This window comes from Nansenia antarctica (assembly GCF_963989245.1).
Source record: "Nansenia antarctica genome assembly, chromosome: 5".
Taxonomy (NCBI): domain Eukaryota; kingdom Metazoa; phylum Chordata; class Actinopteri; order Argentiniformes; family Microstomatidae; genus Nansenia; species Nansenia antarctica.
Genome location: NC_137690.1, coordinates 14902651 through 14974739, shown reverse-complemented (window position 1 = coordinate 14974739; position 72089 = coordinate 14902651). Strand labels below are relative to the sequence as shown.

The 72089-nt window shown below is 41.9% G+C and overlaps 6 protein-coding genes across 7 annotated transcripts in view; 2 read left to right on the top strand and 4 right to left on the bottom strand.

Moving 5' to 3' along the window:
* Positions 1-328, bottom strand: part of LOC308157264 (ATP synthase subunit alpha, mitochondrial) — a 4258-nt gene extending 3930 nt beyond the window's left edge. Inside the window, exon 1 of the mRNA XM_080530797.1 lies at positions 196-328. Coding sequence (XP_080386923.1) covers positions 196-255 — 60 coding nt within the window. The 5' untranslated portion in view covers positions 256-328. The remainder of the gene's footprint in view (positions 1-195) is intronic.
* A 635-nt stretch (positions 329-963) lies between these two features.
* ark2cb (arkadia (RNF111) C-terminal like ring finger ubiquitin ligase 2Cb) lies at positions 964-9122 on the top strand (the record flags this gene model as incomplete). Of its 2 annotated transcripts, none has more annotated exons than XM_080530505.1 (8): positions 964-1024; positions 5275-5596; positions 5853-5981; positions 7363-7492; positions 7688-7792; positions 8169-8264; positions 8690-8793; positions 8933-9122. In XM_080530505.1, 8 exons carry the CDS (start codon positions 964-966, stop codon positions 9048-9050), a joined length of 1065 nt encoding a protein of 354 aa, XP_080386631.1. In that variant the 3' UTR covers positions 9051-9122. The 2 variants fall into 2 exon arrangements, with proteins under 2 accessions (XP_080386631.1, XP_080386630.1); XM_080530504.1 differs by having other exon boundaries at positions 5850-5981.
* Positions 9123-13419: 4297 nt separating this feature from the next.
* On the bottom strand, positions 13420-34319 carry loxhd1b (lipoxygenase homology PLAT domains 1b; the record flags this gene model as incomplete). The annotated part of the gene is made up of 43 exons (XM_080531377.1): positions 13420-13900; positions 14198-14353; positions 14588-14726; positions 14822-14992; positions 15667-15852; positions 16089-16266; positions 16386-16503; positions 16604-16731; positions 17504-17689; positions 17897-18105; positions 18233-18362; positions 18528-18740; positions 19013-19167; positions 19791-19953; positions 20407-20523; positions 21199-21380; positions 21651-21815; positions 21934-22062; positions 22529-22633; positions 22712-22863; positions 22956-23089; positions 24238-24389; positions 24495-24828; positions 25063-25223; positions 25582-25774; positions 26008-26204; positions 26381-26457; positions 26685-26845; positions 27094-27248; positions 27618-27753; positions 27836-27922; positions 28073-28233; positions 28400-28535; positions 28735-28875; positions 29276-29385; positions 29847-29970; positions 30869-31017; positions 31118-31216; positions 31359-31543; positions 31759-31839; positions 32302-32313; positions 32446-32560; positions 33461-34319. The coding sequence occupies 43 exons, from the start codon at positions 34317-34319 to the stop codon at positions 13420-13422; spliced, it is 7422 nt and encodes a 2473-aa protein (XP_080387503.1).
* Positions 34320-34984: 665 nt separating this feature from the next.
* Positions 34985-37315, top strand: LOC308157137 (large ribosomal subunit protein eL37). Its single transcript, XM_080530624.1, has 4 exons — positions 34985-35047; positions 35549-35684; positions 35914-35998; positions 37187-37315. Exons 1-4 carry the CDS (start codon positions 35045-35047, stop codon positions 37254-37256), a joined length of 294 nt encoding a protein of 97 aa, XP_080386750.1. The 5' UTR covers positions 34985-35044; the 3' UTR covers positions 37257-37315.
* Positions 37316-46902: 9587 nt separating this feature from the next.
* ptger4a (prostaglandin E receptor 4 (subtype EP4) a) lies at positions 46903-49281 on the bottom strand (the record flags this gene model as incomplete). Its single annotated transcript, XM_080531231.1, has 2 exons — positions 46903-47475; positions 48490-49281. 2 exons carry the CDS (start codon positions 49279-49281, stop codon positions 46903-46905), a joined length of 1365 nt encoding a protein of 454 aa, XP_080387357.1.
* An 11032-nt stretch (positions 49282-60313) lies between these two features.
* mrps27 (mitochondrial ribosomal protein S27) lies at positions 60314-68179 on the bottom strand (the record flags this gene model as incomplete). Its single annotated transcript, XM_080532662.1, has 11 exons — positions 60314-61071; positions 61931-62107; positions 63081-63223; positions 63463-63565; positions 64094-64209; positions 64353-64431; positions 64710-64824; positions 65350-65408; positions 67072-67142; positions 67747-67824; positions 68104-68179. 11 exons carry the CDS (start codon positions 68177-68179, stop codon positions 60823-60825), a joined length of 1266 nt encoding a protein of 421 aa, XP_080388788.1. The 3' UTR covers positions 60314-60822.
* Between the last annotated feature and the right edge of the window lie 3910 nt (positions 68180-72089).

Below are 72089 nucleotides of genomic sequence, written 5' to 3'. Positions count from 1 at the left end.
CTGGGGCAATTGTATGTTAAAAGTCAAGTCTATATCATGTGTTAAAATGCTTCAAACATGACCAGCTAGCAAAGAGTTTCACGACGAGTGTGTGAAGGTGGCGGCCTGTGTACCCTTCACGCCCATCCCGTTCACACTCACTGCCAGTTAAAACATGACATTTAAAATGCATCCTCCTCACAAATGCATACTCACAAATCCAGCCCGTCTAGGCAAGGTCCTGGCCAGGGCCGCTGCAACTCGCACGGTTAACATGATCTCGTCTGCTTGTGATGTGACTTGTCCTCCACTCGCCTGCAAAGACCAGCTGAACTGTACTACAAGTAACGCAATGGCCGAACGACAGCTCGCTCTTCTTCTTTTTATGACATCGGATCGGTCGGTCGTTTCGAACACGTGGCTGCCCTCTACTGCAGCGGAGGAGTAACTGATAAAAACAAATGTTTTAAAGAAGTAAAAGCGATAGCGCCCCCTTTCGTATGGGATCAGAAATGATTATGGCTGTGTTCGGAATGGCATACTAGCATACTACTCATACTAGATATGACGTAGATTTTGAGTATGTAGTGCGTTCACACTGTGTACAGTATGTGAAATTTGAGTATGCAAGAAATGTATACTAGATTTTTGGTCGGCTGGTATTGGCGTACTTATTATGAATTTAGTAGGCAGTATGCAGTATATACTAATTGAGTATGCTAGTATGCAGTATGCTAGTATGCCATTCCGAACACAGCCTAACTGATAAAAACAAAAATGTTTTAAAGAAGTAAAGCAATAGCGCCCCCTTTCGTACGGGATCAGAAGTGATATTGTCTGGGTTAGTGGGTTCGACGCTGCCTCGCTTTGTCAGTGCAGCAGCAGCTGCTAGTTGAGAGATTAAACACGGACGGATCATCCGCATGCCGGGCTGTTCTGTCTCTCAACAACCCCGAGACACGGCAACAACACACGGACCCGAGGATGGTGTTAGTGCACGTCGGATACCTGGTCCTTCCTGTATTCGGCTCAGTGAGACATCGAGGTATTTCGATTTATTTTCCAACATTTCCGTGTGTCCTGTGTTTTTTTTTATCTCAAACTTGCTCGCTAACTTGGGCCGAGAATGCCGTTTAGAATCTATCGCAACGTTAGCTAGCTAGCTAGCTGCCATTAGCTTAGCAAAGCAACTGTTGTTGATCAGCGAGACGAACGAACCCAACGACAGCTGAGCTGTTTCCAAACAAAGCTAGCAGGTATGCGGCTACTGCTGCTGGCCATAGCTCATGTTTTAGCTAGCTAAACTAGATCAATTTGAATAATCTGGACCCGCAAATGACGTCTTCACTAAGCTAACCAAGTCAGGCCACGGCTATTAAGCTAGCCTACCTCCAAAAAACAAAAGATATTTTGGTCAAATTCAGACAGTTTTGACAGCTAGGTAAGCGCTTAGCTAATTTCTCTAGCTTAGAAACGTCCGTTGACTGATGCTACCTAGCTAACTGGTTAGCATAGCTAGATTCTAAGACATTTAAACAGGCTAGCTCGGCACACAGCTAACATCAGTCAGCTAGCTAACTTCTTCCTCAGGAGCACGTCTCGTTATGAACACGTCGTGGATAGGGAATAGCAGTTAGCGTAACGTTAGAATTATAAGGTTCTATCTCAATTTTTGTCAAAATTGAGCTTTTTACATAATCTGATCCATTAGGTGTTTATTAATGCCTGTGTGGTGTTATTTTTAAAATGTTGACATTTTTGAGTTAGTAATTCATAAAATACAAAGGTTCCATCTCACAAAACATAATGGAATGTAAAAACTTTGATGCTCAATATCTCTGAACTACCCTAAACGGAGATAGAACCTTATAATTCTAAACTCACGAATAGCAGTTAGCGTAACGTTAGCGACGGCTGAACTCTGTTGACGGTCTCAGCCTGATTGGTTAGCTGGTTAGCTGGCTGATCCCTCTGCCTGGATGATGATGTCATTTGAAGATCATCCTCAGTCAGCTAGGTAGCGACTAAGGCTTAGGGTCATTTCCCCATTCAGAAACAACATGCCGTTACATAAATCATCAATTAAGCCACAGTGTAGTAGCATATTAATTTCATACCAGTGGCACATCAATGATTTCATTGTGCTTTTATTTCTGTTCTTATTTCCCTGTTTCATAGTATCGAGGCTGGCTCTACATTCTGCATTTATCAGATCTTTGTCGTCCCCCCTACCCCCATTGTGTAGCTAACGATCATCTGCTGCTGTGTGGTGTGGCGTGGCCTCTGCCTGTTCTCTGCATTTAGCTGTATTGTGAATCCCCTTCTTCATTTCCTCTTTCCATCCGAAGACGACATTGGTATTAAAAAAGCACCCCCCCCCCCAAGAATGTCATTCAGCCCTAGAGTATGTTCATGTGAAAAAGACTACTAAAAAAAAAAAGACCCTAACACCTAATAGCAGAACACGTTTTGTCTTTTTTTCTGTGAAGTTGCTGTAGTTTTAACCCATCAGCTCTGTAGATTCAAATGATTGTCATTGTGTACCTCCCATCCAGTATTGATAGACAACATGCTGTAAATTCCTGTAAAGTGGATACATTTTGCATGAATTTGATTACTCGCACTGCTTTATTGAACACCAGAATTCGGCTCACTTCTCAATTTTTTCCCATTAAAGGTGCATTGTAAGTCTTCATAAAAAAAGATGCTCTAAGTGGTAGCATTTTAATTGACATCATGTGAAATTTGCATGCCACATTTGATCCAATAGGACATCCACTAGCGTTAAATGCTTATGTGGTCATCTGAATGATGCATAAACAAAACATTGTAGAAATAAATGTACTCTGCACCTATTTTCAACAACCTACCATAACCGTCTCCATTTGTTCAAGCCTTTGTTCCTCCTGAAAATTCAGTCTGTTTCACTGATTTAAATCATCAGGCCTTTAAGGCCAATTCAAAAAGAAAATCATAATGCTAAGTAAGCTGACACACTCACTGGTGGTTCATCACTTCCCAATCCTCCCCACTAACCAAAAGTACAAAATGCTATCCATTTCACAGGGATGCCTATCTCCTGCACTGCTACAGAAAATCCTCTATTAGAGTAATAACGTCTTTATTGTTTGGTTGTGGTCTATCTTTACCTTTTGTTCTGGTAATAGCCTAGTACTCTCAATGCATGGTCACGTTATGATTCATATATGATTTTGTTTTTTACATTGAATAGTCAATTCCAATGTAATCTTTCTGTAGTAAAGATGTACCCTGCTGTACTGTAATGTGCTATAGCCAACACGTCTGCTCATTGGATGCTGCTTTTGTTCTTTTTAACCCTATATGGAGCATGGTGGGCCTTGCCTTCAGTTGATGTTGTTTATTTTTGTTGCATGTTATATATTATTATTACAACAAAAACACAAATTCCACATATACTAATATTTTTCAATAAAGAATATAGTATTTTTCCTAACCTTCAGTGTGCTTCTTGCTGATTTCCATTTATTGTCTTTCCCACCTCCCTTGTCCCTACCTGCCCTCCTCCACCCCACCCACCTCCTCTCCCGCTGTGACCGAGATAGACGATTTCCTTGCTTTTCTCATCACAAGGCCTGAATGAGTCTATCCCCTGTCATTCATGGTGATTGTATCACATAGACACTTGAAAGTGCAGTGCCTTCAACCAAAATCTACAAACACATTAGGCCTACGTATTATTTCACTAGTAACTGGCAATGTGATGCCCAGAGCCTTTGAGCTCCTGAAATGTCAATCATACTTAGACAACAATCATATTGAGTTCTTGTAGTCTCCAATTATGATCACAGAACATTAATTAGGCCTATTCTTTTTATTTCTAGCACTGCACCTTCAAGTCCACCCCAAGTAAATGATCCAAATGCAATGTAGACTTTGCCTAGTTCTTAATGGTTTTAAGGGTCTCAACTGTTTTTGTCTAAATGTATTCATGCACTCTTCCCCCAACATTCAAGCAGGTTGTAGGTATTAGATGATGGAAAAAACATGCAAAAATAGCCTAGACAATAATTATGGCATTCACCCTACATATAAGCTAGGGCCTAGATAGGCCTAAGTCCCATATACCACATTGCACTAAGCCACGTAGGCCTACTGTATAAGCTAGCTCAGTATACTGTAAATAGTCACTATGAAAGATCAAGCAATAGGTTTCACACCAGGCCAGGGTTTTTTCTGGTTTTCTCTTGCTGTTCACAATAGACAAAACTCACTGTGACGGCCATGGAAAATGTTACTGACTGTTAAATCTCCCATGAATTGTGCTGTCTGCTTTTGAATGTAGCCTAGTATTTGTCTGCTGGCCTAGGCTTAATGGTAGTGAGGATATCACTGTTCATAGCCTATAGTTGACTATTATTATTAGGCCTACACTTTCCCGGCCCATCTTAAAGCAGTCAGCTCTGTTTACTATGTGATAGTGTGAAAGGAGAAGAGCTTAGTAGTACAGTATGTCTTCCTCCCTAGCCTCAACAGAGAGTCCATTTCAGCTGTGAAATAGCTGTGGTTAGGGGGAGTAAAAGAAATACAGGGATGGCATGCAATGCATTCAAGCTATTTTCCCCTAAGGTCCCCAGAATCTACATGGGAAAGCACTGGGTAGCAGCCTGTGTGTGAGACAGACACAGACTTAAAAAACAAACAAAAAAATGTCAATCACCAATATGGACAGATTAGCTGTGCATACAGACCATGACAATTTACTTGGTGTATGAATGGACATTCTTGATGTAGACGGATACTCGATTTTGAACTATAAGATAATGTTAACCCACAGATCATGAGATGAGGAAAATGAACAGCATATTGTTTTTACAAAACTGCCAACAAATGTTTCCCCTCATAAGCTCATATGATTGATTGTCATTGTAGTTCTAGAAAGAACACTTTAGGCAACAGATGTGCACTTAATGAAATGGCTTTGATATCAGGCTCAACGCACAATGTAGGTACACACACACTCCTGGTTCAGCCCATTGTCCGGGAGTCAGATGCCCACAGGCGAGAATCGATCCAGAGGGCCAAAAAGTGACAAGATGCCATAAATATTCATGTTGGGAAAAGTTTGATGAAGTAAATGTTTTACTTCATCTTATTTCCCTCCCCCCCCTGAAGTATTTGTCACCATAGGTAAGAGTTAGGGCTTTTGTACAGATACAAACAATTATCTCATCATTCACACAGCACACTTCACATACATTTATTCTAATTCTTATTCTCCCTCAGCCCAATGACGCACTCTTGTTGTTCCTACAGGATCCCACTTTAACCGGCAGCAGCAACAGCAGCACAGCCATGCTACCTCTTGCCGGCATTTCCAGCTAGGCCCCCAGGCCCCTCTGCCCGTTGACTTCCCCATGCCCCACCCAGGGCAGCCCCAGTCAGGCATGAACCCCCACATGGCCCCCCCTGGGCACCAGCACACCCCTCAGCTCCACCCGTCCCTCAACCCCCTCCCTGCGCCCCAGTTCCAGGACCTCCCCGTGCCCCCCTTCCTACCTCAGGCCTTACACCAGCAATACCTCCTCCAGCAGCAGATCCTAGAGGCCCAGCACCGACACATCCTGCCACCTTCCAGGTATGGGGATGTTTGGCCTACGATGCCCTTTGAAGAGGACGCCAGATTTCAATTTATGGGGGTGTTAGGCACTCCCAGAACAGTCATGAAAATGTCATGGGGTTAGGGTCATGAACATTTAGTGGTGTGGATATGATTTGGGATTGAGGTGTACATATTTCTTCTAAGTGTAGTAAATCATTTAGTAAATCTACACTGGGCCTCTTCATCCGACTTAATGATGTATAACTCGTCTATGGTTATCTTCTTCAAGCAGACGCACTCCAGAGAGAGTGCCCCACCAGCCCCACAGACTGCGGCCAGGGTATGAGTTCGCTCCCCCCCTCCACGTCCCTCCTCAGGCTGTGGCCCAGCAGCCCCGCTACCTGGCAGAAGGGACAGACTGGTAAACACCACACCAGCATGACATAACTAAAACGGCCACTGCCATGTTTATAGACAGTGTTATGTTAAATATACACTCACCAAACACTTTATTAGAAACACTAATACTAATACTGGGTAGGACCATCCCTTTGCTCTCAAAACAGTCTCAATTCTTCGTGGCATTAATTCTACAAGATGTTGGAAACATTCCTTTGAGATTCTGGTCCATGATGACATGATTGCATCACACAATTCCTGCAGATTCTTTGAAGTGCACTTTCCAGCTGTGAATCTCCCGTTCTACCACATAACCAAACGTGTACTATTCAGTGGTGTAGTCTAGTTGTTTCTAGTGGGTATACTGTGATTTTCCCCTCCCAGCCTCATATCGTTCAATTCGGAACGCCATGAACATAAATCTGCGCTCCCCCCTGTCTAACGTTATATCTATCTAACATTACATGTTATAAGGCTGATCTGTGCATGATAGTGCTGCATTTTGACATATTTCATGTCGCATTCCCCCCCGTTGATGGTATATGACGCTATAGTCAGTCCCAATGGTCCAAAAGTCAAGTGCTTTGTAACACAGACGGGGTGAATTTTATGAATGAAAGTGTGAAAGTTCTGTCACAAAACGCCGTTACGTATCCTCGCACATGTTTAAGTGGGTATATGGAAATCCTTGGCCTTTCCTAGTGGGTATACGGCGTAGTCCTGCGTATCACGTAGACTACACCACTGGTACTATTGGATTCAGATCCGGTGACGGGGAAGGCCATTGAAGAACACTAAACTCATTGCCATGTTCACGAAACCAGTTTGAGATTACTTTTGCCTAGTGCATTATCATGCTGGAAGTAGCCATTAGAAGATGGGTACATTGTGGACATGAAGGGATGCACATGGTCAGGAACAATGCTCAAATAGGCTGTGGCATTCAAGAGATGATTGATTGGTATTAACGGGTCCGAAGTGTGCCAAGAAAACATTCCCCACAGCATTACACCACCTGAATGAATGAGGTGTACAGGTGTTCCTAATAAAGTGTTTGGTAGGGGCGCTTAGGTGGCGTAGCGGGTTAAGCGCTGACCATGTAACCGCAGGGTCCCCGGTTCGAATCCGGCCGGGGACATATCCTGCATGTCATCCCTCCTCTCTCTCTCTCACCCATCCTTCCTGTCTAAATCTTCACTGAAACTGTCAATAAAAATGAAAAATAAGAGTGGGACTGCCCCACTCGGGAAAAAAGGTGTTTGGTGAGTGTAAATATGTACAGAGGATTTCTATTGAACTTTTATTCAAACTTGCTTGTTTTGTTTGGGTCCTACCTCTGTCCAACTTTTACTTAAAAACATGTCTGACACTGAGTGGTTCCTGGTCTGTGTTTGTCCATACAGGGACCTGAGTGTGGACGTTGGGCTGCCTCCACCCCAGTACCATGTCCGCCCACTGCCTCAGCATTATCAGCACTACCTGGCCTCTCCCAGGATGCACCACTTTCCCAGGAACAACACCTCAACACAAGTGGTAAGATCATCACTACTGCCTAGGATTGCCTGATATCAGTATAAGCTGCAAAGATGATTTGTCATAGATGATAAAGATACTGTCCACTCAGTACAAGATAATAAGATAATATCCACTCCAGTACAATGAATTGATTTGTCAGTTCTGTCTCTTAAATCCACCACAGTTAACGTTTCTGTCTCTCCCATCCTTCAGGTTGTCCATGAGATCAGAAACTACCCGTATCCTCAGTTGCACCTGCTGGCCCTGCAGAGCCTGAACCCCTCTCGTCACGCATCAGCTGTCAGAGAGAGCTATGAGGTAATGTCACCCCTGACAAGCTGTCTCTGTCTCTCTCCCTCTCCCATTCTCTCTCTAAAGAAACACCTGTCTTCACACATTTATCCATCACTGCCTCTGTGATTAGTGCTCTCTACAGGCTCATGTCATCTATACATGTGTATGGGACTGGTCTTCTCTTTTCTTATAGCTCTATACGATCTAGGTACCACAAAACCAAACAGCTGTTGTTTTCTTTTGGTTCGCTCATTCATTGTGTTGTTGTCAAATTTGCGATAACTGTTAAGAGTTGTACTCTATGAAGAGTTTACTTTCGACTTAAAATGCCTGCTTTGTGGGCATATAGTGAAATCCACAAGTCCTATTCATTTCATTTTTAACTCGTGTTTGCTCCTAGGAGCTTCTGCAGTTGGAGGACAGGCTTGGTAGTGTGAACAGAGGAGCTATCCAGACCACCATAGAACGATTCACCTTCCCTCACAAATACAAGAAGGTAAGAGTACGCCGATGCTAACTCGGCCATCTGTATGAAATGGAGATTGTAATAGGAGATCAATAAACATGATATAGTTTGGAAGAGAATGAATGGAATATTAACTTTTGTAAAAATAGATTTTATCTCAATAAGACTAGCGAATGAATGTTAAATAGAAATGAAATTGATAAAACGTTTGTGTCCTGTCCCAGTGGATCTGCTAGATAGTCAGATGGTCTGCAGTGGAGCTAATTGGAGGCTCGGGATGACTAATCGTAATGTCTGGGGATAATAGGAAAATTAAAGGACAAATGATGGAAAACTGTGTGGGTGTTTCCGGTTTGCATAATGAGTGGAGCATTTATTAAGGAATCACATATGTGAAATGTGATGATATGGATGAGAAATTAACTTGAGCAATGCTTTTGTTTGGTTCCTTACAGAGGATACCCCAGGATGTGAAACTGGGTCTGGAGGATGAGGAGCTGGACACAGATGAGAAGTGTACAATTTGTCTGTCAATACTGGAGGACCAAGAGGATGTCAGGTAAATGACTCATGCCTTAGAGAATTTGTTATTTGTCACTGCTAACAATCTTCTCCACTGTCTATACCTCTGTTGACATTTGCTGCTTTGTCACTAATCATCAACTCTTTCTTACTGTTTCTCCCTTCTCTTGTTCTAGGAGATTACCCTGCATGCACCTCTTTCACCAGGCTTGTGTGGACCAATGGCTGGGCACCAGCAGGAAATGCCCCATATGCAGAGTGGACATTGAGACCCAGTTGGCACCAGACAGCTGATGCCTCCTCTCCTGCCGCTGTGTATCCTTATCCTGTAATACCCCACCATGTCCCTAGAGGGAGCTCTGCCAAATGTCCCTCTTCCCATCTGCATCACTTAGAAGCCTGCCCTCTGAGCCAGCCAAGAAGACAGCCAATCGGAGGAAATTAATAAAGCACACTGATCAAATAAGATAAAACTGGGGTTCTCTGAAAGGATGGATGGATGGTTGGATAGATGGACAGATTCAGAGATGCATGGATGGATGGAAAGAGAGGAAGAGTAGTGGCGGAATGTACGGAAGGATGTGCTGGGCCTGTGTGGTTGCCCAGGTAGCATGTTCCTCTCCATCCAATTACCCATAGAGGAGATGTTCCATCAAATCCCCTAGAGCATGTTTGTACTGTATTGTGATGAGGGTTTGTACACAGGCCTGCACTATACTGCAGGTGTGTACTTGGTTTCCCCTCTCTATGGAGAACCCCTTTCACTGAGCTCTAGCCACACAGCACATCTGTGCAGGACATTACTTGGCATAGAAAAAAAAGGGGGGGGGGGGGCGGTGTTGTCTGGTGTGAGCTCCTGGGGTGGCCTAATGCTTATGGTGTCATGGAGTGTAGTCTTGTGATTGGTCGCCAGTATTTACGACAGTGTTGTGTAGCAAGCAAAGGCCTCACCTAGAGGAGTGAGTGAAAATTATTAAAAATACAGAGAGGGAAAATACATATACTCTGTTACAGAGTATGGTAGGCATCTGCAGACTTTATAGGCATTGTGGAAGTGCTAGCTGTGTACAAAGGCCAACAATCTATTTAGTCCAATATGGCTTTGGATTTACAGTAGATGCGCCATCAGAGTCTATGCTAGAAGTGCTAACCAGGCATGGCTTCAGTGATGTATTGTGCCGTAGTGGGGTCTCTATCCTAGAAACAGAGTCTCTAGATATGCATGCTGTATGGCGGGCTTGAGCTATGTTGTGATTGTGGAGCAGTAGAAAGAAGGGCTGTCTCTCTGCATGTGAACCATATACAGTTTGACTCTACCACTCATCCATGGAGTAGGGTGAAGTTGCCCACTAGACACTGATCTAAGGTCAGTGTGGGTCTTCCCCTTCCTAATGTCTAAGGTTAGGATTTGGGGAGGGTAAGATCAGTGCCTATGGGCAACTTCTACCCGCAGTCTCATCCATAGCACGAATTGAAAGGCCTGCATGGGCTGGATGATGCAGTGCCTGTTCCTTGTCGTTAGAGTGAATCAAGTATAACCGTTTTATGACCTATACCAGTACCTTATTGCCTACAAAACAAGCACATGTGATTTATACATAGCAAATAGCCACTGTTGTGTTTTGGTTTCCTTGATTTCAATCTCAGTTGCACCCATTGTTTGAGGAAAGAGTGTTTATCATGTTACAGGGAAATGTCTAACTTAGACCCATGTTATTATGTCCTAGAATGTCCTAGAATGATTGTCTCTCCCATGGTAGTAGTGTATGGAATTGCTAGAACAACTGTAAAATGTTCAATGATAGAAGATGTTTTTCTCTATATCATGCATGAACCATGATGGTGTAGTTCACTTGAAGGGTGAAAGGGGGAAAAAGCCATTTGTTTGAAAATACCAAACAATTATTATTCGTAGTGTCCAGACATCGTTTTGCTTTAGTCTTTTCTTTTATTCATTCATTTTCTTTCTTTCGGTTTGTTTTTAAGCTCTCTTGCCAATATGGACAGTGGTCTAGTAAAGCCAAGTCCTTGTCCATTTGACAATTTTGAAGAAATAGCTGCAATGCTGCAAACGTATCTATTGTTGTTATAATGTAGCTTGTGATTTGTAAATGCACTATAATATGGAGTTGCCTGAGTTTGATTTGATAGTGTGGGGTCTCCTTGTCCTAGCTTATGCGTCTGTATTCAGTTACAAATATCTTCATGCTTCCTTGTGTACTATTGGAGGATAACTTGACTGTTTGTGTTGCTTTTTTTTTTCCTTTCCTTTGTCTATAACCTCCATCCAAAAAACTACAGACAGACGAACATGGAGGGTTGCTAGTTCACATAGGATGCTGTGATTTGAAATGCCTTAAGTATTTAACAATCATAATTTATTACTAATTGTAGCTAGCTATCGTGGTGGCATATTTAATGTCTTTCTCTCATAACTTTGCAATCTATTTATGTAGAAATAACACAAAATATCAAAAAAGAATACCTCATTATGCATTGGTTGGTGGGGATGCTTTTGCATGCAGTCGTGTTTTTCAGAGGGGAAAAAAAAGAAACTTGGTAAAAAGTGACTATAGGGTGTTAACAGTAAAAGTGACTAGGGTGTTATGAACAGGAAAAGTGACAAGGGTGTAATGAACACACTTTATAACCAACGTGGTGCTGTTGATCTGGAGAACATTCCATTCAGTGTCATTTCTAAGATCCCCCTCTGCTTTGACCTAGCGGACTAACTGCAGCTACTGTAGGTGCGAATGTTTTAGCATGTAGCCCCTCTGTCTTTGCACTCCTAGCATGGCTAAACCACTCACTGGAATATAGGAAATACTCTTTCATGTAATACTTTATTTTACAGTCCTATTACCAACGATAAATTCGCACTTGCTGATGATAGTCTACTGAAATTATCTCACAAAATTGGTTACTTTCTGGTATTTGTTGGAATGAATCCCCTCCAAGTAATTGAGTCATTCTTAATGAATGGTTATGTAATTATGTTATCATTTAGTTTCTTAGTAATTTCCAGGTAAATTAGCGGACTGTATTATAAAGGATTACTGTTCAGTGTTATTCTCCATATTTCTCCCAGCTCATCACCTGATTCACAGGTTGTTTCTATTAGTTTCTGACCATGTTTGTACATTTCAACAGATGTGGATGTTGGATGTCTCTATTCAGATTATATTCTAGGCCCAGCTATAATTATTATTATCTCCACACGAATAACTGTGTTATTAGGTACATTGTATAATTGGCAAATGCTATATTTGTGTGAGGTCAGGGAGGCGGCTAACATGCTAACTTGGGCTATATGATCTTAGTGGAAAACAACACTTTTCTGTATTAATCTGATAACTAAACAGCTGTTTTACACCTGGGTATAATAAGCTAACCACATGTTTTCAGTGTGCATTTTCTTAATAATGTATTAATCCTACATATATTGTCCCATATATTGGATTGGAATGATGCTGACTGGTCTTATTATTATTATTATTTCCTGCTCTCACTGGCCTTATCCCATGTTCTCCATAGTGTACTCGTTTTTCCAGAGGAAACTGGACAGTAGCCATAGTATTAACTCAAGCTGGTGAACCGGAATGAACCGTAGATCTTAAAGCACAAGCTTTCTAATGCATGTCCTTCTCAGGTTTTCCTATGTGTCCGTGGGAGTAGCTGTAGATGTGTTTAATATGATGCTGTACCTTCTTGAATATTACAGACGTTTCTTTGCTGCTGACAAAATGTTGATTATTAACCTGCCAGTGAAAAGGGAAGTGGCCATCTTTGTACAACACACTGCTGTTTTGCTGTAACCGCGCAATGTTTTATGATCCTGAGTATTTTATAGACAAAGTAGAAGTATGTATCAATAATATGAAAGCAATAGCTAAATGATAATGAAGAATAACATGATCAGTGCATATTGTGGAAAATCTTTAGATTCACTTTGGGTGGATTTTGTACTGTATTTATTACTAATGATGATGCAAAATGTTGCATAGCTTAACCCAAACTGTTCTGTCTCCTTTTTTATTTATTGTCTTGTATATGATCTTTTTGTATGTGTTTTTTCAAATAAACTGCCTAAAATGCTGAGAATGTAATCTACTTGTGTTTTATGCTTGTGTTAATGTAACACTTTTTTGATGGTTGAATCATTTATTTATTGCAATTATTAATAATACAACTATTTCCGTTTTCTATTAAGAAAACAATTATTGGTTCACAAATGTTTTCATTCTTTTGTAAAAACACATACAGCAACAGTATAAAATATTTTGTATCTTTCACTACATTGAATCTAAAATAGTAGCAACTGCATCACTGACAACATGATAAGTGATTAGTACTAATGGTGATGAAAAACGTTGCATAGCTTAACCCAAACTGTTCTGTCTCCTTTTTCTAACTGGTGGGGATTAAACCAGTTAGAACTCGCATGGATGCCACAGGGATAAACCATTATACCATTAAGACATCCTTGTGGGATGAGGGCTATATCTGGGCTTGCAAGCAGGGCTACCTCATCACAAGAGTGTGATTCCTATTGCAAAAAATTATAATTCTTGAAAAATTCCTGAGAAAAAGTATTAAAAACACAAATATATCTTTTGAGATGCCCCATCCACAATACAATCCAAAGAGGTGAATGTGGATTCTCTCAGTATTTGGGGTAGAGCACTCTTTGGATCTGTCCATCTGCCTTCATATGGTCCAACCACTTCCCACAGAGGAATATGGTAGTCACCGAGTTTGCTGTGTTGGTCACCTCCACACACTCAAGGTACCAGCCAGAGTTGTGACTATCATTGTCATGTTCCACTTTGATCCTCAGCAGCTCCCCTAAATCCAACATCTCTAGAACAAAACGGTCTGTTTGTCCCCGCTCAAAAAGGTTTCGGAACTTCTGCTTTAATGGACGCTGTCCAGAGTTCCCGTTGGAGCCATATATGGTGATGTAAACATTAGCGTCCGTGCCGGCGCCTTTGACATCACCAGTGATAATGATGATCTCGTACTTGACAGGAACGAGGCTGCGGACCTTGCTGGCGAAGCTCTCAACGGTCTTAGAGCACTCGAAGTTCAAGAACTGGTCCCGTTTGGCTGCCAGAGGGATCTGGGCATCACAGTGGAAGAAATACCTGGGCAGGAATAAAAAAGGGGGGGAGCCATGATCAGAGCATAGCTATAACCTTATTATGAACATTATAGGTGTTTGATTATGCATATCCATGGTACTAATTACGCTGGGCTTAACGCATCTCATAACAGATCAAGGTCATCACCAGAAGTGTGATAATATAAACATATTGGGGAGACACCCCATATATAGGCATTTCCGTTATTTTCTAGACACTCTAAAGTGAATCTGTCACTGTGACCCTGCACATGGCGGTAAGGTTGAGTGTTAAAGATGGCATTAAGTGGTTCCCACTCACTTGTTCCCCAGTTCCTTCTCCGTGACCACCACCTCTAGCACATGCCAGAAAGCTTCACCTTTCACCTTCTTATTGTCTTTGGTCGTGTGGCCAATACAGATACCAGCTAGCTCACCCAGGTGCTTAGATGAAAACTCAAACGTGTCAGTGGCACCACTGAAAAGAGACAACATCAGATTCCAGTGATTCATCACTATACTGTATTACACTCTTCTTTGGTGGCATATATAAGAACTATTCTTGTATGCTATTGCTATGTATGAGCTTAACCTTCCTGAAATTAATGGCTTGCAGAGAGTACAGAACAGCAGAGCACATGAAAGAAAAGACTATTCTCTAAGGGGTACTCTTTACAAGACCGCCGCTCAGAGTCTCTCTTTGAGAACCCACCATAGGAACCTCTTTTTCTTTGAAGAATTATCTAGCACAAATTCCTTTGAGCGTGCTTTCTTTCCTTCCAGCACAACCCAGATATTCTCCTTGGTGTCAGCATCATCCGTGTTCGCTGTTGTAGTGGTAATTTCATATTCTGGGAGAAAGAAAAAAAAGCAACAGGAAAATGGCATCCATTTGTAAAATTGGCCAGCCTCTCTCTATATGACTCTGAATAGGGTGCCAACTCACTGGTTTTGTCATTGAGGTCAATCATGTCATTGTTGGCACATGCCAGCTCTCTCATGACCTGCTTGTCGTCCTCGTTCTTGGCCAGCCATCGGTCACAGGGGAATCGGAAATTCTGGTCCATAGTCTCGTCCTTCACATCGATGTACTCCAGGTGCCAACCCGGGGCAGGGCCTAGGAGCAACATATGATATGTTTTTATTCCCACTTTATGTTCATGTGACAGGATCTGGTGAAAAAGTCCCCATGGAGGGCAAGGTCATCAGTCCTTTACAGATTATGAAAGTGCAGATTGTAAGCTTTCAAATAATGTGTCATACATTGAAATCTGATAATATTTGAAGAAGATGAATGTCGGTACACCTCAAACCAAGTACCGGAGAATCAAAACAGACGATATAAACATCGCTATAAACATCTAACTGCATGTTTAGCACATCACAACATGCTGATAGAACATCAACATGCTAAAAACACATAACTGCACATACTTAGATGATCACACAGTCCTTGCTTTTGAACAGGTCCCAAAACTTAAGTTTCTTTACAAGCCATGTATCACTAACCCAGTAGCCATGAAGCAGGACAGCAGATGATACATTGAATACAATTCACAAATTGAAGTATTTAGTGATCCTAAAACTGTTGTTTGTTATATTGTGTGGGCTCTTCACTATCTTTACTTTGTGCTCTGTGCTTTGCTTTGTGCTCCACCTTTTATATTGTATTCCATCTTGAAAACAACAGATGCAAACCTTGCAAACATGAATTCCCTAACCACCTGTCTGATACCCCAGTGTGCAGGTATTCTTACTGCGTTACATTACTTTTCGTCAGCTCCTCCTCACCTTTGTTGTTGTGCCACACACGGATCTTTGACAACTCTCCCAGGCTGAGGATATCAGGGAAGCGGAACACGTCTTTCATTTTACGCTCAAACTTGTTCCTGTTGGTGCTCTCCTTCAGTGCCAGCATACCTGTGTCCCCGTTCTCCCCGAACAGCATCATGAACACATTGGCATCAGTGCCCGCACCTGGAAGTAAGGGGAAAGAGACAGATGAAGATGGTAAAAGCAGAGGTGATGCCAGGGGGAGAGAAGGCAGCGTGTGCTCCCATACCCAGTCAATAACATAAATAAGGCCATGACTTTTTGCTGAACATGACCTGAACCGGAAAAAAGAAGAAGCCCTGACAATGTCGACATTGCTCTAACAACCCTGGGTGCCCTTATAATTGTCTACATCAAAAATATTGGTGTGTGTGACCCACCTCCTACATCACTAGTCTGGACCTGGATGGTGTAGGTGGTTCTCTCCACCATCTCCTCCTCTTCCACCGTGGCTGCCAGCTCACAGATTTTGGTCCTCTTGGGCCCTTTAGTTTTGGACAGCCAATCCTCATAGGTGAATACAGACACCTCCTCAGTGGTCAGGTTACGCATCTGGATCTACAGGATACATTCACAAAATATAATTCTAGACACTTGTTAGACACTCTTTCCAACACAAAGTAACTGCATTCAAACGGAAAGGCTATAATATAATATGAGTAGGTACGAGTACTAACCCTGTCGAGGAACCAATCAGGTCGACTCCCAGTGCCGTCGATTCGGACCCTGATCTTCTTCAGAGGAGCAATGTCATCTATCTCCAGGTTGAATGTGTCCTCCTGTCCTCTCTCAAACCTTGCCAGTGGTAAATGAGTGTCAGTATACAATGACAGTCAACAGCTGCAGCTACAGTATATCGGCCTAATCAAGATACTGAATGACCGTCTTATGTCACCTGTCCTCCCTCTTGGGCAGCAGCATCTCCTCTGTGCTCCCATTGGCTCCAAACACAGTGAGGAAGACGTTGGTGTCTGTTCCTGCAGACTGGGTGTCACCCGTGACAACCGTGGCTTCATAGATGACCTGAAGGGAAATTAAAATGACATTAATATATATACAGGTCCATATATATTTGGACAGAATTGTTGTTATTTTAGCTGTTCATCAAAACATATACAAGTTACAGTTATATATATGGGCTTCAAGTGCAGAATATCAGCTTTAATTTGAGGGGTATTCACATCCAAATTGGAGGAAGGGTTTAGGAATTACAGCTCTTTAATAGCCCCCTCTTTTTCAAGGGAACAAAAGTACGGTAATTGGGCAACTGAACAACAAACAACAACTGAAGAGAGCTGCTGTAGAGGCACAAAGGAGGAAGCCCAGCATTTGGTGATGTCCATGGCTTCCAGACTTCAGGCATTCATTGCCTAGAAAGGATTCTCGACAAAGTATACAAAATTAGCATTTTATTTATGATTATGTTCATTTGTCCAATTACATTTGAGCCCCTAAAAATAGGTGACTGTGTATAAAAATGGTTGCAATTCCTAAACATTTCATATGGTTTTTTTGTTCAACCCCTTAAAATTAAAGCTGAAAGTCTGCACTTAAATTGCATCTCGATTGTTTCATTTAAAATCCATTGTGGTGGTGTACAGAGCTGAAATTATGGAAATTGTATCACTGTCCAAATATTTCCGGACCTAACTCTATATCTATAATGTAATATTCTTGGACCATGTCACTCTTGATCATGGGACAAAAAGGTTCTGGATGGGAAGGAATAACGGTGCTTCAGTATAGTGTGATGATATGCGTGTGCGAGTATGCAAGTGATAATGTTCTTACTTACTTTATGGACAATATTGATACTAAAGGCATCAAGTATGTTGAATAATCGTGCAGTGAGGCCATCACCCCTGTCCTTAGCCAACCAGCACTTGCACACAAAGATGTACTTGATGCCTTTGGTTGGCACGGCAACAGACAGCTCATCCACCAACCAGCAGCTTTCTGGGGTGGCACCATTATGGCCGAGCTGTGAGTGGCAGAGAAAGAGAGAGTTAATAAATAAAGAGAATGTTAAAGACAGAGAAAGAGAGAGAGAGAGAGAGACATTTGAAAATGGAAAAATGCAAAGAGAGAGGGAGAAATCGGAATATTTTCAGATCATTGCACATAACGGTGACATATAAGGACAGGGAGTCACGTTAAACTATTGAGGTGCACCCCAGCCAAGTCTCACCTCCACTCTCTTGATCTCGCCTACGTCAGTTCCGTAACACTGGAAGTTCTCCATAGACCCGGATGCAAAGCTTTTCTTCCCATCCGACAGGTCTAGCCACAGGCGGTCCGTCTCGATTTCGTTGTGTCCGATAATGATGACATAGATCCTAGCCGTGGTGCTGGCCTCGTTGTCCATCCCCGTACATACAGTAAAGTGGTAGGGGATGACTGGGGGAATAAGTGGTAGGGGGACTGGTCAGTCACTTATTCTGTCTCACGGCTTTATACACTATACAGAGTCTATGATGATAGCATAAACTCTCATAAACATTTAAGTGTTGTCTTGCTGTCTTACTTGGCAACTCCTCTACGACTGCCACCTTTTTTTTCTTCTTCTTCTTGTTGTTGGCGTTTCTGTCCAGTCCTATCTTTGCCTGGATGCTCTTCTGTGAGTTAGGATCACTGTTCCTCTCTCCCTCATAGCCCTGAGCAGGAAACAAACAGACTTAAGAACAACACAACAGAAGAACAGAAACAACCCTCCTGATGAATATGGAATATATAAGGAGGTCATTATGAATAACTTTAGGGATTTATCTACAAGAATGTAGCATGAAAATGTATAGATCTAGGTGAAGCATCCTACCAACCTTTACATAGAAGGTTCTCTCGATGCGTTTGTCTTCTTTCTTCTTGGACAGCCAACGTTCACACAGGAACATGAAGACCTCATCTGTTTCCGAGTCGACCACCTCCACCTGGTCCAGGTACCAGTCTGCCCCCATCGCATCAGAGTTGTCATGGCGGATCCGGACCTTAAACACCTGTCCCAGGTCCACCGCCTCGATGGAGAACTTATCCACCTGAGAGAAAGAGAGAGGGAGCAGGGACTCATCTCATGGGGTTTATGTTTGCTTGGGATTCATTCAACAACCTCTATTGTGTACCCTTTGGTTTGGCTCCAGGTACTTTCCATGCTGTTGAATCCTCTCTATATCAGAAGGCCCCCACATTGTCAACATATAATTTCTTACTAAATAACAGGTACTGATAACAGGTACAGCTAATACCAGCTGAAACAATGCAAGCTAAAATGTTAAAAAGAAGATAAAATCATCCCACTTTTTCGACTTACCTCTCCCCTCTCGAACTTGTTGCTGTTGGTCTCAGACTTGCTGAGTGTGCGCTCCCCTGTGTCACCCAGGTCCCCATAGATGGTGAGGAACACCTTAGCGTTCGTCCCTGCTCCGTACATGTCACCAGTCCGCACGGACACATTATATGTGTGTGCTGGCAAGGATCAAAAAAGAAAGAGGACAAGAGGACTTATAGATACCATAGCCAATTTGATGCTGTTTGTGATGTACAGTGCTGCTTGAAAGTATGTGAACCCCTTGTGCAATTATAGATTTTTTTAGTTTTACCATGAACTCTTTATTTAATCAGAACTTTTTTACCTGACATAACAGGTTTATATTTACCAATTCCATATGTTGGTTTAGAGGGAATCATGCGTGTTGTAGAAAAACACAATTATAAAGAAATTAGTGCAGGTACAAAAATAAGTGAACCCCAAGTTGCCTTGGTGGTTAAATCAAGTAGGTAAAGAAAAAGTTTGGGTGGGACAGGTGAATGCAAAACACCATGCCGAGAGGAAAGGAGATCTCAGAGGACCCCTTTCCCCCTGTTTGTGAAAGGCGCTATATAAAACCAAGTTATTATTATTATTATTATTATTATTACATGCATGATTCCCTCTAAACGGAATTGGTAAATATAAACCTGTTATGTCAGATAAAAAGGACTGGTTCTGATTCTGAAAAGGTTTCATGGTAAAAACAAATCGATAATTGCTCAAGGGGTTCAGATACTTTCAAGCAGCACTGTATGTTTAATCGAAACTAGGGACCTACTCTCCAGGGCGTCCTCCACCTCTGTCTCATTGCGCTTCAGTGTTCCATCCCTCAGCAGTTTCTCAGTGATGATCTCAGACGGGACCAGCTCTCTCACAGTCTCCCCATCGTCCTCTGACTTGGCCAGCCAACGCTCACATAGGAAGATAGTCGTTTCAGAACCCTAAGGGGCAGGAACACGTAATTAGTCCCACCCATATTTTGCATTTTATTGGATAGTTAGTGAAGACAGACAGGAAAGTGGGCCGGATTCGAACCCCAAGCTGACAAGGACATATGTGTGCACTGTAGACTGCGGTGCTAGACCACTGGACCACCCAGGCCACTACTATTTTATTTATTTATTTATTTTTTTTGTAGTCATTTCTAGTAATAAAAAAATAAAAAAACTGTCCTCGGAGTTCAGCTGTACTTGGATGTTATGTACAACAATAGGTTATCTAGGTTTCATTCTGGAGTGTTACTCCTTTTTGCACCCTTCACTTCAGAATCTCAAGGGACTCACTAGGTGAAAACAATAAAATGGTCACTAGGTGGAGCTATTGCTTACAACTACTCAACACAGTAGATGAAGAGGCTACAGAGAAATACATATTCTGTGCTGATATTCCAGTACCTTTCCCTTCCTCAGCAGCCGTCTGATCTCCACTCTGTCCAGGTGCCAGCCAGGGTTGCTGCCCTTGTTGTCGTGTCCTATCCGGATCTTCTCAATGACATCACCAACATCCTCCAACTAGAAACATGTTTCAAACACCATGAAACATGCCTTATCAAACATAGAATCATCAATCACATCAATCACAATGCATAGAAGTAGACTCAAAGCCTAGAGTCAATACTAGACATTATGTTTGCACTACACCTGACTTACCAGAAACACCTGTCAAGCCAATTGTTCCATTACTTTTAAGTAAGTACCGGTAAGTAGCCTTGAGAAACCAATGGTTCTCGAGCCTAATGGTCCATAGGGCAGGAGCCTATCTCCTGTTTCTGTAGCGTGAGGCGGCTTACAGCGTGAGTACAGCCCCTGGACATGACGCTTGTATGTCGCAGGGTCTTAGCCCCAATCCAACCCTTAATGCTGAGTGCCAAGCAGGGAGGCATCGGGTACCATTTTTATAGTCTTTGGTATGACTCGGCCGGGGATAGAACTCACAACTTCCCAAACTCAGGGCGGACACTCTAATCGCTAGGCCATTGAGCTGGTGCCCATTATCTTTGGGTACCCTTACATAGGAGGACTATGCATAAACAGTGTTGTAATTTCGGAATGGTGAAACCAATATGTACACAAAAACCATCAATAAATAATCTCTACTTTCATCTCTTAGTAATTATAAAGTAAACATGTTTTAAAATGTAATAAAGTAAACATTAATTCCACAGGGCACTGTATACGTTCACTCACCTCCACAATGAACATATCCTCAGCGCCCCTCTCGAAGAACAGGCGCCTCTCTCTCTTGTTGACACACAGGTGTTTCTGCAGGGTGCAGAGGCCCTTACGCCCGTACAGGACTATAAACACATCTGCATCTGTACCAGCACCAAACACATCACTGGTGTAGGTCTTTATCTCATAAGGCACAACTGGAAAGGCAAAATCAATAATATGATTATCATATTAATCCTGGTGAATGGAACAGGCATATGTTGCATATGCTACATATGTTGTACAACCTCATGTTTGTATGTTTAGTAGACAGAGTAGGTTGTCACTATACTGTAGATAAACTGGGATTTTTAAGTAATTTCTGGATACTCCATGTTTGCTGCTGTGGAACAAAGAAACCTTCCTCTCACAAAGACATCAAGTATTAACTAACTAACTATCACACCTAGCGTGTGAGCATCACTTACATGGCATATAGAGCACAGTCTGGAGATCGGCAGGGACGAGGTCCCTCACTAGAAGCCCGTCATCCTCTCCTTTGTCCAGCCAATGGCCACATGGGAAACATAGTCTCTGGCCCTGGGAGGGGGCGTCAATTTCCACCCAGTCCAGAAACCAGCCCGCCGACCCACCTGAGCAGGAGAGATGGCTCCTCTTAGTACAAGTCCTTTATTGTCCATTTAGAGTAAAATGTATGTTTTACTTGGGGAAACATTGATTCATTGGTTGATTCATGTCCTGATATCCCACCTGAGTTGTCATGGCCGATGCGTAGCTTCTCTAACTCTCCAAGGTCCACGGCTTCAACAGTAAACTCATCTATCATTCCCTGTTCAAACTTGTTCTTATGGGTCTTATACGCCTTCAGGTTAATTATTCCTGTAAGGTACATGGACACACTAATACAGTACCGTTCGTAAGTAATGAGACAATTAATCATTGTTTCTTCTTTTGGCTCTACACTCCAAAGGTTTGGATTTTAAATTAAACAGAAATTACAACACTTTGTTATGCATATTCCCTCTATTTACCATCAAATAAAATCTCAAATTTAACCTCATTGTAATTGTTTGATTTCAAATCCAAACCGTTGGAGTATAGATCAAAAACAGGAAAAATGCTTCACTGTCCTATAATTACACAGGGCACTGTACAAATTGTTTCTCGAAAAACAGATAAAAAAAAATAAAAAAAAATCTTTATCTTAGATTTAATTTAATTTAGATTAATGTCAGAGACTATTCTAGTATAAGAAGAAAAGTCTCTAGGATTAGCAAGCAACAATACACACTAATTGCTACATTATATTGGAGCTATACAGTATATGGCCTGTACTGCACTTTACCTGTGTCATCTTTTTCACCATACAGGATAGCAAAGACATTGGCATCAGTTCCAGCATGTTTCTTTTCCCCTGTCTTTATCTTCAGATTATAGGTTGTGGACATGGCTGTAAGATAATAAGCAGAGGTATTTACTGTGATCTACAACAACGGCCCCGCCGCCCCCTCATCCCTCCCCACCTCACCTTTCTGTTCCAGCCCCAGAGCTGCTGCCCCTCCTCCCTCCTCCTCATCATCATTCTTCCTCATGAAGGCCTCGTCCACAGGTACCAGCTCTCGGGCGATCTGCCCGTCATCTTCGTCCACAGCCAGCCAACGGTTACACGGGAAGTAGTACCTTTGTCAGAGGGGAAATATATTAAGCCACACGCTTTTGCTATAACGACGTAACGACACAGCAACTATATGGGTATCTAATGTCAGGCTTACGTAGTGTCGTCTTTGGTGTCCACTATCTCCACCCGATCCAGGTACCAGGATGAAATGGACCCGGTGTTGTCATGACGAATGCGTAACTTCTTTAGTGGCCCCAGCTCAACTGCAGTTTTGGAGAATGTGTCTTCCTGCATGACATAATCAAAGACAGGCAAGCGTAGCAAAGCCTTTAACGATATTCTCATCTCACTAAATATGTGATGACTTTTCCCCCTGTGCAGATGAATGAATACAGAACAACCTAGTAAACCTACAGAAACATTAAAACATGACGCAAATACTGCAAATGATTGGAATATTTCTTCATTAGGCCGTGTTTAATAGGTCACAACACTATAGATTGTGAACACTGAACATTGTGACAAACGGTTGCCAATAGGGATGTTGAGTGACAGCATGCCACATACAGTACACAAAGAGTCTAAAAGCGGTCTATTCTAGGGTATTCTAGCATAGGCTCCTATTCACTTGTCATGGCTTGTTTGGTAAGCAACAGCCTCACAAACTGTCACTGTCTCCTCACTATTAATAGGTCCCTCTCAAGGCTGAAACCTATTAATAATAATAATAATAATAATAATAATGAATTACCTTACTTATTTAACTTTATTCTATTATAGTTGATTTTGTATTCTGCAGCAATGCCAATGTCGAGGAACCTGAGCCTAAAGAATGTTACTCTTGTGTACCCGTACATTGGATGTAATAAAAGCGATTCTGACTCTGATTCTGATTCTGATTATGGCAGAAAGAAAAGCTAACTGTTTACGGATATGTACGCGTTGTTCCAGAGAGCCAAGTCTAATGAAGGGATAAATAATTCACCGGTTTGCGGTGATGAGTAAAAGTATCCCATCGCTACATCTACTTTGAATAACAGGAGGGACGACTATCAGGTTGATTGTTGTTGCGACAGGCTGACAGGTTCAGTGACTCTGGGGACTCCTTCCAGCTCCTCTCCTTGTCCCAGCTGAGCTCATGTAATCAAGAGATACTCTCCAGAACAGCCTGGATGAGGGCTCGTATTGCAGAAAAACCACATTCATTTTGAGAGTCGGTTTATTCATTTGTCTAATCTAATGAAGACTTCTACAACTAAGTTTGTTTGGCCTTCTGGCTACAATAGTGTCTAAATTTAATCTCAGTAAAGCAGGACTTACACCAAATAACATTTCATGTCCTTTATCTCCAGAGCTAGGTTGGTGTTAGCTATCTAAATAGAGGACTGTAGTGTAAGTGGTTCTTCACTCTGTATGTAACCCAACCCCCCTCTTACCTGCCCTCTCTCAAATTTGTTGAGGTGGGTGGAGTACTTCAGGTAGCGCTCGCCTGTGTCGCCGTTCTCTCCATAAATATTCATGTAGACATTGGAATTCGTCCCAGACCCCATCATGTCCCCGGTGAACACACTCACTTCATAGGAATTCTCTGTCAGACAATATCGGAAAACATGACTCACAACTATGTATATACCGTAACCCTATTATGTAGGCCAATGCTTGGCAGACCTGTGTTACAAAATGACAGTGATACCTTCGAATTCCTCCGCATCCTCAGGCAGCAGTTCCACCACCAGCTCCTTGTCATCTTCTCCAGAGTCTAGCCAGCGTGAGCAGGGGAACGCGTACGTCTGCACCACCTCCATCTCCTCCTCCACTGGCTCCCCTTCCTCCTCCTCCTCCTCCTCCTCCTCTCCCTTCTTCTTTTTCTTCTTCTTCTTCTTGTCGTCCTTCTTCTTCTCCTTGGTCACCATGGCCCAGATGAGGCGTTTGACGTCGACCTTCTCCAGGAACCAGCCCGAGCCGATCCCCGAGCCATCGTGACCGATACGCACCTTAATGACCTTGCCCACATCTCTGGCTTCTACCTACAGAAGGCAGGGAGAAGCGTGATGCTTACCCTTTATCTTACAGTCGTATTCCTGGTATTCAACGAGAACGGGATATGACATAGCATGGTAACCATAGTAACGACCTGGCAACCTGGTGTCTTTGGGATTCAGTCAAAAAAGCAGCACTACATTATGCACCATACTAACCAAAAGACATTTCATTCTTTAGTCTTCCCACCCGAAGCTTTCCAACTAATCTTTTATCAGTACCTTGAATATCTCTGTCATCCCTCTCTCAAAGTTGTTGGACCTGCTCTTCAGGGTGATGACCTCTGTCTTGCCCTTGTCTCCGTAGATTTGGATGAAGACTTTAGCGTTGGTGCCAGCTAACCCGATGTCACCAGTCACCACTGTTATTTCATAGTTAATCACTGCAGCATGAGAGGACACAACAACAGCAACAACATTGAAGAACAATCAACAATAACAACACAGGCTTTGTCTATTTGAGTTTACAGGATAAGTCTAGAAAAAGATTTGTGTTGTGAGACATGGAGACAAGAGTTATAAAATGTTTTATTTGGGAACGTACACTTACATGCCTCAGCGTGTGTTATGCAACAACATGGCTTTCTCCATTTTACAAGAGTATGCATTGTTTCAGGGAACCCAGGTTGCTTTAACTAGGCCTTTTGTTACATTGGTATGTGCATGTTGTTGAGTGAGCTAATGTACACTGTCATAAAGGTGTTATAAGGGGGTAATAAAGGTGTTGTAAGGGTAGTTTACATTGTTCACAGTCCAGGATCTCGCTGGGATAGATATCCACCTCCACCTTGCCATCAGCCTCAGTCTTGCAGAGCCAGCGGTGGCTGGGGAACATGTACTGCTTCCCATGGACCGGAACCGTTATCTGAACGCTGTCTAGGAACCAACCAGCACGCATACCCTCGTTAGTATGGCCAATCATCATACGGCTGATCTGGAGTCCACAGAACCACAGAAGAGAACAGAGGATTGATTGTTTATTGGTTTAGATAGGGTGAGAGGGATGTCAAGATAATTACAATTGTAGTTACAGTATGTACATGCATAAATGAGGATTAGGCCCTATATGAATAAGGTGCCTAGTAGCCTGGGTGTATGTCTATTTCAACATCAACCTACTGTGTGCTCTTATGGACAATAGAGGATAATGAGAACCAATCAGCTAACCTGTCCAATGTCAAATGTGTCCACTGTAAAGATGTCGATTCGGTCCGTCTCAAAGTAGTTACTCAGGTTGTTGTCTGAGACCACCAACATCATCTTACTGGTGTCTCCCTTCTCCCCATAGAGCTTCACAAACACCTTGGAGTCGGAGCTACCTCCAGGGATGTTCCCAGTTTTCACCGCGATACGGTAGCTAACATCTGCCGTCACAAAAAAAAACAGCTGAACCCTAATCATTTTAAAAATACTACAGTATGAAATGAATGCTTAATGTATAGTCAAACCATCATATCAACAAACTATATGAACAACAATGTTGGAAATATAGCTCTATTCATAAAAACATTGTCCAGTCAACAACTGTCACGGCACACACTGTAGAGACGTTGTCCGTCTGAAAATGGCACTAATTCCCGAACAATCTGTCCGTCATCTTCATCCCGGTCGAGCCATCTGAAATGAATCGAGAAAGAACATGGCGACCTCACCTTTAGCACACTCTACCTGTTCGAGGTAACATACAGCTATCATACCCATTACACACACTACCCCAGTCCACCAACTACCGGTCAGACACCGTATAGAAAACAATTCAACAAAAAACTATTTCAACTCATGAATGAATGAATGAATGAATGAATGAATGAATGAATGAATGAATGAGCCTGTCCAGATCTCACCTGTTACAGGGGAACTCTACAGCCTGAAACTCAGCCTGCCCCTCCTCCCTGACCACCACCTTGTCCAGGAACCATCCACTGCCCCCGCCCCGTCCATCATGCCCAATCCGCACTCTCAGCACTTGCCCTAGTGACACCGCCTCGATCATAAACTCATCCATCTATTGAAGAGAGGAGGAGAGGATGAATGTAATTAGCTTGTTAAAGAGTAGCACTGTAACGCTTGTTTATAGATAGGTATTGCGTAGAAAAGGTATCAAGCATGTTGACACCTTGAACGTTGTATTTCTGGTAACCCTATTTAATTGCTATACACAATGGTGACCTTCTGTAACATTATGGAATTTTCCTGGAAGATGACAGAAGTTAAAGGCAGTTTATTGGTCCAACGTGGTTCTGCTGAACTCACGTTGCCTTTCTCAAACTTGTTGATGTTGTTTTTGCAGTTGATCAGTATGCGTTCCCCGGTGTCTCCGTGGTCACCAATCAGATTCAGGAAGACAGTGGCATCTGTTCCACTGCCGCTGATAGCCCCCGTGACCACAGTCACTCTGTACTTCAACACTGCAACACACAATCACATTTATACAACATTCATATTCATAGTCATATCTATTGTACTGTACATAAGGTGATGATGCACGATTTGTTACTGACACACAACACAACACATAACATCTATTAAAACTTGGGGTCAGATTAAGGAAAGTTAAGACTAGAGAGAGTCTAGAAAGTCTAGAGACTCCCATGTGTAGGAACCAAAACTGAAATCATGAAGTTAATAACAGAAACATAATAGTAAATTGTTATAATAGAGTGATGTGTGCACAGGTATTGACAATCCACTACTACAAGCACTGTATGCATGCAGGTAGGTAGGTACAGTAAATTCAGGTAAGAGCAGTATTACTGGTTAACGGCAGGTAAACATACAGGGCAGGGGCTCAGGGATCAGGTCTCCAGTTGCAGGCAGCTCTCTCACCACCTCGTTATCATCCTCATTAGTGTCCAGCCAGCGCTCACAGTGGAACTTAAACTTCTCCTTGGTTAATGTCTTCATCAAAGATGCCTGCATAACCACAGAGAGAGAGTCAGGGGGCTTGTGTGGTGCAGTGGTGTGTTTAGGGATGAGGCTCTCTGGATTTCCTCACCTTGCTCAAATGCCATCCTGCAAAAGGATTCCTCTTCTCATGCCAGATGCGGAACTTTGTCAATTTCCCAATGTCAGGCAGCTCAACCTGGGTGCATGTATAGTCAGAACAAGAACATTACTCATCCATCACACATATATTAACACATCTATCTACCCACCCACCCGTTCACCCACCCACCCACCCACACCCACCCATCCATCCATCCATCCATCCACCCATCTAAAACATACTCACCATGAACTTGTCCAGCTGTCCCTGTTCAAAGTTGTCTGTCTTGTTGTCCAGTCTCATCTCGTCTGACTTGCCCTTCTCCCCGTAAATCTGGAAGGAGATGGCAGCATCTGTGCCCGCGCCGGGCAGGTCTGACGTCATGATCCACAGAGACCAGGGGTGCTCTGAGGGCAACGACAGGACAACACACAGATGGTAGTAGAATACCAGCACGACTGTCAACACTACCTGAGCCAAAGCACACTATTCCACAGCCATAAGATATATTATACAGTTTGGCTGGCCAACTCCGTTTGAAAAGTAAAACTCTAATGTTGAAATACAACCTACTTTTCAGTCTCTTCTGTCTTAGTGAGACCATCTCGTAGAGCTCTCTCTCGATCAGTCCATCTCCCTCGTTCTCATCCAGCCATTTACCACAAGGGAAGGTCTGCTCGATCCCTGTAAAGGGACAGTACACCACCACCTGCAACATAAACAGAGAAACTAAACTATTTACCGTGTGTGTAATTTGCAATTAATCTGTGTGTGTGTTCAATAAATGAGAACATTTTGGTCTTAAATTTGAGTCAGGTGTGAACCGTGTGTGCGTGTATGTGGGTGTGTGTGTGTGTGTGTGTGTGTGTGTGTGTGTGCACATGAGTATGTGTGTGTGTATTCTGTACCCTCTCACAGTACCACCCGGCGCTGACCCCTTCATTATCGTGTCCGATGGTGACTCTGCTGAGGGGGCTGAGAAGGGCTGCAATCTCCACATTAAAGATGTCCGTCAGACCTCGCTCAAACTTCCCCCCCGCCAAGAAGACCTACGGATACACCCAGGCTGTTACAAGATCCTTACTCTGTGCTCATTTCAGAAGGCACTGTGCACTGTACCTACTGTAATGACCTTGACAGCTATGTGTGTGTGTGTGTGTGTGTGTATGTGTGTGTGTGTGTGTGTGTGTGTGTGTGTGTGTGTCTGTGTGTGTGTGTGTGTGTGTGTGTGTGTGTCTGTGTGTGTGTGTGTGTGTGTGTGTGTGTGTTTGTGTGTGTGTGTGTGTGTGTGTGTGTGTGTGTGTGTGTGTGTGCGTGCGTGCGCTCGTGCATGTGTGTGTGCGTGTGTGTACGCATGTGTGCCAGTAGTCAACTGACTTTACACATCGATGTCACAAATCACGTAGAGTGTTACTACTTACTTACTACTTTGATTCCGATCCACATTACCTTGCCACTGTTCTTGATGCCCTTGGAGCCATGCATCAGTATGTGGATCTTAGAGTTGGTGCCAGCGCCTCTAATGTTCCCTGTCACCACCTGGACGTTGTACACGATACCTGCAAGGTACAGTTACAGGTTGGGCAGTCAGAGGCCCTGCCAGAACACCTGTCTGGCTTAGCTGAGTTGGTGACTCACATATATTGATTTTGTGTCAATACGTTGAGTTCATGTTGTTGGGGTTGGTTCGTTTGTGAATATAAATGGTATATTCAGTTGGCATACAATGTGAAGATAACAGCACAGTGAATGTCTAACTACTACACCACTTCTAGAGGATTTTGTTATGATACTGTACTCTCTTAAATGTTTCTGTTTATGACATGTGTTCTTGTTGTTCTGCTTCCCTTTCGACTGTTTTACTTACAATAGGCCTATATGTTACATGGTACTTACTGTACACAGTATGATGCTTTGGATAGGTGTGTCTCTTAAATAACTCAGATGTATGCATAACATACTCAGTATACTGTCTCCTTCTTCTTAAGGTCATACACAGCGCTGTGTTCATGTTCCTCACCTGTGGGTTCACTCCCTCCCACCAGGATGTCCCTCTGAATCTTCCCATCATCCTCGTCGATGGCGAACCAGCGGTTAATTGGGAACTCATACATGGATTTGTTCCCCAGGTCGTCCAGTAGCACCTGCGGAAACGGAGGACAACCTACGGTATTATAGGCCTTCAGGATGTGTTTAGGGCCTCCTAAAGTCTCAGGATACAGTAGTGAAGTCTGCCCTAAAACACTTCCCATAACACAGTTTGTTGGAAGGTTATTGTATTGAATAGAATGGCAGTGAATCCAGGATATTTTGGACAAAGTGGTTTCAATTGAATTCTTCTATCTATTTGGATGAAATTAGGGAATACAGTTTAATATAATACTTGTTTTAATGCAGGAACATAGTATTACATATCCAATCCATTATTTTTACTATAAGACACTGATCAAATCATGTCTTGATGATCTTTGGTGTCATGGTGCACAGTAATCACCAGCGAATCCACTGACCCCTGCTGGAAAGGTAATCTGATAATGGGACCAGGTGTCCCTTTCCAAGCGGGGTAGGGTGACTCTCTGGCCTGTGTGTGTGTGTGTGTGTGTGTGTGTGTGTGTGTGTGTGTGTGTGTGTGTGTATGTGTGTGTGTGTGTGTGTGTGTGTTTTTGAGTGATCTCATCTCATCGTTCTTCCACACTGTATGTTTGACACCACTCTCAAATGAGAGGGCAGGAAGGGGAGAGAGAGGATCACATGTCTTAAATACCTTAAGGGAGACACCGTGGAGCACCCATAAGAACTGTAAGGAGGTTTAGAGGGGTATAGATAGCTTGCATTTCATAGCTCTTATCTTTCATTTCAGCAGCTCTCATTACAGATACAATTCTCTCTGCCCTACTCTCAAGAGAAGCTCTTATAATTAAGTCAACACTGATCATGAACATAAAATCATTGGGTACAATGTGCCATACTGTAGTATTAACTATCAGTGGAAATTAATGTAGATTGAAATTTAAAGTATGAGTATTATGTTTGACCTTTCACCTTGTCCACAAACCATCCTGCTGAAGAGCCTTTGTTGTTGTGTCCGATGGCGATCTTCCTGATTTTGCCCAGGTTTGGTGCCTCGATGGTGAACTTGTCCTCCGTTCCTTTCTCAAAGTTATTCTTATCATTGTCTAGCCGTCTCTCCCCTACCAAACAGATATGGGACAGGATATTGAAACAATTTTTTATTAAAAAAAAATCTATCTTAGTATTTTAATCACTTAATTTGGGGGGAATTCCACCCACCTGTGTCACCAAACTCTCCAAAGATATTGACGAAGACATCAGCATCCGTTCCACTGCCTTTCACATCTGCAGTGAAGATGCTGACCACATACTTATTATCTATACATACACAGGCAGGATAGAAAACAACTTTGATTCGACATTATCCAACCTATTTACCAGCCGTGCATGTAGTAAAATCAAATCTAGTGTTCTAGTCAAGTTTACAGTAAAATCCAAGATGGCAGACAGTCAGACGTACATTTTGGCATGTCCATGGGGTCAAGGGCGCCCAGCAGGTCTCTGATAAACAGGTTGTCTCCCTCCATCTTGCTGAGCCAGTTGTTACAGGCAAAGTAGAAGCGCAGGTGAGGTCTGTTCATGTCTGTCACCACCACCCTGTCTAAGAACCAGCTGGCATTCAGACCTGTATTGTCATGCTCAATTCTGGAGGGCACACAGCAATACATACATTAATTAACAAATGAATGAATTAATGAATAGAGTCATATCAATCAAACCAAATGTATCTAAAGTGCATGACAAGTCATGCTCAATCTTGAGGGAGGCGAAAAACGTTCACTGTCATTACTGTTCTCTACAGTGCTATAAAACGTCATAGAGAGGACTAGTTTATAGACAGGGGTTTAAGGCTCTCATACCGTATCTTCTTCAAAGGCCCAACATTATGTGTTTTGATCCTGAAGACATCCGTTTTGCTCTTCTCAAATGCTGTTCTACTCCTGTAATGGCAACGAGAGGTGAACCAGTGGTGAATCTGGGAGGGCAGCATCAACTCTCTCCAGACTGCTTTTACTTGGACATGCTCAGAAATGTCCTGATTCACACATGCTGACTCATTAGATTCATTTTCACTCACACAACATAAGGAGGTATATTGAACAAAGACCATGTTAAAACAAAAATCCTCAGCAAACTTTGGAAAGAATGCAATTTAGACACAGAATCGTGTCAAATTACATTTAAAGTCCAAAATGTTGCATTTTCACACTCAACACAGTATGCAACATTGAGAATATTGAGAGGAAGCCACTGCCACAGCAGACATGATCTGAGGTCCTGGTACTGTACCAATAGTAGAAGGTACTACAGCATCACATACTTTACTTGAACTTTCTAGTTCAACACAAAACACACAGGGCAAGTTGCCCTTTCACCATCATAGTAGGAATATCATGAAATACCTCTTTTCTGTGCTGTGGAATAGGAGAAAAAATGCAAAGCACAGATATTAAAGCCAGTAGAACAAGTAAATATGTATGTACTACTGCTTGTTAACAAGGTCAAAGGCTCTGACATTTTTAAGGCAGTCCATGAAAGGGACTCACTTGCTAGCCAGATGCACCTTGGGAGTGATGCCAAAGTCTCCGAATAGAGTAACAAACACGTTGGCATCGGTGCCCGCCCCTCTCTCATCTCCAGTGATGGTCACCACCTCATACACTGCATGAGTGTATTGTGTGTGTGTGTGTGTGTGTGTGTGTGTGTGTGTGTGTGTGTGTGTGTGTGTGTGTGTGTGTGTGTGTGTATGTGTGTGTGTGTGTAGGGAAAAAAAGAGACAGATAGAATCTGAATCAGAGACAAACTGTTGAACCCTACTGCTACTGTTGTGCATATTTAATTCAGATATTCCATGAGAGAAAGTGCCTTAAGGTTTTTGCTGAGTTACTCATAAGGGTATTCAACATAGATAACAAAGAGAGCTTTACCAACAGTGTAAGGTCCTTTTCATTATGTCAAACAATGTTATTAGTGACAGGTCTCATGTGACTGTTTGTCGATTCCTCCAGTGTAATGTTACAGAGACAATTAGGGGAAACAAAGAAGCCATTAACCTAGGAGTCAGACAGCAATATAGAGCCTCTGTATCAATTAGACGCAGTGTACCCGGAGCCTCTGGCATAAAGGATTAACTCATGCATTGAGAAGTTGCGCACTCAATTTCCAATTTCATTCACTTAGGATTAGGGTTAGGTGCTAGGGTGCTAGGGTAGGGGTAGGGTTAGGGTAAGGGTTAAATCCCGCCTGAAGCCACACCACTACTAGTGTGCCCTTGGGTAAGGCACTTAGTCCTCAGTTACTCCAGGGGGAATGTCCCTGTAATTCGTAATTGTAAGTCGCTTTGGATAAAAGCGTCTGCTAAATGGCAAAATTATTATTAAAATTAAAATTAATTAATTATATATATATATTATATATATATATATATAGTATATATATGTTTGGTTTATTAATTGTTGGAAAGTTTGTGATTTTGTTGCTGTTTTGTTGGATTATCTGATAATCTGTCCCATTCTAGTGAAACAATCAAATGTAGGTTAGACCATACATGCATGACATTACCTTTCTTCTTGTGGTACTCATCCTCATAGTTTTCGACGGCTTCTGTCTTATAGTTCCTGAGCTCGTTCTCGTAGATCTCCACATAGTTCTCAACCGGTTTCTTCTTTTTGCCTTTCCCCTTTTTAACGTCCTCATCACTGTCCCCTGAACCTTTCTTGGGCTTTTTATCCTTCTTCTTCTTCTTGCTTTCCCCTTCTTCTTCATCCCCTGGCGGCTCCTCCTCTGTGTCTACATCCTTCTTTGACTTTTTGTCCTCATCTTTGGATTTTTTGTCTTTTGACATGTTGTTTGCCTGGTTATCTTTGATTGAAGATATCTTCTTCTTGGTTCCCTTTCTGGTGGTCTCTATCACATCAGGGAGCCGCTCTGCCCTCTTCCTCTTGGAGTTCTTATTGTTGTTATCTTCATCATCTGTACTCCGAGACTCATTGCTGATCACCTCCTCATCCTCACTCTCCTTGGTCTTCTTCTTCTTTTTCTTGACGTTTCCTTTATTCTTCTTATTCTCTCCCTTCTTCTTGCTGCTCCTCACCTCAGGCTCTGAGGTGTCAGAGGTGTTCTCTTCTTCAGTACCTTTTGATTTCTTCTTCTTTTTCTTGACTTTTCCTTTATTCTTTTCTTCTTTATTCTCTCCCTTTGTCTTGCTGCTCCTCACCTCAGGCTCTGAGGTGTCAGAGTTGTACTCTTCTTCAGTACCTTTTGATTTCTTCTTCTTTCCTCTGCCAGCAACCTCTGATTCAGTGACCCGCTTACCTTTCCTCTTCGGCTTTGGCTGCTGATCCTCTGAGTCATCTGAGTCATTCACCTCTTCAGTTTCCTCCCTTGCCCTCTCTGTGTTTTTTTTCTTATTTGGAGACATCTTTAATTTACTACCTTGTAACCGATTCCCATGTGTGTTCCGGTGAAACTTGATTAAACTGACCTATAGTGCCACCGTAATGACCTACTACCGACAGGATGGGGAAGAGAGAGCCAGCCGAACAGACTCTGAGTAGACAACTGCAGGGTGGCTAAGAGGTGAAGAGGTGTCTGGGGTCGCCCTGTCCTCCTGTAGCTCTCCTCCTGAACTGTGGTCACTGTGAGTGACCTCATTAAAAATGACTACCACTGTGCTGTCACCTGACCAGGAGAGAAAGCCCCTGTGAAAACAGAGGTATGACCTACATTGAATGCTTATGATTGTTCTTGTCAAAATTCCTAAAAGACCTCTTTCTATTATTTGTCTCCAGAGCATTGGAATATGTTGTTGACAATATATGCATTAACTTGACCATATACTATTATCTCTGAGTAGGCTAATTGTTAAAACCTTACCTCCTCCTAGGTCTGTATAGCTGTTATGCAGATTCATGGGTAACAGACAGACTGTTATTCGACAATTATTTGAAAGTTACTCAAACAATAACCCTAAATCATGTTAGACCTCAATTTATTTTAATTAAATTGACAGTCCGAGGAACGTATATTTCTAAAGCTTCTGTTTCTAAAGACACATTATAGTGTTGCACCGGAATAAGAACGGAACTGATTTACTGCAACACCAAATCCTTTTCCGGTCTCTATCGTGTCAGCTTCGGCGAGAAGATGGTAAGCTCAGGGAGGACGTACCTTTACAAATCTAAAATCATCTCTTTTGCAGAAAAGTCACCCCCATCAACTGTTTTATTGTCATGAAGATAGAAGTCATATCGTACCACAACACCCAGTATTTCACGGGATAAACCCTATAATCAGTAAAAATGGGATTAATCAAAAAGCAACAAGCACTGTATCCTAGATCCTGGGCACTCAACAGGGGTGATTGTAGCTGTCGTCACTTATACGAGCGTCAGAACACATCTAATAGGGCAAACTATCAGTCTCCTTATTCACCTGTAGAACTGCTTTAGACTATAGTTAAGTTGTCACCCGTTTCGTTATTTAAAATAGTCAAAAAGGCGGTCAGCTGTCAAGCTATTCATCGGTGGGGCTCGCTAGCATCGACTGTCATGCATTAGCATAGACATTAGTCAGACGCTTGACTTATTAACTCCCATGAGTGAACGTCCTGGCTTATCATAACGTGTTTGCTTGTGTTTGTCTCGCCAGACGAAGGGAACATCTTCGTTCGGAAAGCGTCGCAATAAGACGCACGGCCTGTGTCGTCGTTGCGGCTCCAAGGCGTACCATCTCCAGAAGTCAACATGCGGAAAGTGTGGCTATCCTGCCGCACGCAAAAGGAAGTGTGAGTACCTGAAATTGACTGTCTGTGGGACATCAGCTTGGATATATCTGACGGGTGTTTTGATCTGTGTATAGCCAGTGCAAAGCTATGTAGCAATGCAACAATGGGGGGGCATTGTTGCTGTGACTGAATCTTACCTAAGGAGCTCAACTTTTAAGAAGTTGTTGATGCACACCAAACACTCCTGCTCTGTGATTCTAATACATTTCATCCACGTTCTCTCCTGCAGATAACTGGAGCGCCAAGGCCAAGAGACGCAACACCACTGGGACTGGTCGTCTCAGGCACATCAAGGTTGTCCAGCGTAGATTCAGGTAAATCCAAAATACCCGTTTTATGATTTGATCAGCCTGTCTAATGATTTGGTTTTGCCAAATGCTGGTGTGTTCAGGGTGCTTTGAAGGTTCTTACATGAACACTTCAAAACGTAAACAGTGTTTACAGTTGGCTGCAGTGTGGTTGTGTGGTTATGTTCAGATTGTGACTGTTATTGGTGGCTTCATGACAAACTTTGCCTCTGCTTATCACTGATGAGAGATCAGTGTGAACCACCTCTTGTCTTTGAGTGTCAGTGTGTGTCTTGTCAGCTTAAGTGTCTGGCCCTACAGTATACGTAGTAAGCAAGTGCATGCTTGTCAGGTGAATATGATGGCATCTAACTCACATGTATCTGGAGTTGAGGTACATTTTGATTACATTTACGTATTCATGATGGTCATGAACACCTTCATAAATCATTTGATGAGTGTTGAGCTTGTGAGTTGGTTATGGCCAGGAGGTGGTGGTGATTAGTCAAACCAGGCTCATTAATTGATGTGGCTTTCTTTGCTAATGGTAGTGTGTGCATGTGGTGTTATTACTGGCTGTTCATTTGTGTTGGACATATGCTCCCTCTGCTCCACACATTCATGACAAACCTCAAGCCCTTGCATGTACCAGGAGGCAATGGTGTTCCAAAAAAAGCTATGTTTTTCCATCCTGGTGTGGTGTACCTTTGGTATATGACCACAAGTGCACACCTGGGTCATGTTCAGTGGGCATGAAACAAGACATTTTTAAACGGAAGTACTACTACATGGGCATGTCCTATAATGAGGCTAATTTGAATGTCCTGTTTCAAAAACCTTTCAAATGTCTTCCTTACTGAACATAACACTGATCTGGTGAAACAAGGGTCTTGATAATCAGACCATGTGCCCTGTATCTTAACATTATGGGAAGTTATCCCAGAGAATCACTACTACTCTATAGTGTGTTTAGGCACAATGTGGCTGCAATGCAATACTGTAGATGGATGAGTCCACGCAATGTGAAGCATTTCATGATCTAAGAGGCACTGTTAATGCTAATCATATTAATTCTTCTTTTCGTGTCCACAAGAGAGTCAGTTACAAGGCTTGGCTAGATGTGGTTCAACCACAGCTGAACACATTGCTGTCCCTTCTCATTGAACTCTGCCATCATATTAATTGTTAACATGTTTTTTCCTCTGTCTTCTCTAGGAATGGATTCCGTGAGGGAACTACCCCCAAGCCCAAGAGGGCAGCAGTGGCTGCTTCCAGCTCCTCCTAGGCTCTGAGACTAAAAGAAATTCTTTAATAAAGATGCTAAAAAAATAAAATCAACATCATGGCCTCTTGCCCTCTTTATTGGTCCAGGTTTTGCTGTGACATAACAAAACATTGAACCTGCCACTGAATTGACCTGTGTTGGATTGATATGTTGCTGATCTACTTCGAGAGATTTTCCCTGTAACCAAGAGAGGGAGACATGTCTTTTTGTTTTAGCAGATTTAGTTTTTTGTCAGTTCCTGATAGTATTTCACTAAATTGTTATTACTTTACTTTCTTCATGAAAGGGGGAGAAGCAGAGAATGTTATGTTTTCTCAAGTCACAGCACTTGTAACTCAGTGGGAGGGGAAATAGGCCAAGTGCTGTTTATAAGGGGAACACTCCAATCTCCCACAAGTAGCCTGCTTGAATAATGGATGAGATATAATTAAGTGACATTGAGGAGGACTCCGTCTTTAATCCCTGTCCAGAAGGCTTCAATAGTGTAAAAAAGCTCCCTGCTGCAGCCTGAGAATTAATAACTTTAACGTTAACGGAGAGGATGCCCTGTTAGACTATTAGGATGACCATGGCATCTCATATCCATGGGAAGCAGACAGACTAAACTATTAGGACCATTTATCTCTGAATTGTTTGAATACAGGTTCAAAGGTTTTCCCTAAGGCCTGCTGCCCAGAGCACTGATGTTACTGGTTAGCGCAGCATCATTAGACTGCTCTTACTTCTAATGGATCCAAACTCTATCCTCGTGAATCTTGTGTGACTGTCAGCCTGCCAGTCAGACCAGATGTTCATAAGGTTTTCCTGTGCGGCTAACACCACAATGTTTTTGACTTCATGACGTGACCAAGAGCCTAACAAATGTCTTGTTCAAATGTATTTGTCTTTCATAGGTCCTAATTCAGCAGAACAAGCCAAACTAATTTCTTCCTGTTTATTTGACACGTCAGTTGTCTCAAGGGTTATGGCACATTCTTTAATTGTAAGTTCATATATTCATTGTATTCAATCTGAATACATGTGGTGTATGACAACGTTGGAATATTTGTTGTTTGATATTAGTTACTGACCCAGTGTAAGTATTGGGGTCATTGCGGTGAAAGAAAATGTCGCTATCTTCTCAAATGTCCCGTCCTCACATAGATCAAATCTAATTAGATTTTCAGGCCTGTATATGCTTATTTTCTATCACAATCCAGTAGGAGCGTTATCAAAACAAAGCTGCTGCTCTTCTTTACTGAGAAGAAATGCCAAAAAGACCCTTAAAATAAACGCCATGGTGACTCCCACAGTCCACGCAGGAAGGATGTCGAGAAGGAAATGAAGAGGAGATAGTTTGTCACAGCAGGAAATGTGAAGAACGTAGCCACTGTCAGTCAACTTGGGCAGCCAGCCAGGCCTGAACTTTGGGACAAGGCCTTGACAGTGACATATATTATGACAGTTGGTTGTTAGGGGGTCAGGTGAAATTTGGAATTCATATCCTGGAACATTACAAACTAGATATTGATGTTTCCTAATTTCCAAGTTTTACATTGAGAGTGCAAGAGAGTAAAATTCTTAGGCTTTGGTTCCTTTGGTTTTTGATTAACTTAAAACTGCTGCCGCACCATGGATGACACGGTGATGGTGATGGGGGTCTTGTTCCCGACCTTTCTTCCTGAAGTCCACCACCAGCTCCTTGGTCTTGTCAGTGTTAAGAGAGAGGTTGTTCTCCTGGCTGTACTGAGCCAGGTGGATGACCTCTCTCCTGAAGGCCATCTCATCGCCGTCGGTGATCAGGCCAATCACGGTTGTGTCATCAGCGAATTTAATCACTGAGTTGGAGCCGTGTGTGGCCACACAGTTGTGGGTGTACAGGAAGTAGAGGAGGGGACTCCGGATACAACCTTGGAGGGTTCCTGTGTTGAGCGGTGGAGGTCTTTGAGCCCATTCTCACCACCAGGAAGGCCGGGATCCAGTCGCATAGGCCAGGGTTAAGGCCTAGGTCTCTGAGCTTGGTGTCAAGCCTGGAAGGGACAATGGTGTTGAACAGCATCCTCACATAGGAGTTCCTTTTGTCCAGGTGGGTGAGGGTGGAGTGAAGAGCAGTGGCAATGGTGTCATCTGTGGATGTAGAAGTGTGTTTGAAAATGGAAAAAAGGAACTTGATCTTATTTTCCTAACTGAGAGTGCTGCAAGAGCAGATAAAGTTCTTTGAAAGACTGAACGTAATACCAATTTCACAAGCATCCCTTAAACATTTGAAGAATTTACTCTAACATCCTTGAAGTTGTCGTGCCAGTGTTAATTTATTACAAGATCTTGGTAGACTTCAGAACTCCTTTTGCGGATATACTGTAATTTCAAACAGCAAAATCTAAGAAGTTCAGAAACGAACTGCCATCCTTTTATTTAGACTACTTCTTTAGTTTTCAGTGGCGCCGGATACATATTGCTTCAATGGATTTTCTTCATAATGCAAGATGCTTACTTTCCACTCTGATGTCAAGTGTGCTGTGAATGTTTATAGAAGCTAATGGTTTTGATTTGTTCCAGCGCTGATCTGTAACGCTATCGTGCTAGTGACTCTAAATTCACAGCCTATTACATGATGGTTCATATCTGATGAGTGTGTCACATAAGAGAAGGAACATATGATCCATGGAAGCATTTTGTCAGACTGTTGTTATTGTGGGGTTGGATAGGAGAGAAAGTCTTTTTAACGGTACAAATGGAACGGTATAAGGAATATAGTCCAAAGATGTTTGCCCCTAGAAATGATTGAATTGGGAAACAGACAGGAGAGATGAGGGTTGTGTTTGCTATTGCTGCACTTGCTTTTAAAATAACCTCCCCCTGGTCCCTGCTGTTTTATATACTATTTTATATATTGTATATATTGTGATGCTGTATTTGTTTTTTAAAATGTGCTTTTGTTGTTTATTGTACTCATGTTTTATATTGTATATACCGTACTGTGTTGTGTTGCACAGACTTGTCTCTGTTTTGCCTCTTGGCCAGGTCGTCATTGCAAATCAGAATTGGTTCTCAAAAAATAAATACTAAATAATTTGGTGGTATTTTGGCCCATTCCTCTTGAGTTAGGTTTGTAGGCCTCTTTGCTCGCACAAGCTTTTTCAGTTCTGCCCACAGATTTCTATAGGTTTGAGGTCAGGGCGTTGTAATGCACAACTTTGTAAGTATATGCTTGGGGTCGTTGTCCATGTAGAAGACCCATTTGCAACCAACTTGAACTTCCTGGCTGACGTCTTGAGATGTTGCTTCAATGTATCCACATCATTTCCCTTCCTCATGATGCCTGATGATCTATTTTGTGATGTGCACCAATCCCTCCTACAGCAAAGCACCCCCACAACAAGATGCTGCCACCCCTGTGCTTCATGTTTGAGTTGGTGTTCCTTGGCTTGCCAATCTCCCCTTTTTTCCTCCAAACATAACAATGGTCATTATGGCCAAACAGTTCTGGCCAAACAGATCTTTGTCCCCATGTACAGTTGCAAACCATAGTCTGGCTTTTTTATGTTCTGTATGGAATAATAGCAGATTTTTCTTTTTTTTCTCTCTGCTTTTTTGTGTTGTTTCAATGCAAACAAAATAAATAAACATATGAATACAAAAGCATTTGTAATTGCAACAATTTTGGAGGGGAGGGAGAAAAACAGAAAATATTCATGCTTTTTTCAATGTACATGATGTTCTATAGTGCAGGGGTGCCAATATTTGTGTCCATGACTGTAGATCTGTACCTGTTTCCTCCAACATCTTCACAAAGTCCTTTGCTGTTGTTCTGGGATGTATATTTTCTTTTCTGAGATCAAGGCTGATTTCTTTTGATTTTCCCATGATGTCAGAGGACTGAGTTTGAAGGTAGGCCTTAAAACACATCCACAGGTACACCGCCAACTGACTCAAATGATCAATTAACCTATCATTCTAAAGCCATGGCATAATTTTCAGAGTTTTCCCAGATGTTTAAAAGGACAGTCAAATTAGTGTATGTAAACTTCTGACCCACTGGAATTGTGATATAGTGATCTGTCTGTAAACAATTGTTGGAAAAATTACTTGTGTCATGCACAAAGTAGATACACAAAGTAGGTCCTAACTGACTAGCCAAAACTATAGTTTATGAAATCTGTGGAGTGGTTAAAAAAATAGTTGTAATGACTTCAACCAAAGTGTATGTAAACTTCAGACTTCAACTGTAACATTCAACGCTTCCTTATTTGTGGATTTGTTTGTCTTGAATTCATATTCCAATGATGATTCATGTTTGTTTGGTACATTCAAGCCCTGAGGATAGAAACATTACAGCATGGAGCATAACAGCATGTATCAGCCTGTCCATGTGGTGTATGAGACAGCAGTTTGACAGAATTCACATGAATGCTGAACAGGAAATATGTTGTCTATTTGTACACTATTTGTACAGATGTTCAGGTGTATGCATGACAGAAAATTATGTATCTCTTTTGAACTGCATATCCCTATCATAATGGCATAATAGTTTTTTAAAAATCATATTCTTTTATACCATATTATGGTATCCCTCACTGTTTAAAAGACAGGGATCAGATTTCCACTAAGGAGGCTGCAGTCATCTGAGATGGATTCAAGAGATTCCTGTAAAACTCCTGTAAGATTCCTGTAAAACTCATTGTGAGCACAATCCTGGAAAGGAAAGGGAGAGGGGACCCTCACAGGCCAATTTAGAAGACTCTCCCGTGCCAGAGAGCTTTTTGGCTTTGATCCTCATTGGATGACCTCTCCACATCTGCAGTCAAGCCCTGTAGATCTTGACGTATTTGCGAGGCTTTGCTCCCCGCAAACACACTTAGAGAGGACATCGGATACAGTGTGTGAGTAAGCGCACTTGTTATTCATTCCCAACCACTGGTAAAGCACTTACATTTATGTTGATCCATGCCACTAACAATTAGGGGCATTGGCCTAAGCAGTGGAAACGAATGTGTTTCACAGCCTTCAGAGAGAGAAGCGAGGGCTGATATAGGGCATCACAACTGACTACAGCAAGAGAGAGAGCCCTTCCAGAGCTCTTCTATCCAAATGATCATATGGCCAAATGAGTCCAACCATTATCAGGTAATAAACACTGTATAGAGTACGTATCTGTATTCACAGTGTATGCTAACGTGAACTTAATGTTTAACACACACGCGCACACACACGCACACGCACATGCATACACACACACACACACACAAATTTAATCCAGCAATATTTTGATAATTAACCAAGATGTTGAGAAATACACATTCCCACATACAGGTCAGATATCTGCTCATTTGCCTCATAAGTTATTGAGTTCATGTTAAGTTAACTCCAACCATGTCAGGGTGTCTGCAGACAGCTGGAGTTATGGTCAGTTGTTGTTTTGTCCTGGCTGCCACGGTGACCCCTCCACCAGGTCATGTTCCTCTTGTAGACCGCTTGTACAGTAAGGTTCCCACGCTCTCCACTGGCTATAGGAGGCATTGAACTCACACACACGCACACATGCACACGCACGCATGCACAAGAGCATGTGCACACACACACACACACACACACACACACACAGGGTTGGAATTTGAATAATTATAACAAATTAGGAACCCTCAGAAGTAGCCCTACTAAAGATAATGTATGAATATTTGCCGTAGCAGACGCTTTTATCAATAGTGACAAATAGCATAGTGAGTGCATAATTGTTTTTATTATGGTCCCAGTGGGAATCAAACCTACAACCTTAGAATTGCTAGGGCCATGTTCTACTAACTGAGCCACACAGGACCAAAATATGACTTTTCTAATGCACCTCAGAGACTTGCTATGTACTTTGAACCCTGGCCCGATCAGCATCCCAGTCTGGAAAAGCTCAGTAGTTAATGGCTGTGATGTATTTTGTATTAGGTGATTAATCATGGAATAAATAAATAGAAATTTGACACCCCAGCTGCTAGCTAACCACAGCAAATAATGTGGACAATGTATTAAAAACATACTCATTTATATGCTCTTGTTAAAGTCTGTTGATCCAAAACTCACTGAGTGGAGACTGGAGCTGGCAGGTAAATCATCCAGGCTGGGAAACGCTCCCTGTTTCCAGTATGTTAGCCATGTGACTATGCAGCACCTTCATTGTGGTCTATACTTAGTGTTTTACTTTTTAAACAGTATTTCTAATTCACCTCTTATCTGCAGACATACTGTACTAAATACTATATAGTCAGCATCAGGAATTTTAAACTTCATCAACCTAGATTACTACGGGAATTGAAGGAAGGTGCAGACGTACTACATAATGCTCACACACACACACACACACACACACACACACACACACACACACACACACACACACACACACACACATGGACGCTGACTCATTCATGGCTTTCATCGGATTGTCTGTTTTACTTTCTCACTGGATAGATTCTCCTCTTCGCAGCACTCCTTGGAGCATCAACAGACGATGTCCATTTTTGGTCTCTGATTTCATGGGTGAACAATGACGCAAGTTCAGGTGTTTAATGACACTTCAAGGCTTCCATAATAATCTATGACCTTGCCAAAACAAACGTCTTTGAAGAGCAAAAGCCTAGTCCAATTTGTTTAAACTCACTGCTGGCCTATGCGTTTACTAAATTCACTCTATGGTCAGTTAGTTCCTAGTTGAATTGGATCTTTATATCAAGATAAGTACCCAAACTACATTAGTTTATCACATCTGATTGGCTTATTTTTCTGATTCTACAGTTGATCTTGAGCGGTTAATAATGTCCTATTTGTTTGGTTTGTGTTACAAAACAAAGTGGATCAATGTTTAATGAACAGCTGATTTCATGGGAAGGGAACTAGCAATGTACAGTATTGTTTTTTAGACTCTTGAATTAAGCTGGGTCCTTTGTATGTTTGTGTGGAGCTTAACTGAGTCACAAGGTTGGCTAATTCCTAGCCTGAAGCTGCTTACATCATAGTATCCCTCTCTATTCTGCTGACACTCCTAGGTTGAGACCACAGCATGGAATTAGGCTATAATCAACCATATTGAACCTACCAAAAGGTGAAGTTTTATATCGGTAGTGTTTAGTCAAGTGAGCATGGCTGACAAGGTATTGTCTTCTACCTGGTCATCATCTCTCCGTATTAGATATTTGTTTTTTACAACTCATCTTATAAACAATCAATGGACGTCAGATGTGCACGTCACTTTTGTTACTGCCATCCCATCATTTCTGGTCCCTCTCATGTGTAATGCTGTAATGGCCTTGTCTAATATCCTATTGGGGGCTGAGGTCTGACAGCAGATGTGCCCTGATGTTGAGCAGTTCTGTGCCACAGCCAACACGAGACAGAGTACAGAACATCATATTGACGTGAGCCCTGTTGTGAGGTAAAACAGCTTCATACTGTATGTTTCCTCAATTACTGTCATATGATGCAAAGACCAGCATCTAATAGTTTGTCACTCTCTGTCATGCTAGAATGAACGGTAGTACTGCACTTTGTGTTATGTTTATTTATTTATTTTTTACATTACTGTACCATCAAGTGACTTTCTTTGTCATTGCCCATCTTATTAGATATGAGAGATACAGAGAGAGTGTACAAGAGTGATACAATCTCCCAAGATACTTGAAACGAAATAGACCTACAGCACGCAACAAATTATGTCTGGCATAATGTTACCACTTTTCACAATCTAATTCAATTATCATCTTTTCTTTCCATAGCCATAACTTTGGAGCTTTCTCACAAACTATCTGTGTTGATATCCCTCTCTGCTGTGTATTTGCATTAGCCACTGCATTGCTTGTTCAAGCTCAATCACGTTGAATTGGAGCCATAGATCATGTTTATTGTTTCACGAAGGAAGCTGCCTTAGCCAGGTTATATCCTGGGAAGTCTGAGTTTAACTAATCACAGTAGTGTGTGTCTGTGTGTGTCTGTGTGTATGTGCGTGCCTGCGTGCATGCCTGCCTGCCTGCGTTCCTGCCTGCCTGCGTGCCTGTGTGCCTGCTTGCATGTGTTTATGCAGTCAGATCTTGCTGTTTTGAACCTTAACCTCATTATGTATAGCCTTGGGACCTAAGCGCTAGGTATTTGTTCACTCAGTTAGACTTGTGTAAACTTCGAAGCTGAGGCCTGCATCGTTCAGGAACATCTGTTTGTGCGAATAGAGATCATATGATGATTCCCCTAAACTCTTTCTGGAACCTCAAGACAGGAAGCTGAGTGTAAGAACCTTTCTGCTGAAACATTATTATTTCCACTTATTTTGATATCATCCGATAACTTGTTATTGTAGAGGCGATACTGTACATCTATTACTTCTGTAAAATGCTATATTTTATCAGGTGTAGCCCACGCATGGACACACACACAGACACACAGACACACACACAGACACACACGCACACGCACACGCACACACACACACACACACACACACACACACGCACATGCACACACACACACACACACACACACACACCATGATACAGGATGTTGCTTGTGATACTTTGCACGTACACTATTTTGCAGACTCAAAGGTGAAACAACGTTGAAGCAAAGATTGGGTTTTAATGACTGAGAATCAATTGAATTCCTTTTCGGAATTTATAGCTTACGTGAATATTCTATAGGCACATTGAATACGTTATCAAGAACTTGATCTATATAACAGATTTAAATAATTTTACAGAAATGCTAGAACATTCTAACATTGATAGACACTTGTATGTTACTCTGGTGCATGTAACATTAAGAGGCAAGAAAGAATAACAATAAAGACCAAATAAAGACAATAAAGACCTTCTCATAGAGAAGAATTACCTTTGAACCTTCAGAAAGTCACATAAAATACAAAACAATGACACTGCTTTTCTATGGAGAAATCAAGTTTGCTAAACTCTTCAAAACTATGGCATTATACTCACATACAGTAAGAAGATGGAAAATTAAAATGTCAAGAACCAAGATAGTATCTGCATTTGTGACATTCACCTAGTTTGAAGAATACAATTTTGAATATGTTTATCATACACATAATACGGCACTGTTCATTAGTTATGAAACAATTCAAAACACTCATATTACTGTCCTTGCATCATGTTGTACAGCAAACACTGTAAGTATGCATGTGTGGTGAAGCTCCTCTGGCGGTACAGTATATAATGACACAGCACACAGGCTAACACGTAATGACAGACTCACATTCAATGCCTTTCAATTTGCTGACTATAGGCCAAGGTCTCAATCATTCTAGTTTACTGGCAACATAGACTACACAATGATTGAAAGAAACAAGTGATTAAACAAGTTGCCTACGGTGTATAGGCAGTGCAGGCATGGGCCGTAGGGAGAGGGTCGCTTTGTTGTTACTACTTGTCTCCTTGTTCTGTACAAAACGACAGAGAAAAAACGAAGTACAGTAGATGTTTATGAACAGCTTTGCCTCTATTTGTTTGTCTCTCTTCGTTGCTCTGCCCCTCTTCCCAAACAGGTTTCAATGTGCCATATTACCACGTCTTGAGAGGTTAAGAAATGTCTGAATAAGTCCATTAGGAGAGTGAAGCCTGTATAAGTATGACAGCAGTCATCTCAATGTAGGTCACTCAGAAACCTCCCGGAACTCAGATCAGATACATTTCTCCTGTACTGTCTCGCTGCTCAGCGACACATGAAGCGCCTGGTCTTTGGAACAAGACTGAGAAGCACTTGCAACTGAGAGGGCAGTAGTTAGCTTGGTCCCTTCTCGGCTCCCATCCTCTGAACTGCTCCACTCTGACTCTGAGTACGAACCTCTGGGGTCCCGGAGGGAGGAGGGGCTGGACCCAAACTGTCCCTGTGTCTTATGATGACAACTTCCTGTGTAGACTTCACTTCCCTCGGGCAGATAGAGAATGGTCTGGGAGGTGCTGGTGACCTCCCTCAGGTCGTGGGACACCTGGGAGGGGGACTCACGGGAAGAGATGATGGTGTCTATGCAGTTAAAGTTTCCCTGCCCCTGCTGTCTCCGTGCACCGATCTTACAGAACAGACACTTGATCTTCTCCACCACCTTGAGGAGCACAGCCTTGCGGAGCAGGATGTAGATCCAGGGATCCAGGATGGGGTTGAAGGAGGCAAAGCGGATGGCCCGGAGGTCAGGGTTCTTCACCAGACGCAGCTCCACGGGAGTTTTATACAGCTGGTTCACAAACACCTGCACCTGCAAAGGGGAAGGGAATGGAATTAGATTCACTGAATTGAATGGAAAGAAAATGGGTTGAGGCAAATTGAGATTAACTGAAAATGGAAATAAACTGATTTTAATGGAATGGAAAGGTTGTTATTCCAAAAGAACTTTGGGGAAATGACATAATGCCTCTGTACTATCAAATAAAGAACATTGAATGATGAATCAATTCTTTACTGTATGACCTCGTGGGAATGTGTTTGTGTGTGTGTGTGTGTGTGTGTGTGTGTGTGTGTGTGTGTGTGTGTGTGTGTGTGAGAGAGAGAGACAGAGAGAGAGACAGAGAGAGAGAGAGAGAGATATGTAAAAAGCACACGTGTTACATGTGTGCATTAAAGGGGCAATCTGGGATGCAAACAATAACAAAAAGTTCTCACCACTTTCTTTAGTTAAACAGCAGGGATGGGGCTAGAGAAATGTAACCACTCTTAAATGTATGGATGGAGCTATAGATTACATTTACATTGTTTACAAACTAGTAAAACAAGCGTATGTGATCTGATTGGGTAAGAGTAAGACAGTAATGCTTATTACGCATTTCTAAGTCATATTCTTCGAGAATCAATGGGTAGGCCTATATCATTAATTTCAAAGTCCAAAAATGTATGTATCATTCCCAGATTGCCCATTTGAAGACAAACATTTGTGCGTAATAGATAGAATAGTAGTAGATTACTGATTATCCATGAGATAAAATGATAGGTTTAACCATGTGTTGATGCTAGATGTTTACAATTACATTGTTTACAAACTATGGAGTAAAACAAGCGTATGGAATTTGATTGAGTAAGACGGTTCAAATCTCATTACGCATTCATTTCTAAGTTATATTCTTCGAGAATCAAATGGCTATATCATTCATTTCAAAGTGCAAAAAATAAATGTATCATTCCCAGATTGCCCATTTAATAAAGACAAACATCTGTGCGTAATAGATAGATAGAAACGCATGAATGACGCATGAGAAAACGAGACATCTTGACTTACAACAAGGGGAATGGAGCAGATCAGGACCACCACTGAAGTGCCAATGAGCAGTATAACCATCTGGATCTCTGCGCCGGCCAAGTGCCCGAAACTGCGTCTTCTCCTCGGGTCCACGTTCACGTTCCGACCCGGGTCCGTCCCCCCCAGGGACATCCTCCGGACGAAGCGCCGGTGCATGCGGATCAGAGCGCCGCACACCAGCACGTTACAGACCACCGTGGCCAGGATGAGCACGGAGCTGAACCCGGCGTACATGTACGAGAAGGCGGCGTCGGTGGTCACGTTGCTCCGCCACTCTATGAAGCACCAGGTTTGCGGGTATTGCTTCTTCACCTGTCCCAGTCCCATACTTGGTAAGGCGCAGAACATCCCGTTGGAAATGTAGATGGCCAAAAGCGTCAAGCCCGCCAGTCTCTGGTCTATATAGTCATTATAGAAGTACGCATGGTTGATGGCCAGGTACCTCTCCACGGACATGGCGCAGATGATGCTGAGTCCCGCCAGAGAGAAGAAGAGGAGGATGAATCCGAAGTAGTGACACAGCGCGTCTCCGCCGGGCCAGGAGCCTTTCACGTAGGTGGCGATGGTGACGGGACTGGCGAGCAGAGTCCCCAAAAGATCGGTCACCGCCAGACCGCACACCAGCGTGTAGAACGTGGTCTCTTTCTGCTCTTTCCTTGACTTGCAGAGCACGACAATTGCGATGACATTTCCGACCACACCGAAAATAAACATGATAGAAGGTATGGTCGGGACCATGGTCCTCGCTGTCACAGTGTTGTTGTTACACATTTTAATGTCTCCAAAAGAGTCCCAAGTATTTCTGTCAAAATGTATCTTTGATGTTCAAATTAAATAACAGCAGGTGCATTGTTATCGAATACATTAAGCCCGTTAAACCTAAAATAAGTTGGACCTCTACTCACAAAAAAATAAAATAAATGGTTCCAAGAGTTGATTTTGTCCATGTAGTTAGTTTCCCATGGGTACTGAAGTCATTGTAATGTTCCTATCCACCGACGTTACTTATGACATATCCCAATGAAGGATTCCTATATTCTCTCATCTGCAAGTTGCTGTGTAGTCTTCAGTCCACTGATATCTGTGTGTATGAGTTCATTGATGTGTGTGTGTGCTATTTCAAATTGCCCTAAAGATCACTGCCCCGCCCCCTTCACTTCTTTCTCCTGCTCAGCTCCATGGCTCTATTCACTTCAGAAGCAGCTTGAGTCATAGCATGTTTGTGACTAAATGCATTTGAGATGGGATTTAATGAGCAGTCTATTCTGTTGCCTTACCAAGAGGTTTAGGGTCCTTGAAATTCACAAAATATTAATGTGTGTTATGTATGTGTTATAGCTATGTTATTAAGTTACAGTACACTATAGTTAAAATGTAACACTTAATATTCACTTGACAGCAAATCCATTACCTTATGTCACCTCACACATCCAATTGCTTATGCAAATGTCCTTAAACTCTGTAGTATATTAATGTGTGGTGTCATTTCCATCTCTATAATGGAAATGTCTCCCTGTTTCTCTCGTCACTGTACTATCGCAGAGTAAATACACATGTTGACTATGGACACCAATGTTCCTGACATGAGTCAAGGTAGCAGTTCAGATTCAGGATCAGATTATTCTACCCTCTATCCAACCCATAGCCATTAACATGTCTGATCCTGTATCAGTGTTTAGGGGCAACTTCTATACCCTCTTCTTCATTCTATGCTTGTATATGTTTTTATATATTTGTTATATTCACTTTGTGTTCTTATTCCTGTTGTAAAGCACTTTGAGCTGCATTTCTTGTATGAAAGGTGCTATATAAATAAAGCTTTACTTACTTACTTACTTCCCCTGGCCGGACGACAAATACCCCAGATGCTGAGCTCCCAAGCCTCCCAGCAGGTTCTGCTCTAGGATTGTGAGACCCTGCTCTCCCTAGCTGCCATTCATTCCTTCTTTTTTCCCATCTGTAATGAATGTTGTTATCTATATATGTATTTATGTCAACAGGAAAAGCATGAAATAAAGTGTAACAAGGTGCTCTTTGCAAGCTCAGGCTCACACAGTTTAGTTTGCTTGCTGTGCACCAGCCAAGTCTGTCTGTGTGTGTGTGTGTGTGTGTGTGTGTGTGTGTGTGTGTGTGTGCGCGCGTGTGTGTGTGTGTGTGTGTGTGTGTATTTAGGTTTCCTTTCCACTGAGTGTTGACACAAATGAGGACTCTGTTATTGGGCCTTTGGAGCTAACTAGAGACTTTTTCATTGATTAGCCAATCTGATTAGATCTTATATCAATAGGGGTAGAGGGGTCAAACTCTAAGTGGGTAGGGGAAATCACAGACAAAAGTGATTCGTTTATGGATTCCCAAATGAAGTGTGTTTGTGTGTTTGTCTGTGTGTGCCTAGCTACAATAAGCACTGTAAGTAGAATTTAAAGACATTAATCCTCTTGTGGATTCCTCTTGTGGAATGTGCTTTTCCAGGATTTGTTCGTGCAAAGACAGATAACGTGAGTCTAATGTTCATATTTCCAACATTCAAAGGTCGGAGTTTGAGAGCTCTGCAGACCTAAATACACTGCTCAAGGGAGTAATCTTTCCTGTAACTACAGTATGATCTCATGCAGTATTTAGCTTTATTGAGATGTTGTGTACTTCCTTATTGTTATGCATCATATACCTTTTTAATCCGTTTCCAGAACACCTCATCCCTAGATACACTTGGGGGACTGTTTACCAAACCCAGCTTACAGTTAACCTATACTCCTCCACCAGAAAAGAAAACAAATACAATTGAGATTCACATTGAATTTGATCTTTAATCTAGAACTAGACTTAATCTATGTCTAAGTAACTTGCTCTTGGTGCCTACTTTGATAGTTCTAGTGGGGGAAAGACATTGAGATAATCTGTCTCTATTGACAGTTTACATTGATCTGACCTGGTTTATGAGGACATGTTGGATGAAGAGAAGGGGTGAAAACCACAACCACAACTATGTGCCGAGCTGTGTGTACGGCAGGATTTAGGCAATGCTCTGGGTCATATCCTTCACAATACTGGGCTTGTCTTTACCTATAATGCCAGGTTGAACCTGTAATTTACAATTTGGGTCTCTGCCTTGCCCTGGGCCCTTCTATTTAAAAACACAACAGCTACCTAGAGAGCTCAAATACAATTATTCCTTTCTCTGTTTGAACAGGTACAGGCACATTTGTTTGCTCTTGGTGGCGAGAGAGCGATAACTGTCTCCATTGCAGGTTTATAACCGAATATATTTTCTGGGACTGTGGCAAACACACATACCTTTTAGGTGAGTATGACAGCGATTGCCAAAGTGTTGACATTTTTATGTTCTTCGTCAACAGACTGCACTGTGCCGCACAAGCACTTCAGGGCTATTTTGTGATGGTAGTTTAGGTTTTAAAGTAAAGGCACTTGCTTCTCTCTTAGGGTATTGATGTTTAATCAGCCTGTGGGATGCCCCCACTAACTACTCTCCACAGAATGTAAATCCAGACAGAGAGATAAGAGTGAGCTGAGGTACTGTAGTGGAGGGTTTGTCCCTACGTCCCACTCTCTCCACATCTTTGTTTTCAAACCCTCGTTAGGAAGGGTTTGTGTATGTCTATTCTAAAGTTTGGTAAACATGTAGATAACATCCGGAGAAGGTTTTGTGTGATTACTAACACAGAATAACAAAGCTGGTCTCAGAGAATCAGATGTAAACTGTTTGGGTTGGCACCAATGGGAGCTTGGTATGTGATGCCAGCTAGAAAGCATGGGCCCTTTGTTATCCTGGTTGTAAGACCATTTTCATTTGTAAATGTCTAGGTTACAAATACATGGTTGTGACATACAATCTGTTACTATGATAGCGGATCGCCGTGCTTGTCTGGTGGGACAAAAATTAATGGCAAATAAATGTTGCTCAATCTCAATATCTCTGAGAAGATATGAAGTCATGGCTAGAAATATGATACTGTAGTGGCACACAGGACACCCTATCACATGCAATGGATGGAAACAGGCTTGTACACTGTATTCACTTGTTGAGGGGAAGTTGTCAGCAAGATTACTTTATATTCCATGGACTGAGAATACGCGTTCTCCGGGTCATTAAAGATTCTAACATCCGGATGAAGCTTGTGGTAATCATTAGCATGAATGATGCCCTGGGGGTCTGTGAGGTACAGCTATGGCTAATCTTTACACATGTTTACAGAGTCCTCTGAGTACTCAGATGGAAACAAGTGCCTGGGGTAGAAACACTGAGGATGCAGGTGAACAAAGCTCTGATGAAAAAGTAACCAAATGTGTCAGCAAATACACTATTGAAGGGAAGTTGGGGCGGCTGTAGCTCATGATTGCAAGGTTGGCAGTTTGATCCCTGGCTGGCCACATGTCGAGGTGTCCTTGGGCAAGACACTGAACCCCAAATTGCTCCCAATGAGCAGGGCGGCGCCTTGCATGGTAGCTTGCCGCCATTGGTGTGTGAATGTGTGTGTGAATGGGTGAATTAGAGGCCATTGTAAAGAGCTTTGGAATAAGGCACTATATAAGTGCAGTCCATTTACCAATTATTTACCAAGTCGATGTCCATAACATTCCCCTTCATTCAAATCATGTATCTGTGTATATCCCCTGTGAAATGTGACAGGGTCTGGTTAAAATGTCTTCAAGTAGGGCATGGTCATTTTTCTGTTTTTTTTCCAGATTATGAAGGTGCAGATTGTAAGCTGTCAAATGATGTGTCATACATTGAAATCATTGAAAATAGTTAAGATATGCTTATTATTGAGGTATACCTCAAACATGCTCTCAATCAAAAGACATGCAAAACAGCTGCTAGTAGGCTAACACTAAAAAGGAACATCTAATTGCATGTTTAGCACATCACAACATGCTGATAGAACATGAACATGCTAAAAACACATAACTACACATAATTCGATGATCACACAGTCTTTGAACACGTCCTAAAACGTACGTTTGTTTACAAGCCATGTATCACTTACCCAGTAGCGTAGGACAGACAAGACAGTGAATCCAATTCACAAATTATAAGTATTTGGTGATCCTAAAACTGTTGTTTGTTAATCGAGTGGGCTCTTCAACACTTCAACTTTCGTAATATGCCAAAAAATGGAAAACACATTTTTGTTTTAAAAAAATAAGCTTTTTGCTCATCTGCGGAACTTTAGAATTGCCGACATGCATCCCTTTTCACCAGACCGTGTCACAATGTCCATTCTATTCTATAATTAATTAGATTAATGATAGTATTGTTTTTTCTTATAATAATGAAGTCTCATTATAATCCTGTCTGCCTGATGTTGAGTAATAATGTGATTAGATTAAAAACTGCAGAATGTCTTTAATCCATTTAAAGCCTTTTGGTCAACTGTGTATGTTGTCAGATGTCACGATCACATGACACCTGTTCCTGTCTGTTGCACATGTGAATCATCACAGGCATTACTGCTTCAATCTCCTTCCTCTTACATCCTATAGTCTTGCTGCACTTAGACCAATTTTTTTTACAACAAATAACTTGACCAGTAATCAATATGCATGTGTGAGTGTTTGGGTACTACAACAAATGTATAAAAGTTTAATTTGTATAAATGCTGCCACTATTGCATAGTGAGAAGTTGAGACAGGCAAGACCAGAATGGCACCATTGCCACATCACAAGCATGATAGGATCGCTGTGTCATGTTTAATTCTCGCTCCCCAGAGAGTCTGAGGGCAGCTGGACTACCTCGTAACTCACATCACTCACTGGAGACACACAGAGGTGTTCATCAACATCGCCATGACAACGTTGTCTCATTGCTCTCTCCACGTCAGCGTCCTGCAGAACCAGAACGAGGTCTTGTCTCAGGGCTGGTGTTCTAGCCTCCTCACAGGCAGATGGGACATTCTTCTCCTGGACTCTCCAGGGCTTGTCTAAATTACCTTCATTGTAAGCAATCACAACGCCCTTGTCTCACTTCTACAAAGGCGCACTACAAAGTCAGAGTCATGAGAGAATTGTAATAACTGTGAAATGTGTCCTTTGTTTTAATGCATGTTTTCCCACAGAAATCAGTCGTCACCATATAACGTTAAAAAGGCTTAGCAGGTAATTACACACAGTTTGAAAGGGTCTTTCCTGTTTACAAAGAAAAGATGAATAGACTGAGACATTGGAAAGCAGTGCAATCTAAGTGTATGTGTGTACATTTGCCATGTGTAGCCTAGTAATGTTTAATGAGTGTTAAGACAAAACACAGTAACACTTTGCACGTCTTCAAAGTCAAACAACAAATAAATTAGATTTAGTTTGTTTTCATTAATCTCTTAGCAGGCTTAAATATGTAGCAGTTGCCCTTGGTGCATTCTACAAGATTAATAAACACTTTTCTCCAGAGACACTGGCTCTGCGAGTCAATGTGCCAACAAAAATACATCCTTGGTGCATCTTATCCCATAATCAGTGTTTTAAAGAACAGCACAGACACAGTCAGCAGCACACAGAGAACACACTGGGAAGAAGCAGCAGAAAATGTTCCATTCCATCACGTCTGTAAATCACACTGATAAGTCAAGAAATAGAGAGATAGAGAGAGAGGTTCCAGAAATGTGTCGACCCAGAGAAAAAGCAACATGGGAGGGTGGGGGGAGGGGGTCTGGGGTCATATTTATGTGATTTTCTCGCAGTTATTTTTCACCAGAAACCACTTACTTTACATATACAGTGCCCTGCATAAATAATAGGACAGAGGTTTTGGAGTTTGCTATTGGTGTCTGTCAACAGGAGGACCAAAATAGGTGTCAATGAAAGTCAAAGTCATTATTAGGCTGAACAAAAAAAAACGATCAGAAACACCTAAATCAACAGTTTGGAATATCATTAAAAAGTCAAAAAGCACTGGTGAGTACTCAACAGTCGCAAATGGGCTGGTAGGCCATGGAAGACATCCACAGTGGATGACCGATGAATGTTCACCAGAATTAAAACCCCCAAAACAACTGTGCAACAGATCAGGAATACTCTCCTGGTACATACTGTATGTACCAGAGTGATTGCAAGAGAAAGGTTTGAAGAAAAAAAGGATCTGCCCAAGATTTACAACATATGTGACACGGTCTGGTGAAAAGGGCCGCATGTCGGCAAATTCTTAAGTCACGCAAATGAGCAAACATTTTTTTGTTGTTGTTTTTTTAAAATGTGTTTTTCGTTTTTTGGCATAATTACGAAAGTTGAAGTGTTGAAGAGCCCACTCGATATAACAAACAACAGTTTTAGGATCACTAAATACTTATTTTGTGAATTGGATTCTGCCCTAGGCTACTGGGTAAGTGATACATGGCTTGTGTAAGCAATTTATCATGAGAGGAAGGGGGTTGTGGAGACATTTACCACTGGTACAGGGTTGTGGCACGAGGCGAAGCCGAGACATTTACCACTGGTACAGGGCCGGAAAACCCTGTACCAGTGGTAAATGTCTCCACAAGCCCCGCCCTCGAATGGTAAATTGCTTTTCTACAAAAGCTACCACATAATATAAAAAATACACAGTTGTAACATTAAATTCATTTATTTACAATCATTAATCGTTTCAGAATACATATATCCTTCCGCCACAGAATATATAGTCCCATAAACAAGATCAACGATTGCATTGTAGGCAGCACAGGTGTTCTTAATCAGATTGATTGGGAGGCGCATTGATACTGGAAATACGGTTGGAGCTGAACTGAAGGGAGTTGGGGTATTTCCCACGGTTGCTACCCAATCAGAATCCAGTATCCAAACATGCTGTTGTAGAAAAACAAACGTACATTTTAGGACGTGTTCAAAAGCAAGGACTGTGTGATCACTGAATTATGTGTAGTGTGTTTTTAGCATGTTCATGTTCTATCAGTATGTTATGATGTGCTAAACATGCAGTTAGATGTTCTACTTGAGGACTTTGGGAAGAGGAGGGTCCAACAGAGGTCCTCGGAGATGTGGACAGCCAGGAACTTGAAGCTGGGAACATGTTCCACCTCCATCTCATTGATGTAGATGGGGGAGTCTACGCAGCCCTTAGTTTTCCTGAAGTCCCACAATAATCTCCTTGGTGTTGAGGGCTCTTTACTGGTGTTGAGGGCTAGGTTGTTGTCAGTACACCACACCGCCAGTTGCTGGACCTCCTCCCTGTAGGCCGACTTGTCATTGTTACTTATCAGGCACCATATCAGGCCTACCACTGGTGTCATCTGCGAACTTGATGATGGTGTTAGAGCCATGCATCGGCACGCAGTCGTAGGTGAAGAGAAAGTAGAGGAGACGGCTCAGCACACAGCCCTGTGGCACGCCGGTGTTCAGGGTCAGGGTGGAGGAGGAGTGGTTGTCCAACTTGACGAGCTGGGGTCTGTTGGGTTAGGAAGTCTAGGGTCCAATTGCAAAGGGAGGTGCTGATACGAAGGTCACCGAGTTTGGTGACCAGCTTGGAGGTGATGATGGTCTTGAATGCTGAATTGAAGTCAATGAACAGCATCCTTGCGTAGGTTGTATCTAGGTGGTTCAGGGTGGAGTGAAGTGCTGTGGAGATGGTGTCTTCCGTTGACTTGTTCTTGCAGTAGGCGAACTGGAGGGGGTCTAGTGTGGGGGGAAGGAGAGTCTTTAGGTGGTCTAGGACCAACCTCTTGAAGCACTTGGCGATGGAAGTGAGCGCAACGGGGCAGAAGTCATTCTTCTGGCATTTTGGCACCGGCACGATGGTTGTAGACTTGAAGCACGTGGGGACAACTGCCTGGGCCAGTGACAGGTTGAAAATGTAAATGAAAACTCTGGCCAGCTATGCAGCGCACGCCCTGAGCACCCGGCCAGGAATGCCGTCAGGGCCAGCAGCTTTTCGTACATTCATTTTGCTTAGTGTGCAGTAGACAACCGTGGTGGAGAGCGTGAGGGGCTGGTCGTCTTGAGGGGGCTCGGCTTTGATGGCTGTTTCTTTGTTGTCCCGGTCGAAGCGAGTGTAGCAGTAGTTGGGCTCGTCGGGTAGGTCTTACTAGTCTTACTAGGTCTTAGTCTTACTGTCTGTCCCATGCATGCCTGTTTGACTTCCTGTGTCTGTCCAAATTTGCATACTGTATGTATTGCTAATTCTCTAATGCTGTTAGTGTACTTTTTGCTGTGCTTAATGTTGTGCGGGTTTATGTGGATGTCTGATGCTGTCCCTTTTAACTTGATGCTGTGACTGTAAGGTGTGGAGATGTACGTGTTTTTACTCTTTTAACTGTGCTGGAATGCTTCACTGTTCCATTACTTACGCAGGGCACTGTATAATAGAATGAGTCATTTGTATGTAAATGGTGGCCTGTATCAGTGTGACGCATCACATGTAGAACATCTTTAACTACGGTAGTGATGTTTTTCTCAAATGGACCATGACAGATTTGACCATGAACAGCTGCGGGTTTGAACCTCGTAAACCTGTTTTTTAGCCTGCATTACCGTTTCAAATTAGACGCACCCCAAAAGCTGGAGCTTTTAGAGCACTTAAACCAGCGTGGTCAGAGCATCAAAGACCCACTGATCTGAATAAAGCATCTTCCTGACTATCAGACATCCTGAGGCCAAACTGTCTGTTTGAACACCTGTCCGAGAGATGGTCAAACTGTACAAATGTAACATTTCTGCTAGACTGTTTGACAACTACTTAAATAACTGGGTTATAGCCTACAGCTTGTGGGTTTTGGTGGACCAAATACTCATAGAACAAACATTGGAAAAAAACAAGAAGTGAGCAACAACAGAAGATTTCTAATGGATTTTAATTGACTGGTAACACTAGAACAGCCGTGCCTATTTTACCTACTATTAGAACCACTAGCTGGCGCGTCTTGTAAATTAGCCTTCCTCCTACATAGAAAAACTGCAAAATAGCTTTATACTAGCTTATCCTGATGTGATTTTGAAAATGTAAGGATACTGGGTGGTAGAACGCACATATCTAATATTTTTACTTAATCACATTCTACATTAAACTAATATTTAATAGATCAGAGAAATACTCATTTCAACATAAACAAATTGACAATATCATATAGAACTAGAATATAACAGCATACATTAAGAACACCCTGCCTAGAGACATTCGAGCTGAACTGTGTGTTTTCAAAACCCTATGTCCTCAATACTGGCGCACCACAGGGATGCATTTTATCACCACTACTGTCCTCACTGTACACAAATGACTATTTGTCAAAATGAGAGTTTGCTGATGACCCATTAGTAGAACATTAGTAGGGTTGATCACAGCCAATGATAAGACTGCGGACAGAAATTAAGTGTCTGTACTAGTCAAATGTTGCAGTCACAACCATGGAAATAGATAACCTACCGCTTAGGACAAAACAAAATAACTTTTGGTGGACTTTAGGAGAGATCCAGGGGACCTCCTACCATTAGTGATAAATGACCAAACAGCGGATAGATAGTGGCCTCTTTTAAGTGTGTTGGTACCACTATCACTCTGAAATGGGAGGACATACAGTATGTGCAGTCATTTAAAAAAAGAAAATCAGACCAAAGAATGTTCTTCTTAAGGCAGCTCAAAATATTTGGTGTGTCCTGGGTGGCAATGACTAATTTCGACCAAGCCGTGATCGAGAGTGTGTTCACATTCTCAATCAGTGTAATATATCAATACAACTGCCTACGACAGGAAGCAGCTTGAGCGAGTGGTGCACACAGCATCTAAGGTCATTCCCACCCAGTAAACAGCCAGTTATATCTTTATATTTTATACTGTGTACTCTGTACTGTATTTTTCTACCATATCTTTAACCCTTTGTGTGTAGGCCTATATGTATGGATGTTACTGTGTGGAATTGTCCTTGTTTTTATGTGTGCTACACCGAAGCAATCTACGATTGAATAATGTCTTGAATCTTGAATCTCTTGAATCTTAAGAGAAGCAGTCAGCAAGGAGCCTCTACGACAATGGCTCTTGAGTACGTTTGCCTTATATTCATCCAAGTCTGCATTCCAGCCAGTTTCTCAAGTCATGAATACTGAATAGTAGCAAAAGAATGTGGAATGAACACATTATGCGTTCCACAACAGGTCTTTCTACCCATTGATGACTTATCGTTCCAAAAGAGCCAAAACAATGAGTGCTGCTTACTCTTAAAATGTCCACTCTCAAATGTGCTGTTTATGTACTGTACTGTACAGTGTATGTTCTATGGTGTACTATGCTGTACTATGTATGTTCTATGGTGTACTTTGGTTGTATTACATATTCATACTGTGCTGTTATGTCACTGTTTGGATAAAGTACATACAAAACTGCATTTTCAGACCTCAGAGGGCTGAACGAACATTACTTATTGTCTAGATCTGTGATCTATTGGCTTTTCTTTGTGGTAGAGCCTTCCAGATAAGGCTAAAGAACGCAAATACATTCTTAGCTGCTCAAAGAACAATTTTCTTTTCTCAAGATTGGCTATCAGTGGTCCTCCCCTGTGATTGTACAACATAGGATTCATACTCTTGGGAGAAAACACCAGCTATGATGCCTCTAAAACACACACACACACACACACACACACACACACACACACACACAATTCTGGGAGAGTAGAGGAAAAGGAGTGGGAGGATGTGATGGCATGACTTTCTTCCCCTGTTTTCTGCTTAAATGAGGTCATAGTGATCATCAGGCTTAACAATCACTGGACCAGAGCTCCACAGATAACATCAACATCTAGCTGTCCACAACTGGAAAAAAATAATACTACAATTCATGATAATAATGAAATTCACAATCCTATCTATTTTGAGATCATAATATTTTAATACAGAAAAAAATGATCCATGAGAGATTTGACAGTTTGGGCTCCAATCGCCCATCAACAGTGACAAACAAAATAATATTTATACAATAATGACATAAAAGACTAGGTTACATGGGATAAACTGATTTGAAGTATTGATGCAAATGTCAATAAAATAATCAAAAACAGAGGCAAAACAATTTTCAACTACACTCACACACTATATACGGACATGTTTGTACAGTATATGAGCAACAACCTATGAAAGACAATTCCCAGTGTCATATTGTACCTTTTTTATGTGTTTAACAGCGCTGGAATTGTAGGGACCACGGACCAACAGTAGGAGTTACCGGTAATAGCAGTCTTATGCAGACCCATGACATTTGCATTTCTACTCCAGTCTTACCATACACGCATGTGTGGAACTGGATATAGATGTGGGATGGGGTGACCTGATCCTAGATCTGAGTTTAAGGGACAACCTCTATCAAGTGTGTCCATCTATCTAATCTATGACTGTTGTGCTCTTGCCTTGGCTGCTAGGCGGGCCTGTTTCTCCTGCTCGGCCCTCTCCCTCATCTCCTTCTCTCTGACGATCAGTTGCTGCCTCTCGGCCTCCCAGTCCTGCACCCTGCTTTGGTAGAGCTCCAGGTCAGACTGCTCGGCTGAGGCCAGAGCCTGCTGGGCCAGGCCAGACACCAGGGCCTTCAGGGAGCCTGTATCCACCCTACCCTGGGACTGGAGCTGCCCGCTCAGGTCCTATAAAGAAGGAGGGAAGAGGTTTCTTTTCTTTCTTTCTTTCTTTCTTTCTTATTATACACGAAAAGATTAAAAGTTACAGAAACAGATGTAGTGACTCAGTTAAAACTGGTTTATAGCAGATTCCTGTTCTGCAGCACAGAAAGACAGAATCACATAACAATACAAGACGTAACAGTGGGAATAATCACAGAAGCAAGACAGGAAAACATAAACAGCTACACAACACTACAAAGGAGAGGACTTAAGTGGAGTGAGTAAGATGGTATGTGATCAGTGGTCGCATGTGTGTCCTTCCATCAGATGGTATTTATACGCCTGTTTGAAATATGAGATAGATGTTGTTGCTCTAATCTAATATGGGATTTAATTCCAGATTTTAGTGTATGTGTGAAAAAAATATCTGACCATAGTTGTTTTTCTAGGCTGGAACTAGGATAAGTGAAGTGAAATTGATTTTTCCTGTGTTGTATTTTGTCTTGGAAGTAGAACAGTGAGTGTAGGAGGGGAGTTCTTGTTTTGGATCTGACAGAAAGATTTAATGGCTAGATTATTTGTGTAATTCTGAAAGGTCAGAGCATTGGAATGTGAAAATGCAGTGCAGTGGTGAGTCCAAGGGGGACAGTTGCCATGGATCTTACAGGCTCTATTATATAGTCTTGCTATTGGTTCAATGATTTCTGAGGTGAGGAGTGGAGTGGATTTATAAAGTACGTCTTTGCAGGTCTCAAAGGGCAGGGAAGAAAGGTCAAACACAAGTTATATGACAGCAGATAATCAGGGGAAGGGGTAAAACAAGAGGAGAGAGACAGCATAGGTTTAGGATTGAATCAAATACATCCTTGTGTGCAGTACCAACCTTGAACATGTTGGCATAGTCGGGCAGTTTAGCTCTCTCTGCCATGTCATCCTCATCCACCTTCTCCTCCTGCTTCTTCTTGTCCTCCTCTCCTCCCGACTCCTCTCCTCTGTCTGATTCTGAGTCTGATTCTGAGGCAGAGGAGAGGTCCTGTAACAACCCCTCTAGATAGTCCAGCTGGAAGTAAATAAATACAGAAGTGTAAGACAAAGAAAAACTCATACGGAAACACACACGTCACACACATGGACACACACACGGACACACACACACACACGGACACACACACACACACACACACACACAGACTGGGGCTTCGTTGTCAATGACACATTCGTTTATGCCCTAATACTTCCTCACTGATTCTTATTACTGTGCTGCTTTCTGACCAACTTGGTGCACGAGTTCAAACAAGCAATTCTCATCACTAGTGATCCCCAGTTCTCCAGACTGCCCTAAATCTCATTACCGTACTCTGACTCCAAATAAAGTATTGAACTGGACAGAGTGAGAGCACGATACCGGGGTGTGTCTGCGTGTGTATGTGTATAAATAACTTTGATATGACAGCGTGTGCGGTGCATCAACACAACGCTCTGGAGATAACATAGGGACTGCGTCATACACAGTATCTGGACAGTCGCAGCTTCCTTCATTTACCATGTTAGTGCAGTGTCATGTTAAATACATTATGAGGCTTTTAAGTCAACAGTCATCATCACAAATCACCGGCTCTACTGTACAGTATGTATGGACAGCGAGTGAATCAGATGTACTATTTCAGTTACAAGTAATGAAGGACACACTATGAAGGACATACAGGAAGACCATCGTCAGGTAACACTAGGAGAAGCACTGCTAATGTTTACAGCATCCTTTTGATAGTTTGGTATGACCATTATTCTGGACTGTGATCAGACCTGGATTTAAATAGTATTTGAAATCATTTCAAATATTTCTCTGTGCTTGATTGAGTTTGCCCGGTGCGATGTAACCAATGGGTCCCAAAAGTGTAAACCCCGGCCATCTGGCACTTTAGGCAAAAGTTAATGATTACAAGTACGTTTCCCAACCTGGTCTGGCTGTGGGTGATCATCTACCAATATACGTAGACAGTGCCGTCTTGTCAAAGGTAATAGTAGGTACATACAGCATCCTTTGACAGTTTGACGTCTCCAGGAGAAGCAGCCACTCTCTCCATGACTGCCAGGGCTCGGCCCAGGTACCCCGGGGTCCAGATCAGAGGCATCCCCCTGAACACAGCATGGATGCCCCCCGCCATCTCCACCTTACCTACACACAGAGGACAGAGGGAGAGGGATACACAGGGAACCAAGGCAGAGGGGGGAAAGACAGAGGGAGAGCAACTTTACAATGCTGCAAAAAGAGAAATACTGTACAAACAAGAAGAACACTCTGCACAACCAATACATCACATTTGAGAAAGTATTGTTTAGATAAGAGGATGAGTGTTAGAGAGGGAGAGAATCTCAGACTAGTAGCCTGTATGCTAATTGGTCAAAGCTGCTTACCTAGAAGAGCATAGCCCAACAGTTGAGCGCTGAGGCCTACAGTGTTGTCCTGCTTCATCCCAGCAATCAGCAGTGATGCTCCCAGAGCCCTCTCCTCTGCCTCCTGCACGGAGGTAGGACAGTACACACAGTCAATACGATACACACAGAGCATTGCAGAGCACACACGCTTCAGACAAAGAATCAGGCCATACTGTATGACAGAGTCAATGGAGTACATGTACACATACACTTTGTATGTCTTTGTAATGCAAGGTCATGTTAGATCTGTGGATCACTGACCTTGTCTAGACTAGGTGATCATGTTGTTGCTGTTGTTGTATATTGTGTATGTTCATTATCAAATGTAAAAGACCTTTGAGGTGTACTGCCTTGCCAATGCCATAGCTACTGTACTGAGCACCACAATTAAAACAGGTCTTGGACGTGATCATTTTATTCATGTAGGTTTTGTATTTATGTGTGCTTTCTGTTAAAATTGTAAATAAAATAAACTAAATACACACATGTCTGCTGTAGTCTTTGAATGGGTGCTCCAACAACCATTCATTTGTACCATTCAACTGTACTTTGGCACCATAACATTTCTAGGCATACACACCAATAGAGCCATGAATGGCACTTCACTTACATTGAGTTCTGGCTTGGTCCCTAGGTAATTGCTCAGTGCATACAGGGACAGAATCTGAGTGGAGAGGAGGTCGAAAGATTCCTGGAGCATCACCTCTTCTACCACAGAACAGGCACCTACAAAGGATACACACATCACATATGTTTGTAGTTTCAAGTTTGCTTTACCAGGACATTCTCCCCAGTAACAATAACCAGTCAGGGAGTCCTGGGATAGTATGACCTGTCTGGTACAGTGTTACCAACTCAGAATGCCTTACCTTTGAAGTCCTCATCTTTAATAAAGGAGTCTATCAGTAGGTTGAAGGTGAAGTCATCTGGGAACATTCCATACTGGACCTAAACACAAATCAGCGATCGGGAGAAAACGATAGTTACACTATTTTGTCCAATCACATCATTGGGTTGAGCTGAAGCATCGCAAATATAACTGTCGATTGAATCTAGCAGGAAGAAAAAGTACTCCTCTGAGTGCTGGAGAAGCCCATACCCAGAACTATATTATAATATTTGAATAATACAGTTCCTAAATAGAATGGCTGGTTGAATCTTTGTAAACATGAGGCACAGTTAGTGCAGGAGAGCATTCTCCAGTACAATGCACAAGCCTACAGTACCTTGTTCTTGAGGGTGTGCAGTGCCTTGTCTCTAGCACCATATTTCAGGCACTGTCGGACCCAGCTGTGCATCGTCCAGTCTCTGAGATACCAGCAGTTTGGGCTGTGGCGAAATCTACAGGAGGGAGATATACAGAGGTTAAAAACAAGTTTCTCATGAATGTTTATGGCACCCGGTCTGTCATTATGACGCTGCTGTTATGTAGACCTAATGATAAGATTCAAGTTTAATCAAAACGATCAATCAATAGGCTTGTCATACACTTTGCATTATAAGGGTTGATTTCATTATCATTGTCTTATAATTCACCCACCTGTTTAAATGTTTTTTTTGTTCATTTTAGTTATTCTACTGTTCTCAATAGAGTTAATAACAAAGGCCAAATAGCAAGGGGTGTGTTTGCTTTACTAGATGTTTACTGTATGTTGTAATCTATGACAGTGGGACAGACATATTTGAGGAGGAAATAAACAGGAAAGACTATTATGCAGCACAGAAGCACAGAACAAAGGCACATGCATGTGACTTTACATAAACACACCAGCAAAGAATGTCAGAAAAACAGAGGTTAGCACTCAACCAGTGACGGACGTCTTAACTATGAACAATGAAATGACATTCTACATGTTTTAGCCTTACTTGTAAAGATAGTAGTCTGCTTGTTCAACCTCTTCTCCTGAAGATATGTTGTCAATAAACTGAAAAAGAAAATGCATGAGGGATGATATGGTTATTATTACTAGAGATGGGAATTGATAAGATGTTATTGATACCGATTGCATTATCAATTCTGTTCGTTGGTTTATCGATTCCTGATCAATTTTCGGTGTGGAAAAAAAGTAGGCCTACACAGGTTTTCAGCATGTTTCAAGTGAAAGCAGCTGTTTTATTATCTTAAGTCTCTGAACACAGTGTATAATGTCTGAACATAACATTTGAACATAAACAATCAATAAAAAAATATAATAATGGAAAATAAACAAAACAGACATTTTCGTAAAAGGATATAACTTATAAAACAAATATAAAACTGATCAACTCAACAATCCTTCTGCAGAAAAATGACCATGTCTGCTTTCTCTGGCAGGATCTGTAGCAACAGTCTGTCTGTCAACACATCATCAAAAATGGATGAGAATATTTGTACAGCATGCGTTTTCATTTAGGGTTTCTTAGTCAAAGAAAAAAATCTGCTACGCCTACCTGCGTGGCGCTAATAGCCTAGGATATTTACCCTCGGTAACAGATGTGTTGCTCGCATGGGAAGCAGTGGCACTCGTGCGTAGACAGTGTAAAAAACATGGCATTCCTGTCATTTTAGCCCATGTTGCGTCAAAAGATGTTTTAACTTATGGTGTTTCCACCCTTACTTGAAATGATCATTTTACAGATGTTACAAGCAGCAATGTTTCTGAAATGAAGCCACACTTTCTTCCTAGACTCCGCCATGACTCCTTGTTAGACATTTTTTGGTTTAAAATAAATGTAATCGTGTAGCCTATTAATTATTGTATATAGAATATTAGAATTGCTTGAATTAATTACAGTGGAAACGTGTGGGATTTTGAATAAATTGATATAATTACCTTTGATTGGCCAGCCACCAGGGGGCGTAATTGTTTAGTCAGGTGGCTGAATGGCTATCATACTCACCCAGTCATGGCTGCAGGTGGTCAGTCTAGCAGTGTCGGACAGGTTGAGGCTGTGGTTCAATGCCAATTTAGATTTTTTTTTAGCTTTTGAGTTAAGTAGGAATCATGAAGCCGCTTTGGTTAACGTGTTTGTAAACCTCATTTTGGTGCAATAAATTATTAAATGTTTTTAACAAGTTTTTGGGTTATTGGAGGGCATTTAGAAAAGCAGCATAGCCTACTACCCGTTCAAGGAATCACTACCCTTGGATGCCGTGACATTAAGTACACATTGTGTTGATACTGGACTGGACAAGAATACAACACGAAAGAATGGACAATGTTTGCAAGAATTGCCCTGAGTAAGGTGCAGGCCGCCACGCTCGCTGGCTTTTGTTTGCTGAACCGCTCGTTTGAAATGAGCCCTGCTCGCTGGTTTTGGTTATAAGAGCATTTGAATAAAAGTTAAGAGGAAGTTTGATGTCATCATGACGCACACATTTTTGCAATGCGCCACTGTCAGCGCATGCACAAAACATGCCGGCATCGATAAGAGGAATCGATAGAGGCATACGATTCCAATGCATCAAACAATTTGGAACCGGTTCTCAACTTGAACCGATTCTCGATTCCCATCCCTAGTTATTACCTACTTTATCCATTTGCCCCCAAATCAATTATTAGAACATGACTGATAACTCTCTGTCTGGACTGGACTATAAATACTTACCCGTGATATTGTCAGAGAGCTGACAGGAAACTTTCTGTCATAAGTCTTGTCCATGAATGAAGCCAGCAATGCTGTAGGATGATATTCAGAGTTAGTCAAATTAGCTTCAACCCTAATTGATGAACATTGTCAAAACATTAATTATTCACAACAGAATGAATGGCTCAGTGCAAAACAATAACTTTTTTTCAACACCCATCTTTGTGAAACTGTTTACAGTATGGGGACAGTTTGTTTCATTTTGGGTCAATGCAACACTGCCCCCCTATGTTCATGTTACGCAAACACAATTGTCATTTGACTTTTTTCAAACATGAGACCTCCCCAGTCGCACCAGATTAATCTAATCAAGAGCTTAATGATTAGCTAGTTGATTCGATTCAGTTGTGCTGTAGCACAAAAGTATAATATGGAGTCCCAGAACTGAAAGTGAAATCTGCTGCAATAACCTATAGTCTCTCTCAGACAACCTCGTCTTTGAAACAATTACAGTATGCATACACTCCGACAGATTTCAAATCTGCCATTTGAAATCAGTAATTTTACGTTTGTGACTGCACAGACTGCAATTACTAGCTTTCTACTTTTATTTTGTTGAGTGACAGCTGTGCCTAAGGTTCGTTATTTGTTGTGAACGATGGATGAGAAGGCTCGTTATAGCCATTAGAATCTTACCCAGGTTTTGAGGATCTTTTTCTCTCGCCTCCCATAATTTGGTGTCTGTGTATGCTGCTGAAAGTAAACATCTTCTTGCTGTAAAGACAAACAAAAACGAGATGAATCACACATTACATCGAGGTGGATATTAACCACCATGTTGCAATATGAATGCATTGTTTTTAAATTCCCAGCTTGCTTGTTTTAATTGTCATGAAAAGGAAATGGCATGCAGCCACTGGCAAGCACTCATCAGAGGCAGATAGAGCTAACCAGATAGCTAGCTAACTCGACTGGCAGTGGCAAAAGACAAATCGATCGATCAAATAAGTATCTAATGTTATCACTTCAACCACTGAACAATTCATGAATTACCTGTAAAACTCTGACTCCCACATTTAGGGATAACTTTGACAGCTCCTAAACAGCGTTGCAACACGGAGGCTGCCATGTTGAGACGATACCACTGTGAGAAAGCGGAAATGGAGGGGGGGTCCATTTGGGGAGATTGAGAGCGTAGCCAAAGTTATTATGCTGATTATGGAAATGTTTAGGCTTTTGAATGAGGTATGAGCTAGCATTCACATCCACATTAAATACATGGTGTATTATAAACATCAAACAAAAAATACATGTCTATGTATGATTGGCATAGCCCCTTATTGTATGAATTGGTATGGCCCGTTATGACAGTGACCAGACGTAGAATTCAATGTCAAAGTTTGTTCCAGTGATACCGAAGGCACACAGCCGCGTAGATTTAGAATAGTCTGCAAGTAGTGGCCAGTATTATGCAATAGCATGTGATATAGTGCATCTGTTTATGTCTTTTCTGAATGTCGTGTCAACACTAATCAATTATAGAAGGAGATCTTGCATGGGGGGGATTCCCTCAACTTCAGCATCATCAACATTGACATGCCATGCGGTGTGTAGCCTATGGACCATATAGACTTTTACTCCGGTATATGACATCTATTACAAAGATAAATCCAAATATAAAAATCTATACATTATTCTACTACAGTAAATCATTGTACATACAGTACAGGCCAAAAGTTTGGACACACCTTCTCATTCAATGTGTTTCCTTTATTTTCATGACTATTTGGTACATTGTAGATTCTCACTGAAGGCATCAAAACTATGAATGAACACATAGGAATTATGTATTTAACAATAAAGTGTGAAATAACTCTAAATATGTCTTATATTTTAGATTCCTCAAAGTAGCCACCCTTTGCTTTTTTGTTGTTAATAAAATATATAATAATACTATTTAATATAATATGTGTTAATAATAATATGTTATTATATATATATATATATATATATATAATATATATTTTATTAACAACAACAATTTTTTATTTTATTAACAACAAAAAAGCAAAGGGTGGCTACTTTGAGGAATCTAAAATATAAGACATATTTAGAGTTATTTCACACTTTTTTGTTAAGTACATCATTCCACATGTGTTCATTCATAGTTTTGATGCCTTCAGTGAGAATCTACAATGTAAATAGTCATGAAAATAAAGGAAACACATTGAATGAGAAGGTGTGTCCAAACTTTTGGCCTGTACTGTATACTGGCCAATACGTCACTCACAGAAGTATAACATTATGCAAAATGTTCAACTGAGGACACAAAGAAATTGATTGTTGACCCTAACATGCAGATCCATCAGTAGGCCTATAGCCTATATTATTCCAAACCAAACTCTGTCCCTAGACTTTTACCTCTGCACTAAACCATTACATGTATTCTTTAATGAAGTGTGATCTAATTTGAGCCGATGCTTTTGCATAAAAAAACAAAACACATTTAATCAAGGGACATTCCTCGATGGTAATTATGTGAACTCTTGGCCCAGTAGCCTATCTAGGGAGGTGACACCACGGTTGTGTCCGGGGTGGGTCTCTGTTGTTAAACAAAAGCGGGAAGAATTTTAGCACCCTCTGGTCCACTCACTGACCACCAAAACAGGAAGTCCTTACCTGAGAACCGTGCCAAACAGTTTTAGTCGCAACATCGGGCTTGCTTACATACACTAGGGGACAGACAATGCCTGGACAGAAAGCGTTCTAAATACTGTTCTATTTGGATGTTCCACTGTTCTAGCGTAGATCTTTAACATTCCAGCTTTCATGTATTACATCTGTATTAAACAACATCTTCTAAATTCTAGAAGTGCTTTGAAAATGTTCTGTGTCCTTTCACTCTCTCCTGAACAAAAGGAGACTAAACCCCACTTTGATTTTACTACTATTCACGTAATGGCTTGAAACCAGAGTCTGAAAATGTTGTTATGCCTTGATACCATTGCATCAGAATCATAGTTCAAACTTGTGCCTGAGTCTAAATACAGTAGATATCAGAAATAGATTGCTGTGTGCTATTGATAAGAATCCAGAAGTTGTTTTGTAAACCTTTAGAGGTGTTCATCCATAGACTGTTTCCTCTTTACTGTAAGCCCAGGATTATTCAGTAGATAGTTCATGTTGGTTTTGTGTGATTGTTTTGTGAAACAAGTATTGTTTGATTTACAGAGGTACAGAAGAGAGCATCAACGATAATTGACCAATACATTTAGAGTAGGCCCATAATACATTATGTATGACACATTACAGAAGAATACTGAAAGTGTAGACCAATAGCAAAGACAGACAGCTACACAGAGTTTATAAAGACTTTATGCACTTTATACTCCTTTCTGAACTCCTCAAGACTCTGATGATGAATGTCAGGCTACTATTGAGGACACAAACATGTGAAAGGACAGAGGGCCTGGCCAGGATTGAAGAAAGGGACTGTTTAATTTACATTGAATAAGCAAGAGGAAGAGTGTGTTTGAAAACAGAAGAGGTTTTATCAACCATGTCTGATAACATCCTATACATAGCTTAGGTAGGTTGTCACAAAGTCTTACACTCTAGTTTTTCTAACATGAGAAAGAGGAAATATTTTTGCAGCGAAGGTTGAAGAAGGTTGTGGTGTGTGTGTGTGTGTGTGTGTGTGTGTGGTGTGTGTGTGCGTGTCTATGTGTGTGTGTGTGTGTGTGTGTGTGTGTGTGTGTGTGTGTGTGTGTGTGTGTGCGTGCGTGCGTGCGTGCGTGTGTGTGTGTGTGTGTGTGTGTGTGTGCGTGTGTGTGTGTGTTGTCCCTTTGTCCTCCTGACTCATCCAATAGTTTCACTTCAGCAGACCTGAGCGTGAGTGATCACCACTACCTTATTGAATTACTGGCGCTGATCTCAGGTCAGTGTTGTGTCCCTCACTAATGGTTAAGCTTTAGATTGGGGGAGGGTATGCTGATCTTAGATCTGTGACTACTGGCTATTCCTACCAGAGACTTCCTCACAAACACTTCCTATCATTGCACCCGTGGTAGGTGTGGAACCGTATAGGTGAGGAGAAGAGAGGAGAAATGGAGGATATGAGAACTTCCTAAAACCGTTCACAGTTTCTTTCTCAGGATATGGTGGTCTCTCTCTTGGTAGAAATGGAGAAGCGTTGGTATTTTGTTTTTCAACTGACGGGAAATGTTTCGAGATGTACCTGAAATCACATGAATGGTACATTCAAGCCACCAGATAGGTTGGCTGATCCAAATAGTCAACTTCTCAGGGAATCATAAAGCTTTGTGAAACATACACAGTATCTTAGTGAACCTTACTTTTAACTAATCCACAGTACCATGAGGTCTACGAATGCATTGAGAAAGTGATCTTCGATAATGTACAAATACGTGGAATAAACTCAGTACATTCCTTTTCTTCTTTCAACAGTAATACATCAATCAACAATAAAATATACAGAGAGATTTGGAGGCTTTTTGTCTGGGACACCCACCGAGTTTGTTTGTTGGGGACCTAAGGGTTATGGAGAGATGTTTTCTCTTCCTCTTCCTCTCCTTTGTGAGAGAAGCGAGAGATCTCTGTTCTCTAAGAAGAGAGGCAGCTCGTTTGAAACTCCCTGTGAGTGATCATCTCTGCTTCTGTATTGTTGGTTTTCAGAGTGGAGGAAATGTGGCCGATGGATGATACCGACTCCCTACAGGGAGATGTGAGTCTTTTAGAGCGTGTTTCAATAGTTCTACAGTGGCTTCCTTTTTTTCTTTCTTTCTTTCTTACTTTCTGCACTAATATGAAAGAACTGGACATGTGAAAATTATTTCTTTGTAGGTGCCTTTACTATCTAACCACATTGTTCACACTTATCCAGTGTGGACTTTGGTGGCCTTAAGCAACATTTTGAATTTTGAATGTGGGGGGCAGGGGGATAGGGCGTGCTGGTGGACTTTGTCATTGACGGGTGTTTCATCGACCGGGGGGGGGGGGGGGGGGGGGGTGCTAGCGGA

Coding starts and splice junctions, on each gene's coding strand:
- LOC308157137 (XM_080530624.1), top strand. Junction 35,685..35,913: donor TGCCGCACGCAAAAGGAAGT/GTGAGTACCTGA, acceptor TCTCTCCTGCAG/ATAACTGGAGCGCCAAGGCC. Junction 35,999..37,186: donor GTTGTCCAGCGTAGATTCAG/GTAAATCCAAAA, acceptor TGTCTTCTCTAG/GAATGGATTCCGTGAGGGAA.